General features: G+C 34.1%; 3 long non-coding RNA genes across 3 annotated transcripts; 1 reads left to right on the forward strand and 2 right to left on the reverse strand.

The window, feature by feature from the left end:
- The first annotated feature begins 10,593 nt into the window (after positions 1 to 10,593).
- Positions 10,594 to 11,305, forward strand: LOC117685710 (uncharacterized). The gene is made up of 3 exons (XR_004599162.2): positions 10,594 to 10,762; positions 10,851 to 10,895; positions 11,077 to 11,305. It is a non-coding gene; the product is annotated as an uncharacterized lncRNA (long non-coding RNA).
- Positions 11,306 to 23,841: 12,536 nt separating this feature from the next.
- Positions 23,842 to 25,273, reverse strand: LOC136273996 (uncharacterized). Its single transcript, XR_010712240.1, has 3 exons — positions 25,103 to 25,273; positions 24,699 to 24,851; positions 23,842 to 24,448 (listed from the first exon to the last, which is right to left on the reverse strand). It is a non-coding gene; the product is annotated as an uncharacterized lncRNA (long non-coding RNA).
- Positions 25,274 to 30,183: 4,910 nt separating this feature from the next.
- Positions 30,184 to 31,912, reverse strand: LOC117688461 (uncharacterized). The gene is made up of 4 exons (XR_010712241.1): positions 31,690 to 31,912; positions 31,412 to 31,504; positions 31,143 to 31,205; positions 30,184 to 30,914 (listed from the first exon to the last, which is right to left on the reverse strand). It is a non-coding gene; the product is annotated as an uncharacterized lncRNA (long non-coding RNA).
- Between the last annotated feature and the right edge of the window lie 36,030 nt (positions 31,913 to 67,942).

Genomic DNA, 67,942 nt, shown 5'->3' on the forward strand with positions numbered 1-67,942 from the left:
AAACATGCAAAATATATTGGTGCCGATTTTGTAAAGTAAATTGAGGCTAAATATTTCAATGCGTTGACAGTTTTCACACATGACGTTGGTGTTAGCTTGTTCTGATTTTCGTTTCGTTTTCATTATTTATGCTTTATAACCTGGGACCTATCGTCTGTATTTCGTGATTTTTACGTATCAAATCAAACAGAGACTTCGGTAAATCAAACAATTAACTGTTTACCTGCGCAAATTAAGCAAAATCTGATGTATCAAAAAAGTACTAAAATACAATTCATTATATCGGTAATTTGGCATTATCTTAATGCAATAGGTTCTGTTGAGATGCTCGGCATTTTCTCGAGTTTATGCAGTTTAAATAGAGTTTGATATCGCTGTCGGAAATATGTAGGTATATACATGTATATATATGATTCATTTCGAAAAAATAAGTTGTGTTCTTTATTTGTTATAGTGCATGTTTCTTGTGTTTAATTGTTTGCAATTTCTATTTACTTACCATATTTGAGTGTTAAGCTTCGAATTATAAGCAAGATAAAGAGATTTGCTCACAATTCTATGTTTGTACACAGATCTTAAAAACTAAAGATTAAAAAAGTAAAAAAAATTGTCAATATTTATTAAGAAAATTTTCAAAGTCTGTTCTTCCAGAAACCAACTTTAACAACTTATTATATTGTAAACTTAACCTTTTTTTCGTCATTATTTCTCCTACTGTACATGTGATCCTTGACTGTGTTTGTGTACATTTGTATAAACTGATTTTGAACCTCAAATACCAGTGAACTGGTCTTGAGTGAATAAAAGAATTGAAAATCTTAGGCCATTCTTTTTTCCCATTTTAAATGCTGAATAGGAAATACCAAGTTAAAAATCTTAAGCTGAAGGTAATAAACTCATGTGAACAGAATATGACTCAAATCAAGGCGAACTGTGAGCTCTGTATCTTGCTTATAATTCTACGATTGATGTTGAAATTTTGGTTGAACATTAGAAATTCTATATGAATTACAGTATGTTAAATACTTGTACAGACAAAATAAAGAATGATAGTCTGTATATACCTACTCTCTGGGGCCCCCTCTTTATACAATAAATAATGTGAAATCTACATCAATTTTGATAGTTTTTCAGACACGGGTAAATAAAAACGACATCTTTAAAACAGTTTCTATCGTTCTCACACATTTCTGTTGCAGGGATTAAGTAATTATCACTATTCCGAAGAAAATATCACAGCGGAAAATTATCCTGGTTTGTACGCGAGGTAAATAACAGGCATTTAATTATAATGGAGAAGACAAATAAAATTTTTGAATGTTTTTAATTTGAGGAATTGAGCAAATATAGGTACAATTTTCTTTTTCACATCTATACATGTGGGATTTTTAAAATAAAAAACAATAACTAATACATTATTTTTTTTTTAAATGCAATAACTAGTAAGTAGTTGAGGAAGAAAATGTTCATATTTGCTCTTATATATTTTGATCGCTTTACAAAGTGGGGGGGGGGGGGGGGGCAGAACGAAAATATAGGGCATTGGAAGTTAACAACTTAACAGTGCACTTCTACCAAGTGTTCAGTTCTATATCTTGCGTAGGATTTTCTTTTTCTGGTAAAAAATAATATTTCATGAAGGTACAATGTCAAAGATTACGTGTATGCAAAAATAAGTGTAAAATTCGAATACTTTACAATATTTATTTTTTGTTATTCTACCGAGGGACCATACGGCACACTATCTTTTGAACGCCCATTGTTGCTCAGGTGAGCGATGTGGCCCCGTGGGCCTCTTGTATTAATTACATTGACTTCCTTTTCTCTGGAGAAGATTTTATTTTATAGATATTTAAAGCAAAAAAAAAACCCTAAAACTTCAAATCACAAATTATTGCATGCATGTACTAGTAATATGTAAAACCTAGTGAAAGACAAAATATACTAGTATAGGTGAATTATTTCATGAGATATACAACATTGTTCTCTAAATTAAACTTAAATTATTTGTACGAATTTGAAAATACAACACAATAAACAGACTAAAGGTAATTATTGACCTTTTTTTTTTATTTTTACCCCCTATAACAATTCCTTAAAGGGGATCACAAATTCATTGAATAATTTAGTAGAAAACTGTGATTACGAAGAAGGCATCATTTTGTTTCAGGTTATATTTATACGATATAAAATAACTTTGTTAGCTAGTTGGAAAGCGCATTACAACCAGAATCAAGTAGGTTAAGTTTCAATGATGTTAACCTTTACTATTATTATATGTAAACATTTTCATAACCGTTTTCGTAAATAATTGCATTAACAAATAATGATAAAGTTTAGAGCTAAAAAAACTATAAAAAAAAAAAAGTACAATTCAACACCATGAAATGGTTCTAATAACGATATACCTTCCATAATTGAAAAATTTCAATCACGTATAACTACAGGTACATTTGCAAAATTCTTTTATACTAGTATGAATCAGTAAACTGGGTTGGGCAGTTTACGCATTATAAACCGCGAAGCTATTAATAATTTTTCTACCTTTATTCATTTTATAAGGAATCATCAAATTAAAAAAAAAAAAGAAATCCAAAATATTAACCTAAAGAATTCTTTTAATTATAGGTGGTAATATTTTACAAAAAGGGATCATATCAATTGGTTTTAAACTTTCGATATTTCTTTATTTACAGTCATTGGCACGATATGCGGTTTTTTTGGCGATTGATTTACGATTTTTATACAGAGAACACAGTATTTTACTTTAAGTCCAGCGAATTCTCTAATTGCACTCCCCTGAATATCTGATTAGATTGATTTACTGTATATTTATTTTATACTGGAAATGGTGCAATAAAAATGAATATTTTACACAATGATATTTGTTCAAGTATCATTCAGAGAATTCTCTTAATGCAGTCCCCAGGAGAATTTATAATTTATTTAGATTGGTTTACTGTGTGTTTATTTCATACTTGGAATAATACGTCATGAAATAAATAATTTATGCAACAATATTAACTTAAAAATCCAGTGATAATATTTCATTGCAATCCTCTGCACCAATTTTTATTTTTTTTCCGGGAATGATGCATTATGAAATGAATATTTTACACAAATAATATTTGTTTACGTAAAATTCAGAAAACTTCACTCAATGCAACCCCATGCACTAATTTTTATTCATTTTTGATTGATTTACACGGACTTTTACAGCACCGAATAGACAAGACTTGCGTGTATCACCAACGCAGAACCGAAAAGCTGATCTCGGTTTTGCTTTGGTCGTAGGCTGCTTCAAATAATATAGATATTTGGTCATTTTTCAATCGCAATATGAGGGTCTGCTTCTCACACCGGGGTCTGCTTTGTATGTACGCCCTGGGTCAGCCTGAGGTCAGCTCCGGGTCCTCCAAAGCAGACCAGAGGCAGAACCTGAGCGGATAGAGAAAGCAGACCAGGGTTTGGTTTGGGTCTGCTTTCTGTAAGCTTTGATATGATCGGTAATTTATATTTTATTTTTAGATGAATATTTTGTTGTTTATGAAAATTATCTGTTCTACCAAGTGCACAAATCAGTCAAGACTTATTGCACTACTTGAAAGCAGCAGGGTTTATACAAACATGTTCACATGCAGCTTTACAATACAACATTAGAGAGAACCGGCAGGTAAGCAAATCGCTACCGTATGCAGTTCAAATCAACAATTTAATATTTTTAGGATTTCCTAGGAGACTGTCTCTTCTGCACAACTGGCATTTCAGTTTCTGACGACTCTTTACTCGAGTCATTTGTCGACTTTTTGGTTCTTAACTGTGGCAAGAAACATTCCTTTTCATCATTTGTTAGCCATCTCACTGGGACAGCTTCTACACCCCCCTCATCCAGGAACTGAAGTTTTTATACATATTCTGATGAATAACACCACGTAAAACAATTATTCCTGTGTATAAAAAAATGTCTGAATTCAGTAGCCTTCTACCTTTCAATTTCTTTCAAAGATATAGGTTTTCTTGCAAATTCAGATGGAATGCTGATTTTTAAGTTATGTAGAGCAGAAGAAATTTGATCAATAACCCTTGTCCCAAGTCTACAACACAATAGGACCTTTCATCCACAAAAGAAGCAAACGTTTCATTACTCCTAAGCACACTAAATGCATATACTCTAAAGGTATTTGAGATACCATTCCTATTTGAATTTGTGTTAACGGAGAAACACCCTTGTAGTGATCTTCATCATCTCTATTTGCAAATGAAGCATCTGTACGGAGAGGTGCATTAGTCTCAGGGTATGTCATTTTACCTATCCATGTACCATTTTGTGTACACTTGTCGGACCCATGATAGCCTGAAAACGATTTAACACATTTAACATAGGCCCTAGCAGGAGTATCGCAAATCACTGAATCAATCACTACCTAAAACATTTACCCAGAGTACTGATTTCCGTTTCTTTGTATGTCTTAATACTCATTAACGAAGTCCTCAAAGTATTGGTCCACATTATCTGGTTTTGCTATCCCATGATACAGACCAATAACAAAGGGTTTTTTCAGTTCTAAATTTGCAATCATTCCTAATATTGACCAGAATTGGTCACTGGCACTTTTAAACGAAGGTAAGCCATCAATATTTATTTGAATTTTAACATAAAATTGATCACGCAAAGATTCACTCGATGAATGAGTTTCGAGCTGCTGACTCAAAGCTGAGGACATTCCAAAATGATAATATTGTCCACCACACTTGTTTACAACTGCATCAATGACTTTTGTTTTTAATAAAGTTCGTGGGTCCTTAGGTAAATAAGGATGTTGTTTTCTCAAAATGCTAAGCAGATCAGAAATGGTGGAATTTGGAACTAGATGGGTAACAGCCCAATTCCGTAAGTCTTCTTTAAAAGATTCCTGGTCATGCTGCATGATTATTTTCTGATTCAGACTCATAATCTTTATCAGAGGAATCACTAGCAATAGTACCCATGTTATTTTCAAAATCACCATGATCATTTTGAATTTCTGTCTTCGTTTTCTGACAGCTCTCCCAAATCTGAATTTTCAGGGTCTTGATCCACCCTATTTACATTGTCATCAACGTGAGACAACTGTGTATTTGAGGTTTGTTGTTGAGATGAATTACTTAATGTTTCTTCAATATCGTGTCTACTTAAACTTTATATTTCTGAAAAATGTTCCTCTAGATTTCGTCTAACACGACGTCTGATAGACCAGTATAGGGAACCCCCGGTAGCCATAGTGGATGTGTTTTTGTGTCTTGTTGAGATCCATGAATGACTTAAATTATTTCTCTATATAATTTTCATTAATACATTTTGTAACTCAGAAAGTATGCAATGGCAGCTAATGTAGGTCAGAAAGCCAGAAAGGCACAAGAAAATGCAGTTGACCTTCATCGATTTATTTACGTCATCCCATGGAAACTCAGGAGCGGATCTGGAACTGAATATAGAAATACCCTATTTTAAACACCATAATTTAATGTCTCTTTACAGTGCACAATTTGATTAAGTCCAGTATGGAGTACATTTTAACAACGTTCGCCATGCGGGCAAGTACAAGTAAATTCGCTCTAAACAAACTATTAGTACTTGATTGTCTTTTTTCTAGAGGTAACGAATTCCAGTTCATCGGCATTCATCCTAACTCGGTATAATTTATCCGTGTTGTCAAAGTCAAGTCTTTAAATTGAAGGTACGGTCTACATATAATTTGATACACAATATTAGGCCAAGTTCAAATAATGAGGTGAATTGAGCTCCATGTCAATAGCATCTATATTTGTTCCAAGATTAAGGTCTTAATAAGAGAATAATACTTACAGCTATGATTTCAAAATGTTCACATTGTGTAGTGGTATTGGAAAGGTATGTGTGTCCACTGCGGAATCGACAAGTGTACAAACCGTCAAGAAAGCAAAGGTCAGTAGCGTTACAAAGTACATTCATGGCACTATGCAATGCACATTCTACAGTAGACTTGATTTCTAGGGTGTGGACAGCACATGGCCTCGTTTAATGAAAAATTGTTCATAGGAATGTACTATCATAAACCCATGTAAATAAAAGACCGCTGCCCAGAAATTCATTTTAGATTCTTTTCATCTACAGGTCCTTAATACATAACCACGTTTGAACTATATTCTGACTTAAACTTGGATTATATCCCGGAGTACCTTCCTTTATCCTTCAGGACCAATCAGTCAGTAAATGTTTGTCCTATTCACATTGATATGTTTAAATATTGACCATTTCCAAGTGCCTTTTTCTGTGATAACATTACGAATCAAATGTATAACGTATACTGTTGGACGCAAGCGGATATAATAATTATAGGAAAAATCAATAACGTTAAAATGTCAACCTTAACACTTAGTCGTACATTTGTATAGAATTATACAAGTAATAGCTTTCCAAAAAGCTTGCCTGATTTAACAAAATTATTCAATGGAAGCATGCATGTATCAATTAGGCTACCTTATCAGTAATGAATTTTAATTTTCGCTGCTGATCATAAATTTATAAACGGAACGTGCAAATTAAAGACGAAATGTCAGTCTTTTTTCGATCAAGAACATGTACAATTATGTACATATACACTAGTATCGCTTGAAACTCAATTGTTTTATTCATTATTTGTTTAAGGAATGTACATATATCATATACGTGCAGCTTGAAAGCTGGAGATTAAATAGTCATTTTTATTTTAAAATTGTATTTGTTATATTAAGATGTAAAATCAACTGAAAGGCGTTTTTTGAAATTTCCAACCATATAAAATATGAAAGAGTACACAAACACGTTTTGTTTTTTGAATGTGTGTAAGGCAGCTTCATCAAAATCATCTTGACAAGCAATTAAAAAAAGGGTGAATTCTCAAATTCATGAAAAAGAAACCTAACTGTAACTTCAATTCCTTATTTGCAGTTTTATTTAATACATGCTTCTATAAAAGTGAAGGGGGGGGGGGGGGCAAATCCATGATATTTCAATTTATTATATAAAAGTTAAGAAAAGTGCCTGCTGCAAAAAAAGAGGGGAGGGGGAAAGCAGTCCCCCACTCCCAACCCAACCCCCGATGCTACGTGCCTGTGATATTTACAAAGCACGATGTGCTCTGTGGTATTCGCATGATCCCAACGTACTGGTCCACTAATCGGCGCGCAAAAACTATGAATGAGACATTTTGGCGCGAAGTCCTGCTTTACCATTCACGCAACGGCTGAGATCTTGATGAACTCATTCATTGGCAGAGATCCATGGGGAGGGGGTCAGATGAATTTTTGACATTTGTTTTGTAACAGCTACATACATGTATATTATACTTTGGATCGGATGTTTTGGAAGAGATCTGTCAAATAATTAAACACACTTGATTAGTAGTTGTTAAATGTAGTAATGTACATTAAGTAAGACCCGCGAGTTATAACCCCTTTTCAAGATTAATGAAATCGCCCAACTGAACGAAAATCGGGTCACAACCCGTTTTTGGTGATTTAGTTCCTACAGTAAACATTCCTGCTGTATAAATATATATTTGTTTTAATCCAGACTGATGACACACTTGTAATAATGATAATCCAACACCAATTATTACTTACATTGAATCGTAATAGGCAATATGTCACAACTTGTTGCGATGACCCCCCTCCCCCTTTTTCACCATTCTAATATGGTGGAATGCTGATCTATTTTTAAATCAGGATTACACACGTGCACTTCATGGTGAGCATTCCTTTTACTTGAAAACTTTTGCTTGATGTTGTTATATTACATCCAATATAACGTTTTCATCAATTGTGAATGTAAATGCCGACACCTTAAACATGCATCGGTTAATCTTTTCTGTGAAATATGATAATGCTTGATCCCATTGTCTGCACTGTTTCGGAGAATTTAACTTTAAAACCCCTGACGTCAGGCAATCAATACATCTTTGTAGATGTATTTATTTGATCAAGCATCCACTATAGTTATTACCTTATGCCATTTTCATTGACTTCCTTTTCTGTGAAGTAGATTTTATATTATAGATATTTAAAGCAAAAAAAAAAAACCTAAAACTTCAAATCACAAATTATTGCATGCATGTACTAGTAATATGTAAAACCTAGTGAAACACAAAAGATACTAGTATAGGTGAATTATTTCATGAGATATACAATATTGTTCTCTAAATTGAACTTAAATTATTTGTACGAATTTGAAAATACAACACAACAAACAGACTAAAGGTAATTATTGACCTTTTTTTTCATTTTCACCCCCTATTACAATTCCTCAAAGGGGATCACAAATTCATTGAATAATTTAGTAGAAAACTGTGATTACGAAGAAGGCATCATTTTGTTTCTGGTTATATTTATACGATATAAAATAACTTTGTTAGCTAGTTGGAAAGCGCATTACAACCATAATCAAGTAGCTAAAGTTTCAATGATGTTTAGTAAAGTTTCAATGATGTTAACCTTTACTATTATTATATGTAAACATTTTCATAACTGTTTTCATAAATAATTGCATTTACAAATAATGATAAAGTTTAGAGCTAAAAAAACTAAAAAAAAAATGTACAATTCAACACCATGAAATGGTTCTAATAACGATATACCTTCCATTATTTAAATATTTCAATTACTTACAACTGGAGGTACATTCGTATAATTCTTTTATACTAGTATGAATCTGTAAAATGGGTTAGGGCAGTTTACGCATTATAAACCGCGAAGCTATTAATAATTTTTCTACCTTTATTCATTATATTAGGAACCATAGAATTAAAAAAAAATATCGAAAATGTCAACCTACAGAATTCTTTTAATTATAGGTGGTAATATTTTACAAAAAAGGGAGCATATCAATTGGTTTAAAACTCCGATATTTCTTTATTGACAGTCATTTGAACGATATGCGGTTTTTTTCGATTGATTTACAGATTTTTATACAGAGAACACAGTATTTTACTTTAAGTACAGCGAGTTCTCTAATTGCACTCCCCTGAAGTATCTGATTAGACTGATTTACTGTATATTTATTTTATACTGGAAATGGTGCAATAAAAATGAATATTTTACACATAATGATATTTGTTCAAGTATCATTCAAAGAATTCTCTAAATGCAGTCCCCAGGAGAATTTATAATTTATTTAGATTGGTTTACTGTACATTTATTTCATACTTGGAATAATACATCATGAAATAAATAATTTACGCAACAATATTAACTTTAAAATCCTGTGATAATATTTCATTGCAATCCTCTGCACCAATTTTTATTTTATTTCTAAGAATGATGCATTATAGAATGAATATTTTACACAAATAATATTTGTTTACTTGAAATTCAGAAAACTCCACTCAATGCAACCCCATGCACTAATTTTAATTCATTTTTGATTGATTTACACGGACTTTTACAGCACCAAACAGACAAAACTTACGTGTATCACCAACGCAGAACCGAAAAGCTGATCTCGGTTTTGCTTTGGCCGTGGTCTGCTTCAAATAATATAGACAATTGGTCATTTTTCAATTGCAATATGAGGTTCTGCTTCTCACACCGGGGTCTGCTTTGTTTGTACGCCCTGGGTCAGCCTGAGGTCAGCTCCGGGTTCTCCAAAGCAGACCAGAGGCAGAACCTGTGCGGATAGAGAAAGCAGACCAGGGTTTGGTTTGGGTCTGCTTTCTGTAAGGATTGATATGAGTAGTATAGGCGTCTGTTTAACCCCCCAAAACAATGGGCTATTGTTTAAAAAAGAACAATAGGAGAACAATGGGGGAGTATCGATTGGAGGCAGGTGGGGACCACCTGCCCCACCTGTCTCACCTCTCCCCCTAAGATTTTTAACCCCCCAAGACAATGGAGATTTATAACCCCCAAAGACAATGGAGATTTATAGCCCCCCAAGACAATGAAGATTTTTAACCCCACAACACAATGGGTATTGTAGGGGGTGGGGGGTGGTCACCCGACCCGATATATGTAGACCATCAAAACACAACGGGGTATTGTATGGAGATGACAAAAGCAAGTATTTGTCATTGACCTTAACAAAGAGGAAAGGGAAAGGAGACCTGAGTGTAGTAAAACTGAACGTGTACTTTTAAAACAGGGTTAGAGTAAGGACACGATCCTATGAATGAAAATGGAGGAGATCGATTACCCGAGCGTAGTAAAAGAAAATCGATATGGAGTGAAAGGTGTCTTTTAAATATACAGAGAGGAAACTATGAATGGAGATCGGCTAGATTTGAATATCGGTGTTGTTTGAGTAATGATACGGAGATTGGGTAGATTTAAATCTCGTTGTCGCTTGAGTAAAGATACCCGAACGTAAATGTCTGAGTAAAGATGCCTGAACGTGAATATTTTTCTATCTATCTTTTTCTTTCATTCTCTATCATGTTTTAACCTAAGGGACACGGTTGCGTGAGAAAATTCCACCTTCTGTCAGTTTGAAGCAATCTCGACCAATTGTAATATTGTAGAAAATGCTGCTAGCTACAAGGAATGTTTTTTCTGTCTATCTTTTCTTTCATTCTTTAACAGGTGGTTAATCCTGAGGAGAAAACACCGCCCCCTGTCAGTTTGAAGCAATTTCGACCAATCGCAATATCGTAAAATACTGCTGACTACAAGGAATGTAACTTCGACAATTTCATTTTCTGACCGGATCGATCGCCGCTCAACATGAACACGAACTGTAGGTTGATTAACGGACGTGCTGTGTGCCCGCCAGGTAAATAGCGGTTGCATTACATGTGTTCGAAATGATAATACGGTTAAATATTTTTTGATGAAATATTTATGATTCTGTTTATTTTCAGTGCAATTTATCACTCCCAGAATGTGGGACCAAGAGTCCGATGAATGTAAGTCATTGTTTGTTGAGTTGGTTTTGTATTGACATTGTTATTTATTCGTGTTCTTGTTATTTATTCGTTTTGTTTGTTTTCTTGTTTTTTTTCTTGTTATTTTCATTACAAACGCCGAAGGATAGTACTTTGGCATTTTTGCTCATGTATATTGTTTCTAGTTGTTCGTTTACTTCAGATACAATCCCTCATCGTTCAACCTTGACGAGCATAACGATTGACAGTGAACGGACACGCGTGTTAACCCAACCCCTGGTTACTACCCTGTTATGCAATTGAGTATTCACCCCCTAGCATAACCACAAACATCAATCTATTCCCAGTTTCGTGAACATTGGTCCATTGTCATTTCTACTTGGGTCAGCACACACACTATTACACCCTTAAGACTACATAGTCTAGTATACACACTACCCCCCCCCCCCCCCCCCCCCCCCGCTTCTCAGGCTAGTACACATACTGCCTTCGCCCCCACCTGTATTACTACTTGTGTTAGACATCCCCCCCCCTCCTTTCACTTCTTAGGTAAGGAACCTACTATCCCTCACCACCCCCTCTCCCACTACTCAGACTAACAGCCAGACCTTCAGGAACACCAATCATTCAGTAATCAAAGTAATTATGTTTATCTTTTTTAAAACTTATATTTATCTGATTAATAATCGGTTTTGCATGGTTTTATTCTTTCAATTTATTCCATCATGTTTTAATTATATATGTTCAAGAATTTTTCCTTTTTCACATGTTGTATTAATACATGACACTGAAAGTTTTGTGTATGTAAGAAATAAGTCAATTAATGATTTTAAAAAAGTGTATTGATATTCTTATTATATTAAAATACATTACTGTATTGATTTCAACAAGAAAATAAATCAATTTTCATTGGGTTTTTTTTATTACAGCTCTCGAGATCAGTATAGCATCATTGGTTCTGGCCCTCCTCCTCCTGCTCGGGTGGATAGCAAAGAGGCTTATGAGACACTGCACCCGAGTGAGGATGAGGAGCAGAGGATTGGAAACTATTCCAAAAGAACGTGTATGTACTTATTTTTTTAATATTAATATTTTTGAAAATATTAAATCATTAATTCTGAGTCATATTAAATTTAGTTTGCATGTAAAGTTTCCCAGTAAAAATTTTTGTAGCATAGATACATACTTATGTCTTTTGTTTTATACATAATTTGAAATGGAACCCCGTCAAGGGATCACCCCACCGCCCCAAAGACCGACTGCACCACCCCCGCCACCCCAAGCTAGGTCTCTACCAGAGCCACCCCGGCGGGCGCCTCCAGCCAGGTCTCTGGCACAGCCACCATCGCGGGCGCCGGCGGGGGGGAGATATAATCTCCGCTCAGCAAAGAGGTAATTCAATGTTTAAAGTTCTCTCTCTCTCTCTCTCTCTCTCTCTCTCTCTCTCTCTCTCTCTCCAATACCAATGTATTTTTTTTTTACATGAAAATATGAACAAGCTCTTAACATTTCTCTTTCAAAATATGACGAACTGTATTTTTAATTTTCATTTTTTTTCAAAACCAATTTTATATATATATATCCTTTTTCTCTTTAATTTCAGGCCTAGGACAGAGTAGATGGTGTTAAACGTCACCAAGAAGAAGAATTCTTAGAAAATACACCCGCAATGTCTTCAAGAAGAAGAAGATTGTTTTTTTTTAAATAATTAAATTTGTTTTACATCATTTCAGTATTTTCTTCTTTTTTAAAATGAACAGGAAGGAATGTCATGCGCGGATCCAAGAAAAAAAATCGAAAGAGGGGGGGGGGGGGGGTCTGACAGTTATTTGAATTTACCAGGGGATTCGAGGTGTATTTTTTGAAATTTTATAATTTAATTTAAAAAAATGGAATTTTGAAGGGTATCTCTGACTCGTCCCCTCCTCCTCCTTATCTAGATCCGTGCATGAATGTTGTGCAGTGATCCGTCCACAAGTCGTAAAATTATAGATGTTTAACCCTCCTAGTAAAGTTTACCAATCATCTCGTAATAGAATCATTGATATATGATAAAGGGAAAAACACATTTTTAAAAGATCACATTGACAATTTATTAACATTAAATTGTACAACAGTTATTTCTGTTCTTCGTCCACGCACACCTGTGATCTGAAATATAAATTGTTGTAAAAAGTCGTTACGAATACTACAAAACAATTATGAAATGAGAGACAATAAATAAAATTTAAGTGAATGAACTTACACAGGGATCTCGACGGACTCTGAGAGGTCTCTATCGTTGCAATGAAATAAAAAAACATAGGAAAAGTTTTATATTAGAAACAAGAGCGAGTATTAAAAATAGTATGGATTTTTTTTTTTTAGATAATTTAGGTAGTGTATATAAAAAAACTTACAAGGGAATTGCTAGAACTTCCGAACTAATAAAAAAACAAGAATAGAATTCCAGGGTCCCCCGCCGGTCAAGCAGTATACTAGTATCGAGTCTATCGACCAAGGCTGATTTAGGAACTTGTCCAAGGTATTAATGGTATAAACATTTGGTATAAATTTAATGAAAATCCGTCAAAATTTGTAGGCATGAGCGCGCTTACAAGGTCAATTTTTGGAAAAAAACGGAGTCATGATTGTGGTCAAAGTCCCATAACTCTAACAAAAAGTATTGACCAATGCTGATTTTCGAACTCGACCAAAGTATTAGTGGTATAAACATTTGGTATAAATTTAATGAAAATTTGTCAAAATTTGTAGGCATGAGAGCGCTTACAATGTCAATTTTTGGATAAAACGGAGTCATTATTGTGGTCAAAGTCCCATAACGCCAACAAAAAGTATCGACTAACGCTGATTTTCGAACTTGATCAATGTAATAGTGGTATAAACATTTGGTATAAATTTAATGAAAATTCGTCAAAATTTGTAGGCATGAGAGCGCTTACAAGGTCAATTTTTGGATAAAATGGAGTCATGATTGTGGTCAAAGTCCCATAACGCCAACAAAAACTATCGACTAACGCTGATTTTCGAACTTGAACAAGGTAATTGTGGTATAAACATTTGGTATAAATTTAATGAAAATCCGTCAAAATTTGTAGGCATGAGAGCGCTTACAAAAAAGTGTGACGGACGGACCCACGGACGGACGGACGCCGGCATTTCTATGTCCCCGCTCCGCGTTGCGGCGGGGGACAATAAAATCTTAGTGAAAATCAACCCCAATTTTTTTTCCTTAGTTGAATTCTTTTAGAATATGAAAATTGATAGTCTATACGAAACAAAGAAGATTAAAACCTACGACGAATTGATGATGGCGGAGTCTGCACTGTAAAACAGTATATTAATGTTTATAAGTTTTATGAAATAATTGAAATTAGTTTTTTTGTTTTATTTAATATTTAAATTAAAAAGACTTGTGAGCGATAAAAAATAAATAAAAATAAAATCTAACCCACTGGGCGACAGTTCCCACTGAAGTGTTGTAAAAAATATTGATTTATTAGGCTTTTGAAGCGAGCTGGTAGTTTTTTTATCTGGGTCAGAGTTCGACCCCTTTCTTTATTTATGGTTACATTGAAATTAATGTTAAAACGGGCTTGGCCCCTGTGGGTTTACTGAGAAAAGAGAGATAATTTATAAATAGTGAAAATATTAGATATATTTACTATGAGATCAGATTACTCCTTTCCCCTTCTGAAATTATTATATTGATTAATATTACACTTACCAATTCCTTTTAGGGGCCCTAGGTGTTGTATTGGGTCTTTTAAAAAAAATCTTTTATTTAGCGATTTTGAAGAAAGTTTATTTTAATTATCAATGTTTTTCATATAACTGATATAAAGAATGTATGAACTTTAGGATTACCGACCCACTATTACTGCCGATAATTGGTGTCATTCTAAATGAAACAAAAAAGGATGATTTCAATTAAATTAAACCAAAACCTAGTCATGATCGAACTGCAAAATTTAAGAAACTGTGAAAAAACGATATGAAAAAATATTGAAACCTACAATGCCGGGGTGGATGAACCTCCTCCAATCCCCCCTCGTCTACTGTGTCTTAAAAAAGGTCAACAGAAATTAAAATAAATAAACAAACTTTTTTTTAGAAGTACGGGAACACTTGTAAAAAAAAACAATCGATAGTTTGTTAGTAAATGTCATAAATTGAGTTTATAATATAGACATTGTGGAAAGTCAAATATCAAAGTCGAATGACACCGGTATAAAATTTGGTGGCAGACTATTCTAGCTCTACCTTTGGTTTCAATAGATCTCTACTGCGTGTAATTGCCATTAATGATGATTTTCACAATCATTGTTTTATTTCTTAGGATGAGTCTGTCATAACACACTTCCCCGTGTGTATGTAATAACATAATGGGCATAGCGACCAGTCCTTACGTACGTGCATGTCCAGTAAATGCACAGGTCGTCCAGATAGAGTGTCAAACCAATCAACTTGTTTTAGATTTTACGGTGAAACAATTTATGATTCATGGTGAATGTAATGACATAGAAAACTTCAAGAGACTCTGCACCGATCAAGTTGAGGAAATAATAATGCAAAGAAACGGGAAAATTTTTGATTTTACAGGTGTTTATTTTACAAATAAATAATGGTTAAAATAGATTATCGTTTTTTTCCGACATTAAAAAAAAACAAAGACAACAAAAAAAACACCTCAAAAAACTACAATTAAAAATAACATTTTCTAATTTAGTACGTGTTTTTTTTTTGTTTTTTTTTTGGGGGGGGGGGGGTTGGTTGTTAACAATCAACCAATTACACAATGATCACATAATTTATTTGGTCACGTATACACGGCTCTGGGTTATTTGATCTGAATATCACCTGCCTGACACACAATAATGATAATGTCTTCTGTACTTTTTGTGCAAGATTTTCTCAGAATCAAGCACGCTACGAAATATACTAAATGAGCAGGTGGTTTGCAGAGCTAATGATGTTTTTTGGTGAATATCATTACTCCGTCGTAATATTTTTTTTATTTTAATTACAAATGATTTGACTTTTTTTTAAAGGGGCATGGTCACGATTTTTGTCAAAAAATATCTTTTTGATTTTAATGTTTACAATGCTTCAGTAAGGCATTTTTAATAGGCAACTAAAATTTGAGTGTCATTTGATGAGTTATAAGCGAGTTACAGAGCTTACAATTCTTTGCAATGTAAACAAAGCTTTTGTTTACATTATGAATATTGAAATGAAAATTCCAGTTTTAGACCTAAAATGAATGTATTAATCGTGAGGAACTGTTTAATTATGCTTTACATGAATAATAATATAGACAAACCAGCTTGAAAAAGATTTTACTGGTATATTGAACCTATGTAAACAAAAACAGGGCACGAGCCTTGTTTACATGACAAAGAATTGTGAGCCCTGTATCTTGCTTAAAACCAAACGACTGGCACCCAAATTTCATTTTATCATTAGAAATGCATTCCAAAAGTATTGCGAATAATAAAACTAGAAATATAAAATTTGACCAAAATCGTGACCATGCCCCTTTAAATAACACAATACGTATCACATTCTAAGTCAACCTTTCCTTTGTTAGAGATTTCAACTATGACTCCATTATTTTCGACCTTGTCGCTATCTGTTATATTTCTTCTCATGAAGCGATGACAAGGCCTGAGATGAAATGATATCAGTCCAGTCATTCTCATAGAGGGAAACAAAAGTATCTGCAGTTTTAATTTTGTCATTATTTTCTTTCAATCGGCTGTACGACATGCGATTTATGTACCTTTTACAAGATGGTTAAAATCGCCGAATTGATAAAAAAAAAAACGGGGCACATCCCGCTTTGGCGATCTAGTTCCTCCAGTAAATATTCCAGCTATGTGAATCTACATATGTTCTGATCAATACTGATGATTCGTTTTTAATAATGATAATCCATCATCAATTATTACTTATATTGTACCTTAAAAAACGATATGTAACAACTTGTTGCGATGACCCCCCCCCCCCCCCACCCCACCCACACTTTCTTTCAACAGTTGAAATATGGCAAATCTATTTTTAAATCAGGGTTACACACGTGCATGGGGAATCTCCCTTTCACCGAAAACACTTGCTCACTATTGCTTATTTTAACGCATGTTACATTTCAATCAATTGTAAATGTACAGTACCGATCAGACCCAACCGAACACCAGAGTAAACCCCAGGTTTACTTTTTTGGCTTACTTTGCGTTTACTTTTAGAAAATTTCGGGTTTACTTGGATATTGCTTTTGAGGTCAACAGTATGCACTGAAGTGTGAAGCAGACCCGTCTTTTATTTTACCATCCTACTGCCTGTAATTTCTGCCCCTTGTGTATTCCGAATACACAGTTCACATCTGTTTTAAGGGGTATAATTCTAACTAGGTTTACTCTCTGTGTCCACTCTGAGTTTATTTTGGGTTTACTCTGGGTCCACTGTAGTAAACCCGAGGTAAACCCAGAAAGTAAACCCAGGGTTTAGGTTGTGTTTACTTTCTCTTAAGTTGGGTCTGATCGGTACTGTAAATAATGACACATTAAACTTGCATCGATTTATCTTTTTTATGAAAAATCTTGATATTGCTTGCTCTTGTTGTCGGCACTGTTTGGGAGATGGTAACTTTTAAACTTTAGATATGCCTGACGTCATGACATCAGGCAATAAAACAAGTCATTTTACTCCGAATCCTCTATTTTGTTGACAAACAGCTTATTCACTAAGTCTTCCAATTTAATTGTCACGGCATCGGAAGTTTTTTTTCTTAACAATGTTGTTGAAAACAGCGAAGAAATCTTCATGTTTATCCGAGCCGCCAATTTTGTTTACTTCTACGTCATGTCCGCCCATGTCTTATCTTGACCTTTTTGACGCGTTATTAGAAACGTTGTCGGCCTTTCGTGTTGTTTTTTGTTTTCCAACCAATTTAGAATCACTGTCATCTGCCGACTCTGCTTGCACATAAATCAAGTTATTTATTGCGTCAAAGGATTTCTTCGTGGCCATCATAGCCGAATTTTGATCAACCATGAATGTTTTGAACATGGATTCGGTAACAAATTCAGTGTTGTGCACACTATCTTGTTCCCTGCACACATCGTCTTGCGTTGTTAGGTAAATAGTCGTGCCAATAATTCTTGCAAACTAATAATCTTGATTCAGTGGACCCACTTCATTTGTAATCTAGGAAATGATTGTGTAGTTTCACTTTTCTTACCCTTTAATTCCTCTAAAGAAACGAAACCAAAGAAAAGTGTGCCAACTATATTACTACATGTACACCTGCAGCAAACAGAACTGAACCTAAACACTGAATTTAAACTAACAAAATTCTATGCATACAGTCTTATATTTATGTTTATATTAAATTGGTCAAATAAGTGCATTTCAATATGTTGATGCAGATACAAACAATAAAGAGTATTAACTACATGTAAATTACAGAAACAAAACAGAAATTTCTCACTGACCAAACAAATATTACACGTAATAGCTAACGAATCGTCAATAGGAAGGATGCATTATCTTGTCTTAACCTGTACACAAGAACACCTCAAGGCAAATTCAGGTATGGTCATTCTACCTTTTCAACAGCTGCTTATTTTGTCCAAGAGTTAAATCGACCAAAACCCAGGATTTCAGTTTTTTAACTGGATGTATGTAGAGGCAGACACACTACAAATACCACAGGAGGGCTGAAAAGGCGTAATTCTTGATGAAATGTCAATTCAACAAAGCATTGACATTGTGAGATCACGTGACAATCTCTTACTAGTAGGATTCAGGGATATGGGAGATGAAACAAATTCAATTAAGACGATTAAAGAAAAGAAACACCAACAAACGCAAAGCAGTCACATTTTTCAGCTTTTGTATTTGCCCTTTTTGTGAGTCAACAAGCCAGTATGAGTGATTTATAGAGTGGGACGCCCTATAACCTGTCTACATGTGGACAAATACCCGCTGTCCAACAAGATTTACGCGCGAATATGTGTCAACAATATTGTACAGATCGATATAAGGCGGTTCCATATCAGTATTCCAAATTCTCTCAGACAGAGAAACAAAACTAACAAAATTCCACAAAGCCCTTTTCGAAATTTATTGTATTACTAAACCAGCAAACTTATTGTAAGTCATTACCCAGTACTCTCAAACGATTTGACGTTGGGTACATTTATCTTTCCCAAAACGGGAATATACGAAAGTGAAAGCATGAGTATATCCTTTTTATATATAATTTACTGAAGTGTAGTAAGTATGGAGTCCTCTACATTAATCTCTGTCTTTTTCTTGTTGAGGAGTGGGTAATTTTCATCATACACCGGTCCCGATGTCGAGCCACTAAAGGTACTTGTAGCGTATTTCAAAAAAAATACAATATTTATTCAAAGATATATTTACTCAAATGATAAATATTTTTATCATTGATACTCTTTAAGTAAAATATGAACAAAGAGTAAAGATATCCTAACCTAGTAAAATAAGAACAAAGAGTACAGAATTTTCGTCATGGGCGCTCAATTTTTTTTTTGAATTGACGTCCGTTTGATCGTGTTAAAATTTCCGCTAAATAAAATTTATATAAATAAAATAGTTTGCCCTGCGAAGCCAATAAAACTAGTCAAACTGTTTTTAAATACATCTGATTGGAAAGACAGCTACGGACGCTTGGGCTATAAGAACGACAGGTTTTTGCATTTATGTGCATATTTTAAAGGGACATGGTCACGATTTTTGTCAAAAATTATTTTTTCGATTTTAATGATTATAATGCTTCAGTAAGGCATTTTTAATAGGCAACCCAAATTTGAGTGACATTTGTTGAGTAATGAGCGAGTAACCGAGCTTACAATTCCTCGCTATGTAAACAAAATTTTTGTTTACATTTTGAATATTGTAGTGAAAATTCTTGTTTTAGACCTAAAAAGAATGTAGTAATGGTTAGGAACTGTTTATTTATGTTTAAAATGAATAAGAATTTTGACAAATCATCTTGAAAAAGATTTTTTACTGGTATATTGAACCTATGTAAACAGAAAAAGGGCACGAGCCTTGTTTACATGACGAAGAATTGTGAGCCCTGTATATCACTTAAAACTCATCGACGGCCACCCAAATTTCACTTGATCATTAGAAATGCATTCAAAAAGCATTGTAAATAATAAAAACAGAAAAATAAAATTTGACCAAAATCGTGACCATGCCCCTTTAAGCTACGGATATGTGCTATGCATCAAACTAGTACGGCGTATACATGCAATGCATTTACAACAAAACAAAATGAAGGAATTCAGATTTTGAACTAATTTTGCTTTTAAAAACAGAAAAACGATTGTTATACATAAGTAAAGAAAACTTACGAAAACGCAAGGTACTCGTCACCCATGTTGATTTTAATCTCGGTCATTGATGTGTACTGACCGCAGTCCTTCACATCTTTCTACCCTCCAAAGAAGAAATTTTAGGTGGTGATTGGAGGAAAGGTTTTTCCGGGAGGTGGTAATACTCAACTTGCACGAGTTTTTCCATTTGGTAACCTTTAAATTTGATATGTTAAAAATAAAATATCCTTAGAATTTAAGAGGTGACATTAATTAAGTGACGGTACACCATGTACAATGCATATGTAATTAATCTAATTAATCATGTTCATATGAATTTCATTTTAATTTAACCCGGTAAATTTTTTCTGACTTCAAAAACACCGCTCTGTCACGACATACCTGCGCAGAAGTACAATGTGACCAGATAAATACTGTTTTATAACTACTGTTTTTATAAATACTGTCTTAACATGTTCAAAGCTATGAATTAAACACAGATTTAGTGTCTACATTTATACAGAAAATTTTACCAAAACATGGTAAAAATAAAGTATTTTGAGAGTGAAGCCCTCCACACCCTCTTTGAAAACCAAAAAATAATAATACTGGAACCCGGACCCTCCCTTTACAAAAAAACCTTGATCCACCGCTGTATTATTATTACCAAACTTAGTCCTCAGCATCACGATGATAAAACCGTGATTTTTATTGGTCAAACCTCACGCCACAAATAAGGAGATTGTGAACCCCAGATGAGATAAAGTAAAAAAAGGGGTCAAAGTTATGGTAAAGGGGTGATAAAACCGTGATTTTTATTGGGAAACCCTCACGACACTAATTTGGAGATTGTGAACCCCAAATGAGATGAAGTAAAACATTGCCAAAGTTATGTTCATAGGTTTTATCTGCCTTTCCACGGTATGTTTAACTTTTTCCATCCCAATAAGAAGATGCACTCTCCCTTGTAGAGAAATTGAGGTTCATTCTGCTGAGGTGAGAGACGTTTACGTAACTGCGTGTCACCTCCAGAAAGTGACAATAATCGGCGATCCGAGCGCCGTGCGAATTCACCCAAGCAAACCTCTGGACCTACTTTTTGGTAAGCAACTTTTCAGTACAATTTTGAAAATTTTAACTATTGACTGTGTATAATTTATTTGTGGGAAAATATTTACTTCGCAATATCATCGGGTTCGTTACCCACAAATACAGACTGATCCAAAAAAAATGTTTTGGGTTCTAAATGATGATATAATCTAACCGATGGATAAATAAGGAGTTCACAATTTCAATTATTAAAAGTTTTATTCCAATATATCAAGAAATAAGGAAACACGAAAAGAATACGTTAAATTATAGCCGATAACTGGTACAGTGCCAGTAGTAGTAGTTGGTGCCTCCTCCTCTGTGGATTCCTTCTCAGATTGTGTCAAAGGCTCTGCAATAGTGCTCTGTTGGGATTAGGAAGTCCTTCCCCTTGTAGGTAGAACCGCGGCAGTAGTCTGACTGGTCTCTCTCTCCGAGGGTAGAGCGGTACTGGCAGAGACTCCTGTCAATTGAAAAATCATAATACTTTATTACAAAAACTTATTTAAATAAACTACATTAGTATTAAAATTTAAAAACAGCAAGTTTAAAAAAAAAATTCAACATTGTGTACTGGTATTGTACCAGTTATTGGCTAAGACCAGATATCGGCTAAACTGTGGGTTCGGGTTTATAGCACGCAAATATCCGAGATTTTTAAATTCAGTCGTCTGTTTCGAATAAAGAAAAGTAAGTTTGCTTGAAAACTTTCTTCAATATGTTTTAAACATGAGCTTTAACGATCATTGTTTACCGCTGATTTACGTCTTTGCATATTACGAACTGACTGTGTATGGAATATACACGGTGTTCATTAACTAATATTAACCATTGATTTCCTTACTTTATATTGTAGGAGGTAAGTTATATTCAGTCAAACTTTGTTATCTCGAACTAGATGAGACCATTTTAAAACTTTGAAAATTAAGTTGTTGGGACTTAAAAATCTATTCGATAATTTCATTGTATTCCATATATCAGTGTTCGAGATATCGAAGTTCAACTGTACATGTACACTGAAGAGCATGACCAAGTATCTTAAGCATTCTGAATGCTTTCAGGTTGCAGTTAAAGATTTTTACACAAGTGGCCTTGAGAGACATGACATGGAATTTGAAAAAGAGGTATTTCTATATTAACTCTTGCCATTTGTTCACAGGTATACAGATGAAGAAAACTTTGAACTTACCAATTACATTAAAAAAAGTGTGCAAGGAATTGCCCCAGATACCTCAGAGGAAGTTATACATGGTAAATTTTAAATGTCATGTATACATTTTTTTAGTAAAATATCTATGATCTGTAAACACAACTGTTATATTAACAGGCAGTTGATAAAAAATTAAAACCATAGACAAATTGCAAAGCTGGTAGTGTAACCACAACTGTAAATATAAATGAGATTTTGTGCATGTATATGCATTTCGTGATACAGTTATTTAATATGATTTATTTCTCAGTCTACTGAGAAGGTGAACCAGCTTACTCTGGCCTGATAACAAGATTGATTCAAAACTACTTGATTTTTTATATTGAGAACATTTCTTATTGATTGATGTTTTTTGCAGGTACCATCAAAAGATATTTCACCTCAAAGAAGGAGGCAGTAGTAAGGGGTACAGAGAGCAGTCAGTCTACAGTCAGGAGGGTGACGTCATGGATTTTCCCCATAAGGTCATACGAGGTGAAGGTGGGACTCAGTCTACAGTCAGGATGACGTCATGGGTTTTCCCCATAAGGTCATACGAGGTCAAGGTGGGACTCTACAGTCAGGGGGTAGTTCACAGTCAATCTAGAGGTCATACGAGGTCAAGGTGGGACTCTACAGTCAGGGGTAGTTCACAGTTAAGGACTCTAGAGTAAAAATAAAGAGGGCATTTCACAGTCAATATGCATAGCAACACTCAAAGGATTAGTTCACATAGCAACAGTTGAAGGATGATACCATACATATCTACTGTCAGGGTCACCTTAGTTCTCATAGCAACAGTTGAGCGATGATACCATAAATATTTACTGACAGGGTCACCTTAGTTCTCAGAGCAACAGTTGAAGGATGATACCATAAATATCAACTGTCAGGGTCACCTTAGTTCACAGAGCAACAGTCAAGGGAGGGTTCTAAAAATTAATATCCTTTTTTTTGCCTGCTATAAAAAGGTCAAATTTTGAGATTCTATGCACATACATCACTTGCAATCAAAAGATCCAATTCAACTGAGTAAGTAATATTTTATTATTTCTTTTACCACGAAATTATTAACACATTTGTGGATATTTTAAAGACATAAAAAGTAATCTCATTGTACAATAAAATATAAGATTCTGCATTATATAAAACTTATGAAATAGGAACACATGTGAATGAAAATACCTATAAAACATTCTGTTTTTTGAACTCATAAAAAAGATGAAAACCAGCACGTATGAGAGAATAGATAGTTACATAAATGTTAGTCACAGCAATGCATGGTCTTGACGATATTGTTAGGATCCATTCACAAATTGTTAGTGTACCACAAATCAAAAATAAAAACCCTTTTAGCCGAGGTACCGCTATCTACTTTAGACAACTTATCTTCATAAGTTTATGATAATTTTCATTTGCTCGCAATCTACTGTCACTCTGGCCAGGAGGGTTATTAAGACTTCGACTTGTTCTAGCAAGACATCCTGCTTGCTCTGTTCCTTCATCCTTTTCTCCAATTTACACATCATGAATATAGCATCATAAAAATAGATAAAGTTAAGACATTTTTAAGCAGACAAAAATACTTATCAAACTGAACATAAAAATGATCTACAACAAATTAAGAAAAAAAAGTTGTTACACAAACTTTACTAAGTCAGTTATTATTTTGATCTTTTCACAATCATCGCGAGCTCAGGATGGTATTGTTGGATTCACGGATACACACGGGCTTCAACTATAGCGTTGTAAACTTGACCCTTTTAGCCGAGGTACTGTTATCTACTTTGTCTTCTAAAAAGTTTATGATATTTTTCATTTGCTCGCAATCTACTGTCACTCTGGCCAGGAGGGTTTTTAAGACGTTGACTTGTTCTAGCAAGACATCCTGCTTGCTTTATTCCTTCATCCTTTTTTCCAATTTGAGCATCTTGTCCGGATTTGTTCGCCTGTTAATGAAACAGAATCAACTTTAGTTACAGAATGTCAGATTCGACATTAAATTTATTTATATCCCACATTTGGTGATAATTCTTTTGCGAGTTTTAATAACACACACCTTTTATAACATAGAATTTAGCAAAAGTAATTCAATCACATTTTTTCAGAACCGTTTTGTAAATGAATTTACATCGATGGCAATCAATAAGATGATAATTCAATATTGCTATGTAAATAATGTGTTTAAACATTCATCACCTTAAAGTAGTCAGGACAGAGTCTTCAGCCTGACTAATGGTACATGTCACTGGCGCAAAGGCACTACAGTTTGAATCCAGGGCCGGCGAGTAGCTGGCAACTGGTGAAAAGGTGTCGCAGTTACCGTGACTCTCTGGTGTAGGACTTAGAGGTCTAAAGAGATCGAGAGAGAGCGTGAAAGACACTAACTTTTTATTATGGTTAAACTAAATTATCTAACTTTTTTGAACATGCTTTTTTTAAGTTCAAATTTTTAAATTTTATTTCATAAAAAATAATTAGCGAATAGTTTAGAAATTAAACAATATGAAAATGTAATGACTAAAGATCTTTTAAAAAAGTTATTAAATACACATATAACACATTTTGGTACATTACGCGTTGCACAAATATCCAATTTTTACCTTTTTAATGACTCATTTTTCGTGCCAATTGTACTCAATGTCGAATGGTAGTCTGGAGAGGGAGGGGGTGGAATACAACTTCAATAAAAGAGTGAGAAAAAATGTGAAAATAAGATACATACACACTTACGGTTTTTTCTTTCATATTTTTAATTTTATTTTATTATCATTAAAAGGTGTAATGATACAAAATTGATTTGAAAATTTATAATGGTTTTAAAATCATTTCAATTCTATAATAAATGTTTATAAATTTTAAGTAGAATAGTTTCGGTTTGCATTCACTTGTTCTAAAAGCAGTTATTTTTACTTTTGGGGTATAACGTCAAAATGATTCGCTTAGGGAGTCAATAAAATTTACTATGGAATGTGTAGTAAAATAAAGCGATCTTTCCGTTTTTAAAGAATTTGTAGTAGGGTAAAGAGCTACAAATCTTACAGAAAATATAAATTATTTTATAGAGACAACTGAAAGAACTAAACAAATAGAGACGACGACCACCACTCCAGTAACCACATGGCCTGAAAAACACGGTAAGAAATTTTAATAAGAAGGTCAACCGTGTTATAAAAAAAAAAAGGTTTACTAGAAAAAAAGTAATAATTACCATTTTGACTTTTTATACCGAATTTAATGGGGAACACATACATGTATCATTTATTGGAACTTCACTGTGGGAAATTCTTCATTTCTTTAAGTCATGTGACCTATAACGTCAAAAGGATTGACCAATCGGGTCAATAAAATTTTCCATGGGATGTGTAGTAAAGTAGGGCGATCTAGTCAATGAAACTTTCATTCACTGTTATGCCCACTAGTCACGTGACTTTTAACGTCCAAATGATTGGCTAATAGAGTGAATGAAATTTACTATGGAATGTGACCTATAACGTCAAAAGGATTGACCAATCGGGTCAATAAAATTTACCATGGGATGTGTAGTAAAGTAGGGCGATCTAGTCAATGAAACTTTCATTCACTGTTATGCCCACTAGTCACGTGACTTTTAACGTCCAAATGATTGGCTAATAGAGTGAATGAAATTTACTATGGAATGTGTAGTAAAAATAAAGCGATCTATAGACGATCACCTTTCTGTTTTTAAAGAATTGGTAGTAGGATAAAGAGTTACAACTCTTACAGAAAATATAAATTATTTTAGAGACAACTGAAAGAACCAAACAAATAGAGACGACGACCACCGCTCCAGTAACCACACGGCCTGAAAAACAAGGTAAGAAATTTTAATAAAGAAGGTCAACCGTGTTATCAAAAAAAAGGTTTACTAGAAAAAAAGTAATAATTACTATAATGACTTTATATACAGAATGAAATGGGGAACGTATACATGTATCATTTATTGGAACATCACTGTGGGAAATTCTTCATTTGATTAAATCACGTGACTTACAACGTCAAATTGATTGGCCAATCGAGTCAATAGAATTTAGCATGGGATGTGTGAACTTTCATTCACTGTATTGGCCATTAAGTCACGTGACTTATAACGTCAAAATGATTGGTTTATTGAGTCAATAAAATTTACTATGGAATAGGTAGTAAAATAAAGCGATCTAGTCGATCAGCTTTCCGTTTTTACAGAATTGGTAGTAGGATAAAGAGTTACAACTCTTACAGAAAATATAAATTATTTTATAGAGACAACTGTAAGAACGAAACAAACAGAGACGACCACCACTCTTACAAGTCTAAAAATCATGGCAAGTTTGTTTTTTTTTTAGATGAGAGTTAAATGTAAAAATGGGTGGACACAAAGAAAATAATCTTAAAATTGATTGAACCTTTTTTAAAAAAGGGTTATGGATTATTTATTATAGGAACGACTATAAAGGATCTAAAAGAGAAGATTCTGAAGGCAATGAATTCAGCGGAGGAAACTGAATCTCTTACGGACATGGCCTTAGGTAACTACTTCACATTCATTTGAACTTCATGTTGTCTAACTATCCTGCATTTTTCAGAAGTTTAATTTCATAGAGTAACTAATTATCAGTACAATTAACTGTTCAAATTTAAAAAAAATGATCTTTTAATGTACGTTATAAATTTGTTTTTCACAGTTGTCAAATGACTAATTTTTTCTAAAAAAAATTGTAGGATTTTTAATGTGGGCGATTATGGCATCGGTTGCCGCATTATTGGTATTACTCAAGAAATGGTTTCTCAAAAAATGCTGCGGGGAAGAGCGATCAACAAATAACCAGCCAACACAGCAGCCCACTTAGAACCCGGTCTTCTCCCCAGGACAGCTGAGCGTGATACCACTGATGGTGATGCACACACCACCATCTTCCACCATCAGTGGTTCACCGTCTAGTACTAGTGTCGCCATTACGCCAGAGATTAACCGGGAGGAGGAGGAGGAAGAGGAAGAGCCAGTAGGGCACCGAACGAGACTGTCATGTGCCCGAAGACTAAACTGGTCTAAAACCAGTGTAGTTTAGTTTTAATTTTGATCAAGTGTTGTTAGATTAGATGAATTAGATATGCAAAGGAAAGTAACTATACAATATAAAGCAATATTCTTGGTCTAAATTTTAAACAATATTTTTTGTCAATAGTTACAAGTTGTTCTGTTGAACATTCTTCATTAATGGTAAACTGTCTTTGTTTTCAGATTTTTTTTTATGCTGCTACATTTTCATGTTTTCTGTTTTGCATTTAGAAGTTACTTCCCTTTGACTATCTTGTTAGCAAAATAAATATTAGTTTCTTTGGTAGTGTATTCATTGTGATATTGTAATATTTACATGCAAGTATATGGAGTTATCATTAAATAAAATTATGTGATTGTGCCAACCAGGATTATTTTGAGACAAATTTCGGTCAGTAACATTTTTTGTTGTATTTTTATTTTTATTTTTTTTCCACAAGAATCTGAATAACTGTTTATTTAAGAAGCTTTTGTTTTTAGTTTTGTTATCTATAAATGTCATAATGTGTAATACATAAAACTATGTATACAAAAATATTTAAAAAACTAATCTTGCTCGTTTACATATTTTTATTATTGTCTTACAGATTTTCATGTACTCATGGTGCTTCTCTTTTTTTTTTTTTAATATAATGGTGCTAACATTGAGATCATCAATGATGATGATGAAGGGAGTGAAGATGATTTTTTTTTATTTCCATTTTTGTATATGCTTGTATTTTTTTGTAAAACATAACATCTTTTTACCTGTTTACATGTTTTATACTTGTATATTTTTTTAAGAACTAAATATACTTTTCAATATCTGTCAGAGATTACTGTATATGATAGATGGACAAAATGTATGATGCAGTCTTGTCCAGCAATAAATATATTGCTTCAAAAAAATGATTATTATATTATATAAAAAAATACATGTATACAAGGACAATAAAACATGGTAAAATTTTATTTGTTATGAATATATCATTTGTTTTATTGTTGTATGTTTCTAAAATTCGTTTAACGTGTATCATTAAGGAACCTTAATAACGATATTTTTATCATGATGACTTGAGTCTTAAAAAGCTATTACTATTAGACTACAACACATTAGGAATTTCAGTCGATAAAAATGGAAGAAAAATCGTGAAATTTGTGAAGGCAAACCAGTTTCAATGCCATTTTATAAATTAAATGCTGAATTAGTGGAAACTTAAGGCCATTTTTAAAACATTTCATAGACAGTTGGTCTGTTGAGCGCTCTATTCTATACCCTGTAACTACATGCAGATTTTGAATAAAAGTATTTAGTATATTGGTTGAAATATTTTCGGGGAGATGTCAATGGAAGGATTTGTACTGCACCTGTTTGTCAGTGAGGAAGAATTGATGGAACTAGACCGGGATATACGTCCCCTCTGGAAGGAGGGTGGAATGTAATGCGAAGAAGAAAGGTGTGAGGGATTGTTTTTCCAGAGTTATAAGGACTGCAGGAGTACCACCAAGAATGTGTCTCAGTATACAGATGTCCTGTTGAAGGGTGCCCGTATATCAGTGCTAGGACAGGTTATCCGTCATGGGAACATCAGACACAGGGGTACGGTAGAGCCTCTACCGGTTCTGGTGTCTAACACCAAGTACAGACCACCAGGAGACAGGTTAATGCCCCTCGCTCCGATGACACAGGCCAGAGACATCCACCGTAAAGAGGAAGCCAAGAAGAGAAGATTGCAGAAAGACACTACTGGTGGGGAAATGCTAGAGGGGACCTCAGTAAGTAGTAAGGGGGACAGAGAGCAGTCACTCTGCAGTCAGGTGACGTCATGGTTTTCCCCAGGGGGTAGTCTACAGTCAGGGGGTAGTCTACAGTCAAGGACACTCTACAGTCAGGATGACGTCATGGGTTTTCCCCAGGGATGACGTCATGGGTTTTCCCCAGGGATGACGTCATGATACAGTCTCGGGGGAGTTTACAGGCAGAAATGTCACACAACGTCATGGGTTTTTTCCCTAAGGGTCACACGAGGTCAAGGTGGGATATATGAGATCACAGCCAAGGGTGAGTCTACAGTCAATAACGTCATGGGTTACCTTAGTGCAAAGAGTGAGTCTACAGTCACTGACCCCATGAGATAGTTTACACAGTCAAGGGTTAGGCGTTTACAGACACACCCAATATATTATGACGTTCTATATTTTAAATGATAATCACTACGCGACATTCTATATTATGGGTGTAACGGTTACACCCACAATATTAAATGATAACAACCACTATAACTTCTATTATAGTATGGGCGTTAACGGTTACACCCCGAGCACGATTCAGTATAAAAGCAGCAAGCGTTTTTGAGAGAAATTATTAATTAACGAGTCCTAATGCTAGAAAACTTGACAAAAGGTATGTGAACATTTGTAGAATATTTATTATTGATACTGTAGGCAATACAAAAAGATACCCAATGAATATCAACAAACAACATAAGCTTCTCCGAATACATAAAAAGATTTTGTTTCATAATAAGTTGCAAGACTTTCTGTAGTATGGTATATAATGTACACATTTTCAATAAAATACAAAACAAACTTAGAGGGATAATTATGTTAAATTATACATTTATTATTAACATTTTTATGCTATGTTGTATACAATGTACACAATGGTGCACAACACACACGATACGTAGTCCTTTTCAATAAAATACAAAAAAAAAACACCCAGAGGGATACTCAATTGAAAATCAAAATGTATAATTCTTTAAAAAATCTTTAACATAGTCAATGAGCATCGAAGTTTGTAATAAATCGACTCTCATAGAGTCAACCAACTCACTGAGAGCATTTAATTCCCCTTGAAGAGGAAAGGCACCGCCAGCTAAACGTTGTAAAAAACCCACATTAAATCCTCGAGACGTACTGCATTCTGGCGACTGAGGAGGGGGGTTCTTAATAGTTGTTGCAGCGGTTGTAAATCCCTGAGACGTACTGCATTCTGGCGACTGAGGAGGGGGGTTCTTAATAGTTGTTGCAGCGGTTGTAAATCCCTGAGACACACTGTATTCTGGCGACTGAGGCGAGCAGCAGGAATTGTCATGGTACATTCTGGCTCTTGAGGGGGATAGTCGGTAGTTGGCGCGACGGTCTTAACCGTAAATCCTTGAGACGTACTGCATTCGTGCGATTGAGACGAATACACAGGTATTGTCGTTGTGGTGGTCTTAAATCCCTGAGACGTGCAGTTTTCTGGCGACTGAGAGTGGTATCCAATAATTGTCGGGGTGGTCTTAAATCCCACCGAAGTTCCCAAACACCTGGAGGTTCCATCTCCCCGTATTCTCTTTTCTAATTCCTCATACTTTGATGGGTCCTCTTTTCTGAATAATTAAAAAAATTAACACTATTTTTCACGTTTTTTTTTTCTTAAAGTAATTATAAATAATTAAAAGAAATATTGTAAAACACACACTCACAAAAAGCCATACGTTACCTTAGATTAAAAAAAACTAACACTAATTTTTATGTTTTCTCCTTAAGATTTAATAAAGTAAAAAAAAGATTAAAGAAAAATTGTACAAGAAACACACAAAAAAGCCATGCGCTACCTTAGATTGGTCAGTATGACATCTTCATCCTCCATTACACTTAGTTTTTGTAGCTTTGTTCTCCTACAGAATAACCAAATAGATAAGAATTAACTCAAATGCTACATGAAGACCTTGCAAAAAAAAAAAAAGTAGGTTATTTGATAAAATACTATATATAGTAGTCAGTCTAAAACGAATTGTCTGACTATAGATTAATACTACATAAACAATTACATGGTAGTATAAATTTAACAATTAATGGTAAATTAAATAAAAAAATCATATACCTCTTGTTTAAAATGTAAGAGTCCTCCGCCTGACTTAGTTTTCTTTTAAGGGATGGGGACTCAATTTCTTCCACGTCGTCTTTGGGAGAATTCCTATAGAAATATGATTATATGTAAAGTAAAAATTTTTGCTTTCTTATACATGTTATCAAAATATTATTGTGACTCGTTTTCAAAAAAAAAAGTATCACATTGTATATCTCCAAAATGAAATGTTTGTTATTTTATTTTCGTAAACTTTACACTATCATTCAATGTATACATGACATTGTATATACCCTGGTTCAAAAGCAACTAGGCAAAGCTGTTTTCCTAGATCAACCCATTCCTCTTCAAAATCTCTAAATGGTCTAGCCTTTTCCTGTTCGCTTTTAATAAGAAATTAATGAAACCTTAATATTTTTTAAAACCCAAAAGTAATGTTTAAAAAGTCTGACAAAATACAATGAAGTATTTATGTAATATACATGTATTATCAAAGATGATCACAAAAGATCGAATTCTTTTTTTTTTGAATTAAATTTAATTTAACGCTATATTTTTCATACTTAAGGTACATATCATTAGTTTTACACATTTTTGAAATTGAAATAGAAAAATAATAAACTTACATCATGTCCAAATACTTATGTGCTATTATGTTGGGTAGGTAGTTATTCTGCTGATGGTAGAGTGAAGGAAACAGCTAGTATTTAAAGGTATTCGCTTTTGGGTGTGATTATAATACGTGATTTTACGATATTTTTTATGCATATAATATACATAAAAAATATCTTTTTTAAAACTACCGCTGCTTCGCGACATATCTGCGCGACACACCTGCGTGATCTGTTTAATCACTGTGTCCTTAATCAGGTGAAATCGTGTTGAAGAAATTATGTAAATTTATAATACATGTAATAAATACATGTAATTGTTCTAATTTTCTACACATGTACCTTATTAAATGTGACCTTTTTGATTCAATTCATCATATTTACTCGGCTGTGTAATTATAAAGTACTTAGGTCATTGTTTTCCATATCTATACATTGTATATGTGGTATAAAACAAATTAAATATTAAGTCATGTAATTCAGCAGTAAATTATTTTTATCTACCTATATAAAAAATATTTTATATTGTGTACAACATATATATATATATATATATATATATATATATATATATATATATATATATATATATATATATATATATATACACACACACACCCATTTACTAAGGTTAAGTGAGCCGATTTATCAACATAATAAAATTATCATTTTACAAATAGTTATAAAACAAATAAAATTATTGTAATATTCCGCTGTGAATTATTCATACCTACCGATACAAAGTAAAAATGAATTTACAAGTAGTTTGTTTTGACCAAACAGGAATAAAGTATATCGACCTTTTTTTTTAAAAATATTTTTACTAAAAAAAACCTACAAGAAAACTTTTCAACACTGCAGCGCATATTATTTTAAGAATTTAGCCGAGATTTAACAATCGACTTTTGATAAATGCACGAAACGTGATTTAGTCGAACAATATTATGGGGATAGGATCAGAAATATATGGTTGAGAAACTGGATACTCTATTTATAGGCGATGTTGTATCAGCTTGACATGTACATGAGGGCTATCCTCAACCAGCGCCAGCACTGTGTAGTGAAAATAAACAATCAAAATAAGTTGATGAATTATAAAATACATTTATTATATATGATAAAGGGCCACCAACATGCGTACAAATGATGGGGGCTGAATGTGTGAAATTTGTGACACACACTTGTCTCATACAAAAATGTCCTATATGATTTTCGAAACCGTCTATCAAACCAGGGGCGGATCCGGAATTTGAAGTTAAAGCGGGCGCCTGTTTTAGGCAAGGGGTCTGAACAGCCCTGGTTGGGGCCCAGGGGGTGATTATTAATTATTTTTTTAAACGTTTCTAAATACAAGACCTTCAAAATCACAGTAAATTAAACTCCTGTCATGCAGAAATATAAGAAACATATCTTTTTACTTTTTTTCTTACGAATGGCTGTAAATTTTTTAGTAGTTAGATCTACGCCAATTATGGCTTTAACTAAGAAAAAAAAATCAAATCACTTCCCAGTTAACATATCACTTTTCAGTTAAAGTTCTGTTTGGCAAATTTAAAAACAACTTAATTTAATTAATAATCTGGGTCACTCATCAAGTGTAAAAAAAAAAGTGGCGCACCACTCTCTAAATGCGTCCATTTTCCTAATAAGGTTACATTTTGATCACATGATGATGATCCGGGTACGAAGCTCGTGCAACTTTCGCGGCATTGGAAAGTTGGATAGCAATGGAGAAAGCCGTGAGAATCGTCGTCTGGTTATTATTTCCATTAGGCCAAGTTTTAACATGTCATCTGTGTCCTGGTATACATGGTATCTACTCTTGTACATCTGCTGGTACATCGGGATGCGTGCGATTAATAAAGAACGAACTGAAACCTGTGCATGTGAGGGAAATACGGGTGTTTAGCTGCGACGTAAGGATTGTCGGATGGGACGTCCGTCCCATCAGAATGCCTCGAATAAGAGACAGAAACGGCAAAACCTGCCCTCGTGAGTATTTTTTTAAATATATCATTTTCTTTAAGATGCTGCATGCTTTTACTTATGAATGATAAAAGTTGGAAGGCACCGTGGGAAAGAGACTTATCACGTGACGAATTTAGGCCAATAGATATGAATGAAATTTTACTATGGAATGTGGGGGCTATCTCATAAGTCTATTTCCGGTAGTTGCCTTGTGTGTCGTAACGTAACAGTACCCATTATTGCCGATTTCATAATATTGCCGAAAAACTCGGTAACGATTTGGTGTCATTGAATTTTGATCATGAATATTATATATAAATTATGGAATTTTTTTTGATACATTAAAGCTGAACACCGCTCGTAAGTAGGCACCGTCACACAGATACCTGGTATATAAACAGAATGGCAGATACTTTTATTCCTTGTGACTTGGATACCAACAAACGTGTTTTCATTGGTTTCAAATTTTATTTGTTAATGTAATGAATTTTTAAAAAATAAAAATGGTGTTTAAAAAGGTAAGAATATTATTTTTTCCAAAAACTTTTTTTGATTCAACACACAAAAAAGATAAAAGGTAGAAGGTATTATGCCAGTCCTAAATAGATGTATTTATTAGTTAGTCAGTTTAGAACAAGTAAACGGCAATGGTGGTAGGGGATAGTTTCGAAGGAAAGGCCCGGAAGGCCCGGTCAAAATTTTGAAATAAAGGGATAAATTGATGTTTTGCTGGTTATTTGAGGGGTATAAATTGCTAGAATATTTATTGCATTCATTCTGTGGATAAAGGAGCTCATGTCAATTTCATTGATATATGACACTTTAATACTGGTAGCACTTTTCATCAGATATAGAATCAAAAAGTGACTGTGGCCAAAATTTTCTATACATGTCTTATATAAATTTATCGACGATATCGACATCGAAATCGAATTTTGAAAAAGGATAAACCAATTATGATGCCGATATCGACCGCAACATAGCGATATCGACATCGCTTTCGACATACACTGATGAAGTTGCAAAATCAATTTTATTGTCGATATCGACGATATCCTTTACAAAATGACGATATCGATATCGACACTAATAAATTTAAAGGCTAACTATTCACGAAACGAAACGTACCGTTTACAAAGCGTACCGTACCGTTCACTAAACAACACGTACCCTTCACAAAGCAAACCGTACCGTTCACAAAGCGTACCGTACCGTGCAAAAAGCTTGCAAGATAATTTATGCAAGACCCTCCTCCAGACGGACATTAAAGCGTACCGTACCGTACAGTAAGAGTGCAACTTCCGTATACGGCTTATTGACCTAATGTCTTTCGGTGAATACGGACGGAGATTATCGCTGACCAGTTAAGTTCAATATTTTGCTAGATTTTTCTACGGGATTAAAAAACACATACTAAGATTGAATGCTGTAATTCTTACATGTATTAAAACAGTTACAAAATACTTTATTTCCTTTCTGACCGTAATCATCTCAAAACTTGCATCGCCGATTTCTTAAACATTGTAAACTATTAATGTTCACACAATTCGTGGTTATAATTTTTCAAATTATTTTTATGAAATTTTTGAAACATTGGGTACATACTCGGCTTTACATAGCTTTAAGTGATTCTCAGGAGAGAGAGATGAATGAGAGAGAGATCTCGTTACCTGAGACGTTAAAAAAATAGCGTATGTTTAGAAATAAATACATTATGGCTAAACAAGGGTTGAATATTATAATATATAATTTTATATCCTTTTCAAATTAAAAAAATCAATGCCGAATTAAGTTACACGGACATTTTGATTTAGTAATTAATCTACAGCTAAACTTTAAACCAATTAAAAATGAAAAAATAAAACATTTCAGATCATGTTTTTAAATATATGTGAATGTGCTTTAGTAAATGACAACAACATGACTCAAGTGATTTGTACTTACGCTATTTATGTAGCAATAAATAAACAAAAGATCACTCTTACATATGTATATGATATATCATAGATACTATCATATATCATACAATCATAGATATATCATAGATACATGTACTAGCTGAATCGATATCATGGTTTCCGCATTGCGGAAACTATACATGAAACTTTAACTTCAAGTTTCAGCAAGGTTTCCATATAGTTTGAGTTTTGCTGAAACTATTTTTCTGAAACTATTGTTGATGAAAATATTTGCGCACAGAAAGAAGTATATCAAATTTTAAATGTATAAATAAATCAGTAATAATTGACAAATGGTGTTCCGTAGCGAAGAAAAAGATTAAAGTTTCTGATTGTAATACAGACAGAATGGCAGAAAAAGATACTATCAACTTTTGGGGAATGTTTTGTCATCGACAATCCTTTTAACACATCGAAATATAAACTTCCTTTGTATGAGCGTTGGTTATATTCCCATCGATATCATTATAACAGATGAGGAAACCGAAAAAGACATTTTCGATGGCCTTACTATTCTTAAATCATGAAATCCGCAGTGGAACCCGTCCTCTATTGTCAGTGATTGTGACATCGCAAGGAGCAATGCCTTACAAAAAATGTCTCCAGGTACTGTGTATCATTTTGGAAAGTTTTAACTGTATTCAATGTAATTTTATTTTTATAAACCTTTTCAACCTTCTAAATCAATTTCCTCTTTGATAAAATTTTTTGTGTTTCAAAAAACTCTAAAAAACTGTTTTAAATTATTCAGCGGGAGTTGAAACATTTATATAAAACGTTTTACTATCTTCACTCATGTTGTTATTTTTACATATAGATCTTTGCAAGTTTCATATCAAACAGGCCTTGATGAGATTCGTTTCAAGGAAAGAAAACATGGAAGGGGAATAAAAAGATGAAATATTACGACAGTGTGTGAATTTCTTTTAAAAATTCGGTTGCACACTTGCCTATAAACGAAATAAGCTGTTTTGTGCATTTAATAAATGTTTCATTATATAATAAAGACAAGTTAAATTTCCTGCCGCCACTGGGCCATTGTTAAAAGAAGAAATTAAAATATTTTTCAGTCTCGCAGTTTTCTGGCACATGAAATGTCAATATTTTGATTGAGTTTAAATTTCTAGAGTTGTCCAGTGTTACTTTTGTATAAATCAACTTTTTCTACAACATACAATTTTGACATATGTTACTTACGGGTAGTGCTGAAAAATCGTTGGCATTAATATGCAGTATCTGATAGATACATACTATGCATGTTCTTAACGATAAGATTGGTTTTCAACGAACGCTGGTACATGTAGCAATCAAGTTATGTATAGCAGAATGGCACATTCATATGCATGCTGCTGTCACAAAACATTTCGAATAAAATTATTTAAAGGGAAATGATTGTAGTTCCGCTTCATTATGAATTGAGTTAGGCAAATTATAAATTGCTACATTTACATATATATATTTTTTATTTACAGTTTTCAGAGAATAGCCGGTTCCCTCACAATGGATCAAATCGAAGAAAACGTTACTGCTTTAAAGAAGTCAACAATATTTCAGGAGAATGAACATCTGCAAAACTATTTCAATATCGTGTGGGTAAGTGTTGCCAGGGTACTGAATGTAGTTCAGTTCAAATGATTAATTACTATATATATGATATAGTACTTTAATTAAGAAAATTCTAAAATGACGTGTTGTACATTTAGAAATCGGTTAGAGCATTCAGACTTCTAAACGAAAATACAGTTGTAACAACCACCGAATTCTAAAGAACCTTTTGTATGTTCATAGTTGCGGAAGTATTGAAATTTTGGTGGAAGTTATCATAAAGAGATACAGTAAAACACGGTTATAGCGAACACGCTTATAATGAATTGATGATAACAGCGAAGTGATTTTCATTCCCCGTGACTATATTGCATGCATCGTGGAAACCCACGGCCAGTCTCGCATACGCTTACTGACCGTGGGTCCTCCCATTCAACTTTTCTTGCGCTCATTAATCATTCATGCTTTTATCTGATTGGCTTGTGCAGGTTTTTCAAAAGTAAAATCTGGCCAATCGCGTAAGCCCGTACTTACTTCAATCGGGATAAGATCCAACATGGCCGAATTCACAAAAACCATCTACAGTAAGTTTTCTTTGGTCGAATTAAAGCCGTTTCAGAAAGAAACACTTAATGCTCTTTTATCTAAAAAGGATGTATATTTAAGTGTGTTATTATTTTAATACTTAAAATTAATTACTTTTTTTAGAAAGTCCGGACCTCAATCCTATAGAAAAGGTGTGGATAGAACTTAAAAGATGCGTCGCCAGGGTCGCGCCGAAAACGGAGCAAGAGCGTCAAGACTGTATCTTAGGATTCTGGAGTTCCGATGCGACACCAGAAAAATGCGCAACCTACATTGACCATGTATATAAGGTGGCCCCGGTGTGTGTCCTTATGAAGGGAAATGCTACTGGTGACGTTCCTGGTAAATTGTTTGCAGAGATATCGCGAATGAACAGTTGTGTATATTTAACTGAATAACTAACGACTGATCCAAAAGTTCGTGCGAGATCCAACGCTGTAATTGATTGACTGTGACATTAACGTGTGCGCTACAGAAGATGTACATCACTGTTTATTTGGGAATTGAATAATTTGGACGAACGACACAAATTGTAATTTTCGCAACTTTTCAAACATTTTTTATTGTAATTGTGGCTATGTGCTGCTCTAAAATAGAGATATGCTATAAAAGTGTATAACAACTGAAAAAGCAATAATACATACTTTGCGTAGTTTTTAATTTGAATATGTTTACGACAAATTTTATAAATGTATTTATGTCACGATTTTACAATTAATTGAAAAAAAAGTCCGCATGTATGTAATCAATAAAGTTTATATCGTTTTTTATTAATTAAAAGAATATACTAAATGCAGAACTACGGCACGATCGACACCTTTCGGGCGCCCCCACTCAATGTCGTTCTCCTTGCCAACAAGGATCGAAGAGTCAGTCTTCAAAAAAAACACGGCTTCTAATGTAAATATTATAGTCACACAGATATTTAACGACATAATGAGTGGCCTCACGGACGGAAGTCGACTCGCCATGGCACAACACACAAAATCACACTGAAAAAAATTATAACAACGTTTTAACAGTTAACACGCCTTTACTTTCTACGTGTTTAACGTATCAAGACGTAGTTCTTTGAAAATTAAATTATCAGTAGCTTGTTATGAAATGGTCTTTTGATATCCAAAGGTTCAAGCTACAAAATTATAATTATGGCGAAACCGAACAGGTAATTAAGTCAATTGACGGTCGTTAGTTGTCACCTTCTGGTATTATAAAATTGCAGAAGGATAACACGTACGCTCAACTAGGACCCAAGGTCACCCGAAAATAGTTCCCAAGTAGTGTGTATTAATGAGCACTTGTAGAACTCTTTTATCATTGAAGATACGAATGTAAATTAACTTTCTTTTTCCCTTCTCTTCAGCTTGTGCTGCTATAAGGCTATTCTTCGAGAATGGCTCTTAGGAAACACAAGACCACTGGTAAGTTGATACCTGTATGTAGCTATAATACGGTGTGTTTCATCATAGGGTTGGTGTGATTAAGTGCGGAGGTTCGAAAACCATTCGCAATTTTTCAATTATCAGATATTTCCTTATGGTCATATGAGACGTATCCCTCCGAGACTGTATCTAACTCTAATGAGTGTGAAACTGAAAATCGGGCGTTTCCTAATTTCATAAACAAAGTACTAATTTGTTCTGCAGGAAAAACGCATAAATACCTTATTCCATCATAATTGGTCTCCGCTGAAATGTTTATGCTGCTTGTCAATAATTATTTCCGATTGTCATAAAATAAGCTCCTAGAAATTGTAACTATGATAACATTACCATTGCTGGCACGATACACCGGTATGAAATGGATGCAACAATTATAGTTTAATTCCGAATTTGTTCTCATTGTTCAGATGAAAGTGAATCCATGAATTCAATTTATAATAACATAAAACTAGTGTGGTATAGTTGACGTATAGATGCGAAAGGAGATCCCTATGTCCAATGTCGTAAGCAATTAAAAATTTGGGGATAAACTCACACAACAAAAATCAACCAGATAAACCCTAGAGTTTTAATTTCAGTTATATCAGCCAGATACTAACACCAAGTTAGGAAGTGTTTTTTAGTATATTTAGTAGAAATAAGACTTAAGTCTTGTATCTCAGATTCTCACAGATGTGTAGATCTACTGAGATTCATTACATTTTGTATTTTGATAAATGATTTCCTTTTTTTAAACTTTGAATGAGTATTTATAAATACTATATATGTTTATCATATTAATTTTTTCACAATGGTTTTAAGAACTCTAATTTTATTTTTTGGGGGACTGGAGCCTGGTCCAGGGCCTGGTTTAGGGCCTGGGCCCTAAAACTTGAAAAAATAAATGATCTTTTATCAATTTTGCTGCTGTTAATAGTGCAGTAAATTTATTGATAAGAGGTTAATATATTGTTTATTATTTGTTTGGTAAAGATTTAGTAAAAGCTATTTTGACCAAATGGGAGGGGTCGACAGAAGAGAAGATGGGGCTGGTGCATGGTCTAACCATGTACGTAGCAGACCTTGCTACGCTAAGACCCGGAAAAGAGCTGAATGATCAGGTAAATTTATGTTTTATCTTTTATTGATTTTAGAGTAGAAATTCTGTCATTTATTTCGGTTATTGAATATAGATATTGTTTACACTTCCAGATACATTTGTATTTGTATATTAAGACTGTTAAATATGACATACCGGTAGATTGGATAGAATAAGGCACACCTAATATAGGGTGACCCATACAGGTATATCAGGAGAAAAGTATGGCATGTGTATTAGTTGTTTTTATAAGATTATTTATATATAAAGAGAAAATTTGGTATATAGTATTTCACGATGTAGCATTTATCATGAAGGTTTTATATTTATGCTCAGTTTTGTCAAATTGTAGATAATGAATGCATATATAGGCATATTAAAGAAAAAACGGATCAGGTGATCCAGGTATGATAAACATTTGAAAACAGAAACATGGAAAATATTCACTTTGCAATAAACAAATGATAGAAAAAATGAATTCTTAGAGCATGGGATTTTTGTCACTCTGATTGTATAGTGTTATCAGCTCTCTTTTATTTTCTAAAACAAAACTGTATTATTATTGTAGACGATGCTGTGTGTCAGCAGTCCAATAATAACGTCTATCATGTTGGGGAAAGGCCATATGGGGTGGTCGAAAAAGGTAAATACCACACAAAATGTATGATAACCATTGTCACAATAGTAATAACTAACAAAAATCTCACTTGATTATCTTTGTATTGAAAGGTTTATTTACATTTTATGTAATATGAAACTGAAATATTGACAATGACTTAATGTGTAACAAATGTTGTATTGAATTCTGTGTTACAGCAGGACATAAGAAAATATGATGTAGTCATAGGCTGTCTAAACGAGAAGAGTTGCCACTGGGTGGCTGTCGTAAGTAGGAATCACGGAAACAATAAATAAGCAGTATAACAGTCAAAAATAGATTTATGAATTTTTGGTAATTTAGTATGTAAAATAAATCTGCTTTCTATTTCATTCTGAAAATTATTCTACATAGATGTAGCATTTAGAAAATATTGATACTATTAAGGATGTTATTATTATAATGATTTTATAGAATTTAAAAAAAAAAGTTAAGCCTAAAGCTTCAATCATTTAAAATATGCTTTCAGAAAGATCATATGTTACAGGTTCTTGATGTGCAACATAAACGTTGTTATGTTATGGATCCACTCCATAAGACTAAAAGTCTTCGGCTATACTCAAAACATTTAAAGTAAGTTTATCATGTTTATTTATATGAAGAATGTCAACTATGAATACTAACATGGAATGAATATATATTTAAATAAAGAAAGGACAAGTTGTAAGATATGTTTATCTGTTGAAAGTTAACTGTGCATGTTCCTATAATGTATATAAAGACCACATCAATGCATTTGTTGTTCAATGTAGAACCAAAGAAAGAGTAGTGAAAACTTTGACTGAATTTTGTAGCTCTTTCCCTAAAACAATGGGTTATGAAGAGTGGCACCTAAGTTGCCCTACAGATATCCCATACAGCAGGACTTCACATCCTGTGGGATTTTTTTGTTTAAAGGTATATGAATTATTAGGGATGTCAAATTGGTCAGTATTTGATAATTGTTTACTTGTACAATTCCCGTATCAAGTATACGGGTACTCTTTGAGAATGTAAATAATAGTCTTATTTTCTAGAGCCAAAACAGTCTGCAACTCTGTTTTTTATCACTTTCATAATGCATGAATAAATACATAGAGTCTAACGAAATGATTGTCTGTGATAAATTTATTTAGCAAAAATAAAAAGGACATCAATTAATACACCAATAATTAAAATGGTTTACAATTCCTAATGTTTACGCAGATGATTTGATTAATGCAAGATGGAAACAATCGTCTTGCAGGTTTGTAATAAGAACGCTAGTCAAATATTATCTCATATAGTGGTTGTTTACCTTGTATTCTTTATTTTTTTTTCAATTTTGTAAAAATATTTATTTACTTATTCTACGTACATGTACATGTAGATAGCAAAATGTCTTTGCATTTTCATTTTTGCTACAGTATATTAGATAAATTAAAAGTGATTTAAAAATAATGGACCATAAAAACGATGTTCACAGAAAGAAATCATTTAAGCCATTAAAAAATAATGACCAAAATAAAAGACATCAACTGTATACCAGATGTAACTGCATACAGGTTATGATGATGGCATGATAATGACGTACACGTGTATATGCAATTTTAAGTTCGAAAAAGTTTTTGATAAGTGTATGTACTTTGAAATAACAGAAAAATATACATCTGTGTAATCTAATACACGTTTTAGTATTAGATACTCGTACATTCCATCAAGTATCTTGTTAAAAGGAAATGGTTTACATCCCTGAAAATTTACAAGTCTGTTGCTATCTATAATGCTTACATTTACTGAAGTTTAATAACATGCAAAGTGATGTTGGAATGTTGGTGGCCAAGTACCTTAGTTTCGGATTTTGGTATGTACATGTATCTATCTCCACTTTTCCTTCCTTTAATATAATTTGTTTTTCTTTTCTAGAATGACAACTCATATGTAGATATGTAAGACGTATTGACACAACCCCATTGGAATTGATGATGAGAGACAATGTAGAAGTTTAAATTATCCTTAGCACTGCGTAAGGTTTTGCCATTTAAAAAAGAATAATTTGAATGAAATACAGAATCTTTCCAAATGTAAATCTTCATTTTAAAAACAAAATGCATGTACAGCTGCGGACCCAATTTTTTCCTGCCCGGGGGAACGAGGGGGGTGTCTTTAAAAAAATCGAACCTGTGGCATAATGTACAGTATTTGTTTTTATTTTAGCAAATTTATCGAGTTAAGCCGTAAGACTTTAATGAAATGGTTTCTCATTGGAGCTAAGAAATTACTGAAAGGAAGTATTCCTGTTGACAAACAGACTCAACGTTTTATCGAAAAACACCGTGATGAACGTAAAAGAGAGAAGCTGGGTAAAAAAGAGAAATTGATTGTTAAGTTACCTTTCAAGAAAAAGGACCCAACTCCTAAAACCTCTGTAATGAGGAAAGAATTATCCTAGTGGATTCAGGGGCAAGTTGACTGATATCATCAAAATCAAGATGTCGCTCTTCCTTATGCTGAGGATGGTGCTCCAACTTTTCCCATTATCAATGCTAAGGCTATCAAAAGAATGGACAGGGCCATGCAATGTCCTGTAAGAGTAGCCAGAACCTCAGCAAATGTAATGGCCTCTACCCTCATTGTGAGGAATTGTTTCTCCAGAGCTAAAAGGACTGCATGGTGCACTGTATGATTGATTGCAAGTATGCAACGAAATCTTCCGAACACTTACGGTATGCTTCATAGCAAGACTTTAAAAGTTTCTCATAAGTGTCTGCATTTGGTCTGCTGATAGATCTTAAGTCGAGTAGCTTAATGTCATCTATGCATCCATCAATCTCACGTTTGATTTCAGGAATCTTAAACAGGTGTCTAATAACTGTTGACTCATATAATTCTTGTCCATATGTTGACAAAGGCCGCACACGAGTCATCTCTCTCCTCGATTCTGTCTCCAGTTTCAGGCTCATCTTGACCGACGATGAAAGCCAGATATTTTCACTGTGCAGTTATAAGACCGAAAAATCTGTCTTGTTTTTCAGTTTATTGTTGCCTCCTCGTGAGAGGGTGAAAATACTGAAAATAACAACAAATAACATAAGTACATACCCGCATAAACATTATTATACAGATGACAAATGTAATTAGCAGTTAAAAATACATGTAGCAGATCCACATTTTACACTATGCCAAAATTCGAAAAACCATGAATGTGGAAGTTTTACACTGTAAAATCATTAGTTGCACATTTGTCAAGCACACTTTTCTGAAAAAACATTTTCATAGAAACTTGTACTGTCTAAATGATAAATCTGGCATATATAACAAAATTATAGATGACAAAGCCATGTTTTACACTATCCTATACACACTTGCAACACGAGGTTTTTAAAGATGAAGTATCTATGCAAGAAATATGATGCAAAATATGTAAAAGAACGTTTACGCACGGCATCTGTAGTATTGTTAACAAAATGCATATAAACTAAACTTACTCTTTGGCTCACAAAGCATTGGAGGACAAAAATAATAACGTAAACATTTTCGGCGGTATTGTAGCACTACCTTCTATAAAACAAAACCAATAACGGAGGGTAAACAAAGTAGAACAATTCCGGAATAACAATTCCGCCACACAAGGAGATCTGCCCATCTTGCTCTAATTCCACCTCCACCAACTCGCCAAATTGTAAATGAACAAAAAAGTCAAGGTACAAACCCCAAGAAGATTTGGATAAAACAATTGATTATTTGATGGAGTTAAATGTTTAACAATGTTTACTGTTGGTTGACGCTTTTAGTTATGGGTTATACATGTATTTTTGTCACTTCTTTCTCATTGAGATGCTCTCAAAGGGGTATTGATACTTAAATGTAAAACTTAGACACACTTAAATTAAATATAAATTATATCATAAATAGTTTTGTTTCTGTAAAATATGCACTGTTACATTGGATTTTGTAATAAATTCACCTGAAGTCAACCATTTAGGTTTCTGCCTTACCCGTGATGATCTTCTCGGTACATCAGCCTCATTTGCATCATCCTCCTCAAATTCCTCTTCCTCAGATTCCTCTGGATCAGATGATTATGAACTCTCATTTACAATCTCTGTTTCATCAGAAGCGCTTCTGTTTTCAGAAATATCTTCAATATCTTCAGAAATTGCTGGTTCCTGAGTCTCTGTGTTTACAATATTTTGTGGAATATTTTCTTCCAGATCAGTAACCACAATATCGTCATAACTCTGCTCGCTATAAATACTCTGACCATCATCAGAAGGCTCTGTATGTTTCTGTACTACAGGCTTCTTTTGTCTAGGCAATGGTGTTGGTTTGTTGTACGATATAAATCCAATGGGGTATAGTAAATTTTGATGCAAAGTTCTCTCTTTTCCATCTCCATTTTCCTTTCTGACTGTATAAACTGGAATCTGGCTATTTGGCTGTGCTATAATGATATAGGGTTCTTCTTCCCATTTATTGGCTAACTTATGCTTTCATTCAAAATGCACTACTCTTACTAAGACTCTATCTCCTACTTCTAACACAGCACCTCTCATGTTCCTATCATATTGCTCCTTTTGCTTTTGTCTGGACTTTTCCGCTACCTTAAAGGCTAAATTGTAGGCTTCAACCAGTCTTTCTCTAAGATCTTTGATATATTTTGTTTGTGGTTTTCTATTCTTTTCCTTAACTAATCCAAAAGCTATATCAATGGGTAAATTTGGCTGTCTACCGAACATTCAGAAATACGGAGATTGACCTGTCGATTCATGCCTGGTACAATTGTAAGAATGTTGATTCATACGATTTCCAATTTAATTTTTGTTTTGGGCCTAAAGTTCCTAACATGTTAAGAAGTGTTCTATTAAACCGTTCTGTCATTCCATTTCCCATTGGGTGATATGGAGTTGTCCTGGATTTTTCTGTTCCCAAAATTTTACAAAGTTCCTTGATTAAGTTTCCCTCAAAATTGGCTCCTCTGAATGAATGCGTTTTGGAATTCCATAATTAACTATAAAGTGATTGAATAAAACTTCTGCTGTTGTTCGAACTGTTTGATTTCTGGTAGGGTATGCTTGTGCAAAACGAGTAAAGTGATCCGTTACTACTAAGATGTTTTGATACTTACCAGAGGTGCTCTGTCAGGTTAAGTTTTCCTTTTAACACATCTGTCACAGTTACTTACCCATTTCTCTATGTCTGCGGATATTCCAGGCCAATAAAATCTCTCTTTAATCAAAGATGTTGTACGCTCTCGTCCGGTATGTCCCATCTCATCATGAAGTAACTTAAGCACTGTTGGTACTTGAACCCTCAGTAAAACTAGCTGTTTCACCTCTTGATCATTTAAACTTACCTTTCTGTACAAAATTCTCTCTTCTACACATAACTTGTCAAACATTCTAAGCAATGGACTATTAGGAAACTGATCTCTCTTGGGCTTTTTATCAGACTGAACTCTCTCTATCCAAGGTCTGATTTCCTCATCTTCATGCTGAAGTTGACTCCAATCTATATCCTGATACACATTCATTTGTAAATCAGTCTGCAATAACTCTACAGTTTCTGGTACACCAAAACTTTCTAGATAAGCAATGTTGATTTTGTTGCATACAGACTTTACAGCATCAATGGACATTGGCATTCTGGATAGGGTATCTGCGTCTTTGTTGTGTATTCCCGGTCTGTATTTAATATCAAAATCATAGGTACCTAGAGCTGCCAACCATCTGTGACCTGTAGCATCTAATGTGGCAGAGGACAGCACGTAAGTCAAAGGATTATTATCCGTTAGAACAGTGAATGTATTTCCATGTAAATAATCATGAAATTTGTCAACGACTGCCCATTTCAACGCGAGGAATTCAAGCTTGTGAGCAGGATAATTTTTCTCTGATTTTGATAAACTTCTGTTCGCAAATGATATCACTTTCTTCAGATTATCATGCTCTTGGTAAAGTATAGCTCCTAGACCCATGCCACTTGCGTCTGTGTGTAATTCAAAAGGCTTCTCAAAATCTGGATAGCTTAACACTGGTGCAGTTGAAAGTTTCTCTTTCAATAAATCAAAAGCAGTTTGCTGTCTTTTATTCCAAATCCATTCTTTGACTGTCTTCTTTTTCTTATATTTGGAAGTACTAGGAAATAACTCTGTCAACGGTTTAGATATCTGACTGATGTTTTGAATAAACCTTCTGAAATAACCAGCAAAGCCAATAAACTTTCTCACTTCCTCAGGATTTTTAGGCGTAGGCCAATTGATGACCTTGGATATTTTTTCAGGATCAGTTCCTACTCCTTCACTTGAAACAACATGTCCCACATACTTCACCTTTCTCTTAAATAGCGAACATTTCTTTGGTGACAATTTCAGGTTTGCTGCGCGTATGCGGTCAAAAACTTGTTTGAGTCGTTCTACATGTTCCTCAAATGTGGACGAAAGTACTATTATATCATCAATAAAAATGCAGCAAATTTTCAAATGTAAATCTCCTAATACATCTTGCATCAATCTTTGATATGTTGCAGGTGCTCCTGTCAACCCAAAGGGCATACGATTAAACTCGTACAGGCCTAACGGTCCAACTGTAAAGGCCGTTCTCTCTTTATGTGGTTCAAAAATTTCCACCTGATGGTATCCAGACTTTAAGTCCAGTACTGAAAAGTATTTGTTCCCTGCTAAGCAATCCAACATTTCGTCAATTCTTGGTAATGCATTAGCATATTTCTTTGTATTCTTATTTAATTGTCGAAAATCTATACAAAGCCTGAGAGAGTTGTCTTTCTTCTTGACTAACACCACATTTGACGACCATGGAGAATGTGATTTCCTTATTATTCCTGATCTAAGCAATAACTTGATGTGATCTCTCACCTCGCTAATCATAGCTGGAGGGATTCGCCTGTATCTTTGTTTGAAATATTTGTCGTCTTGTAATTCAATCTTATGATACACATTCTTGGCTTGTCCGACATCTATGTCACTCTTGGAAAATATGTCGTTGTAGTCGGAAATCAGTCGTCTCCCTTGTTCTAATTCATCTTGTGAAATCGCTTCTTTTTCAAAGTTGATCAGGCTTAGAAAATCATCTTCAGAATCTTTTCTTGTCCGTGATGGTTGCTCTTCTGTTTCTCTAACAGGTTGTATCTCGCATAGAATTGCTTTAGGTTGTATGGTCACTGTCCTTGTTGTAATATTGCTAAGATACACATCCACATCCTTTAAACCACTGTTTTACTCTATTAAAGCTGGTTCCACATCTATGTCTTTGTCTAGCTTTGATTTCGCAGCATAGCTAAAGTCTGTTGATATGGTACAGTGTGATCAACATAACCTCTTATGACAATTCTTGAATTGGGTTTGATTTGAATAGTTCTTAACTCTGCACTTTTCACAATCCCTAGTCTAAATTTGTATTTTCTTATTTCCTGTTCTCTCACTATCATGGATCGGAAGGATAAATACCAATGTGTTTTCAATTTTGACTTGTCAAGATAACTATCTCCATATTTTCTATGAAGAGAATCCATCAAAATATTCAGAACGTTTGTTCCTAACAAAATAGGTATCTTCAGGTTATAAGTACTGTCCGGAATAACCAATAAAATTGAAGTTACTGGTTCATCCACATCCTGTATCTGAATTTCTGTTGTGACATAACCCTCATAAGGTAAATGTTTTCCATCAGCACATTCGATGTGAAGTAAAGACCCTATTTCCTGTATTGGTATATCTTGGAGATGATCTAAATAGAATTTCTTACTGATTGTTGAAATAGTAGAACCTGTATCTATGAGAGCTTTTGTTTCTAATCCGTTTACTGTTATTGTTGCTTCTGTTGGTTCTCCACATAGACCTGGGGGTATTCTCTTTGACATCATAGATGGTATAGGGTCGATTTTAGGATTTTGGTCTATGGACGACCTCGCCGCATAGACCTGTTGCAGTTTAAATATAGCGGCTTTCCATAAATGTCTCTTGAAGCCCTGCATCCTCTTTGTATATGTCCTTCCCTACCACACCTTCTACATATAATTTCTGAGAACTGCTGAGCCAGTCCACTTTGATCTTGTTGGTCCTTTTCCTGTGGTCTAAATTCACTCTCAAATCTCCTGGGGAAACTACCAAATCTGCCTCTTGTGTGACCTCTGTTTCTAGGTGTAAACGATGGTGTGGGAGTAGAAAAGAAGATACTTAAACATTACAGATGAGATATATATCATGCATTATCACAATGTGGACATATTACCCCTCCTCCCCCGAAGGCCTATGTTTTTCACAATTTAGGTAGAGGTGTTTGTGGACATCATACCGATACATTCAGTTTTATTCCCATATTTATGGAAGTAAAGAAGACATTTCTCAGATAAATGTATTTGAAATCTTGCTTAGCCATTCTTGACCCATTCATTCTGGATAACAGAATAAGTTTAGTCACAGGCAGTTATTTTTAGTAAAAGAGAACATCCGAGTGGCGTTATATAAATTGAAACGATGAGGTAGAAGAAGATAACATTTGTTAAGACAGTAAAAGCGTCAAAGTCCTGAAGCGAGAGTCCGAGTAGCTCAGTCGGTATAGTCGTGGACATGGCCCAGGCAACCCGGGTTCAAGCTCCGAGTGCCGCAAATTGTTTTTCTCTATTTTTCGCTTAGATCTACGATTTTATCTTTGAATTGATAAGTTTAATCTAATCTATTCAAGAATCAGACGGAAGACCCACTCGTTGCTCGCAACGAGATCGAATCTAGTTATAAGGGTCTTCCGTCTTCAGCGGAAGACCCTTCTATTATTCTTCGGTTTCTTTTTCACTTTTCTTATTACATGTAACTTACTTACCTGTGCTACGGTAAAATTAACACAATAACGTAAACAAACAGGTAAGCGATTCGATTTTTAGACGGAGGCTCTATGAGCCTCCTCTATTGCTACCGGTCAGCTCACATGTGACGTCGATAGTGGATTTGATGGACACCACCTAGCGGCAAAATTTTCTTAGTCAGTATCTTATATTACTTGCGCATTATCAATTAATCTCCTGCGGAGATATATCTTTCTATACACTCCCGCCCCCGGCATCGATACAGTAAAATGATTATTCAACAAGTTGAACCACTGCTATGTGAACTTGAGTATTCCCTCAATTAAGTACAGACAACCGTGATCGTATCATGGCACATTTTAGTTTAGTTTAGTTTTAGTTTAGTTTTACTTGGCATGCATACTAAACCTACTATAAAGATGGTGAAACAAATAAATTAAACATTTAACGCACCCCCCCCCCCCCCCCCACACACACACATTCAGTATGTGCATAGATAGAGTACCCAGGCCACGTGCTGTAAAGCTTGATTAATCCTGCATTGTCTGGCCAGCGCTGTCGATTTCAAAGTAAGTTGGGAAGTCAGTGTGTTTTTGCAAGCTGATAAGAGAATTCCGCGTGAAAAAAGTGTAAAAACATTTGACAGAATGTACATGTATATGTACGGGGTATTACAAGATCTACCGTCGTATATTATTTTAGATTTAGCTATAAAGAGATATTACAGCGAATTCTCTTCATCTTGGATATTTCCCTTTTTACACATAGTTAGATAAAAGAACAGAAGTCGCGCATATACTGAATGGATGAATCTTTTTACAGAAAAAAGCTCGCAATTGCGTGTTAAATATTTTCCCGAAATTCTAAATTTATATCTCTAAAATTTTGTTTACACCACAAGTAAAATCTGTACAAATTCGTAATATTTTCATCCATTGCAGAAAGTCACAACGAAATGTTCACAGTTGATGTGCTAAGCTGTTGATCAAAAGGCTGAGCTAGCAATATTTACTTTTTGGACCGCCTGAAATGATTAGGTCAACGGTAATTTTGAGCAAAATGAGCTGTAGCGTCTCTTATATATAAATATTTCATCTCCATAACTTTTTGAAACGCTTAAAAATATATTTGATCACTCTACAATCGAAACGTACATTCTGCAAGAGAAAAAGAACAACAACTATGCGAGATTGAGATCATGCATGGATTACCTACATGTAACATTAGGGATTTTTATGCAGGAACGATTTTTTTCATATGAAAAAAGTTCACTGTTCAAAAGTTTTTATTGATTATATATAAAAAATGATAGTATATATTGTGAATCATTAGGTACAGTACTAACTAACAAAATATTTTGTTTTTTAGTAATTTTGTTTTTGTATATTCCATAAAGGAGCATGAATATGTTAGCAAAGTAGTATCTGTCCTGTAATATTTAGTATTGCAAACAATTAATACTCTAAACCTTCTATACATTAAAATTTGAAGAAGAAAAGCCATTATTATTCTTGGGAGTTGATTTTTATCAACCCTCCTATGCAGCCACTCTGGCAAACCGGAAGTGAAACTGTGTTTGGACCTAACCACAGATCATCGTCGCTGACAAGACCTTGTTCTCGAAAATAATAGATGAATTCGATGTAATGCATTCTGAAGCATTAAATATCATTATAGTTAAATATTGCTTGGATCCATATAATTTTCCAGAAATATTTACATCACTGATACATAGTTTGATGGAATTTATGTTATCTTAAAATATTACGCAACATGATTCATATTATGTTTTCCTAGAAATCTTAAAATCGTTCGGAATCATTAATGGTGTTTTTACGTTAACAATATTGCATGTGCGGTAATCATTGTGACGTCATTAAAACATTGAACCCCGGACAAGCAGTATTGGGTCCCCAGAACATTTCTTTTATTTGTTGCCTGTGTTTTTATATATATGATCACGTACATTAATCAGACAATAATTATGATATATACAAATGCAAAGACTTCGCCTCAGCAATATAACATATAAGTCGGCAATTAATCCATCTGTATAAATGAAATCGTTAGAAAAGATATAGATCAACATAATAGTTTTAATTGCAATATACTTTGGATAACTAAATTACTTTTTTTCCATAAATTATACGTCATATTTATGAATAGTTCTTTTTCATTGCTAAAATGTCCCTAGATTGACCAAACTTTGAGAGTCTCAAAGGTCTAACTCTTATTACATTGAAACTACTTTACTTAAATGTCACCGGCAATAAAAATTGAACTTAGATTTTTCGGTGAAAAATAGTAGATTGTACTTTAAATAAGGTGTTTACAAGTTGCCAGCGCGGTATCTCGACTACATGCGGTATGAATAACCTGTTAAAACTCGAAAGGTATCAAAAAATAGAAAGAGGAGGTGTGGCTGATTTGGAGCGATCTGATTGGTCGTTTAACCTGTGACGTCATATCTACCATAACCTAAACTAGACAATCGTGAACGAAGGCGAAAACAGCGTTAATTTTATCGTTATCATGGCTGGAATCGTCGTGAACCCCGACGGAATCCAGTTTAAAGTTCAACCTTACCAGTTTGAGCCACATCGAGGACCAAAACAACCCCTGTCATCGTCAGAATCTTCAAGTGAGAGCGACTCTGAGCGAGATTCTGACATCGACGCTGTTGCGACTGATGAATGGTATGTATTGTTTCTTATTTATTTATTCGGCAATGAAACTTTAGAATAATAATACATTTAATTAAAACCTTTTATTGACTTAAACAAAAAATAAATAAATCGGTTAAATGAATCAATGTAAAGGAGCTATTTTTAATCCCATTTTTGGTCCACATTTCGCAAAAATTCCCAATTGAAAGTTGAATTTAATTTAAAAGTACAATCAAAGATCTATTTAATAAGTCCATGGTTCTATTTGTTTTGACAGTAATAAAACTGATAGTTTACATGCTCAAGCTAGTTAATTACTTTAATTATACCAACCATTTGCGTAAGATAGATACGCTGATTGTATAATTATGGACTAATTATATTTGATAAAAAAAACGGACGGAGAAATGAGCAGTTGGAAGTGGCTACAAAGAAATAAAATTATTACATACCGCCAATTTTGTTTGTATGTGTTTTGAATATTGTCAATTGTTTTTAGTTATGAATTAGTTGCAAAATTGGTCAGAAAAAATAATTACCGAACTTTAACAACTGTAACGCAAAGTCACACCAACTCATACAAATTGTTTTAAGAACATTGCACATTTGTTAAAAAAATTAAAACATTTTGTGTAATTTTGTGTCTCAACCATTTTACTGTTTTCTTAATTTTTTTTACAATTTTTATTTTTAGGTGCATCTGTAATAACTGCGTTGCTACAATGTATGCATACTGCAACAGAGAGAAGATGCTGCCAGAGCTTTGCAGTTTGCCAGCCAAAACTAGATGAAGCCAGGATAACCTGCATCACAATGCATGAAGCCTTACAAGTCAACTGCTTGAATCACCACGTCCTTGAGCTCTCCTTCTACGAGTACCTAGATTACAATGGGCCTATTGGAGATGAAGAACCAGTCCATGAGTAAGTTTGATATTTACTGATTGTCAGTATACAAGATATCTCTGTATAATTAATTGGTAAATGATAAGTAATATTTCCAAGAAAAATGTTCTATAATGATTTTACAACAATAATTTATATTTGTTAAACTTATTCAATGTCATTGTGTTTTTTCAGACTCTATCGGTACATCGCTTATCGCAGATACACCAGATGGTTGTGGCATCGCCTGGGGAAAAAGACTAGGAAGGTTATTCCACCATGTGTAGTGAGTGCCATTCGCACCAGATTTCCATCTGACGAGTACACAGGATTTATGTATCTTAGAGACTACTGAGAAAAAAGAATTCATCGTAAAATACCACGAACGAAGAAATGTGACATGTCTCAATGGATTTATTTTGTTCTGAACAATATTAACTATTGACTACAAATATGTTTGTGCATAAAAGTATATCAGGACATTCAAAATGTCTATATGCATCAGTTGTTAATTTAAATAAATATGAAAAACATCAATCTTGTTGTAGTTTTATACATGTAAATACATAATATTGATTTATATATAAACATATATAGACAATTAAAGGAAAAATACCCGGTACTGCATCTTATTGAACCAGATGGCATTTATAGACATATACAATGTATGACATACATGTACAAGTTTGCAAACAGGTCAATGGTTTATAAAACTGCAGATTTTTACATCACTTAAGTATCACTCGTCAATGTTTTCACTGTTTCTGATGTCGGCGGTTGAAACGTGTCCGGTATCTCCTCACTGCTTCACCTTTGTCCACTCGATTCCCAAAAGCAGCCATAGGTGGTGGGCATTCTTGACGGAAGGTCTCTTGTGCAACTTCATATGAAGGATATCTTCTCCTAAATCCAAAGATTTCCTCCATCAATCTGTCCACATGCTCTTAAAAAACATAAATAAATTACAGAAAATATTTATCACGCAAAACTTATTTCATCTTTTTGTCAAAGATTACCTTTTCAGTGTCTATGTGAGAATTACATGGAATTTTTTTATATGAAGGATTTTTTTTCGTAATGAAACAACTATTACTATAATTCAATGCAACATTAATTACCATATGAGCAGGTATCCATCACAGCTTTTAGGGTGTGGTCCCCCTTCTTTGCCTTTGGATAAGCCACCTTCCAACGTAGATCACCACCTTTTGTAATTGCCTGCCTTCTTTCGGTGTTTTCATTTTGATGAATAGCAGCCAGTAGTACTATAAAAATAATATAAGTTAAGATTGAGGATACAAAACACTTTTCTTCTGGATAATAGAGTATAGACTAAGATATGAGATCAATGAGATAATGTGTAATGGTTCAACTTACAATAACTAAGAGCAGCTTTGTAATTTTTATAAGAATATTGATGGAAGAAATTTACCTTGCAACAGGACAACCGATTATCACTGTATTTTTCAATAGATATACAATCTGAACCCCAAGAAACATATATATTTATTTTATGCCTATATTTATATTGAAAATAATAGTTGGTCATTGGACGGAAGCAGTTCCTCCTACCATGGTTGGGATGGTGGCATTGATGGATGTCCCTCGCTATGCCGGAGAATGGCCGCAGATAGGCCAGATACTATCATATTAGGGAGAGGAGGACTTTGAAATTGGTTTTTTATTCATCGGGGGTGATAATCTGGTCGCTTCACTGCTGTTCACTCATCATTTAACTTTTAATATGCAATTAAATCTTTAAATGCTAATGTGACTAAACCAAAACAGTTTTAAATGTGTTTTTTTATATTTTGAAGAGTAATGGTATAACAATTAATAATTAAACGTTGCATCATCATCAATTTTTTTTTTCAAATTTAATTGTTTTGATTTAATCTACGCGAGAGATTAATGAAAGTACTTCATGCTACATGTAGCGATGATTGCTGAGTATGGTGATGGATGGATAAATCAAAACAAAAACCTTTCATATCGATCACAGAGAATAAAATATTTTTTTTTAACCAAGAAATACAATAATGTACGATATAATGTCTTTTCTTAAAATACAAGGATGTTGTTATAAATCTTTTCCTAAAATAAATAATAGAATATAAATTGTTTCGACACAATCGTAGCTAAACAAAGATTATGCGAGAAATTCAGGCCAAGAAACTTAATTAACCGATTATCTAATTAAAGGGTCTGAAAGATGGCGACCGGTTATAAAAAACATTAATGGGTTTGTCGTATGAAAAAAAAAAAAACTTCAGTAGCACAATCTAGAACCCCCAGTGTCCATAGTGCTTGGATTAGCTAGTTAGTGACCCATACACAAAAGCGCACACCATGCAGTTATGTTACAAAGCTAGCTAGCATACTACAGAGGGTGTTTAAGGATCACAGGGGGCATATACTACAGAAAAGTGAGCTGAAGATAAACAGATTAAGAAAAATTTAATTCAAAATGGAAATGGAGTTTTGTGAAGTGCATGTAATATACAGTATCTATAGGAGTGACATATAGAAGGCACATTTAGCTTAGTTATATAATAAAGACATAAATTATTACACTGAAAACATCCATTTAAACCATTATACATGAACATGTAATAGTATACAAATATTGACTGGGGTTGAGGGCAACATTGATTATATTAGCCCCCGAGGGACGAAATATTGCCCGACGCGAAGCGGAGGGCAATATTTTCGTCCCAAGGGGGCTAATATAATCAATGTTGCCCGAAAACACAGTCAACATTTGTTTTGTTATATGAAGAAACAAACCAAAATTTAAGAAAGTAATTGAAAACAGATCGCCGTAATTGTCTCAACTCAACAAAGAATTCACGAATTCAATTTTCTGCAAAGTTCATTTCCAAAATATCCTCAGTATCAAACAGTCACTGGTGATATTCCGCCGATCGTGAGAATTAACATACAGATGTTCTACCTGATTTTACTTCACAGTTATTCGCCAATTCTTATATCCGTTATGATAGCAAACCGTCGCATTGCGCGTCCGTTGTTTACTTGCCATGACTGACTGCCTATTATGACGTCACCTTGTTTTGGAGTCGCGAAGAGTTATTTACGTCATCGTTTACGAATCAACAAATCAGAGGCGATTATTTGAAATAGAGGGAATGATCTCTAGATATTATTCCTAGCCGGTCAATATCAAAAAAATATTGACCGGTCAATATTTTTCGGACGAGCTTATATAACAATTATTAACAATTCGTCTATATAGAGTTATATAGTGAAAATATACGACTGAATATAACAATGTGTAATGGTGCATGGTAAAGATATATATTGTGCATATATTATGCATGCTACATGTACACGTTAAAATTAAAAACCTGTAAAATTTATTCACATTGTAACAGTTTGAAAGTGACTTATAGGTCAGTTGGGCCGGGTGTATTGATGTCATATTTGTAAAATGAATTTTGTAATCATGCTATATACACATGGCACTATAATAAATTATTTACTTACTTACAATCAAGTACACACGCAATCTAAATACACAACAGCATTCTGTTATACACAATCTCTCTCTCATTTTTTCCCCTCTCTCTCTTACACACATGCACACAGGACATGTGATATGCTGAATATTGATCTTAGGTTCTAGCCTCATGACGTAATGGCGAGCGCAGCGCCGGCGCGAAGCGAGCTCTATCGGCAAGGCGGTGTGAATAGAAAATTCGGACTAGTTGCACATTCATTCCACGGATTTTTTTGGCGTCAGTTAATCGGACCAGTAATGAATTGTTTTAATCGTCCCAGTAGTTCCCTGTAATCATGACAATTTTCACCACTTCATACTCTCACGAGAATCAGCAAGACAATAAAATCAATAACGATGTATGAGCCTAGACATACAGTCAATGGTACCTTTAAAGTTCACCTCAGTACACTCTCAATCAAAGATAATCGAGTGACGTCACAAAGGTTTACACATTGATCCGTTAGATTTTTTCGGCGTCAGTAAATTTTGACCCATAATTCATAAAACCAATGGTTTCACTTTGCGTACTTTTATTTATCAGGGGAGTTTTAATTTACAAAGTCAGACGACACTTAACCAACGTTAACTTTGACGTCACAATAAGGGGAAATAACTCTAACTAAAGTTATTGAAAATCTGCTAAAATTCCTCTCAAATTCTTGCAAAGCTAAAGAATGAGGACATTTCTTCAGATAGGTTTAGGAAACAGTTGTAACTTGCACTCATTTGGATGAATGCTTACATTTATTTTATTCACTACAATAAAGGTAACGTTAATTTTCAGGAACGTACACATAGCATCGTTTTTTTAAAGGGGGTTAGGTGGGTGGATAGCAGCCTCATCAAAAAAATCTTTACAAGCCAAAAAAATGAAAATTCTCAAATTCATGAAAGAAAATTCTAATACTTCAGCTCTTTAGCAGTTCAATGGTTTCTTCAATTTCACTTCTATTTATTACATGCTCCCAATCCCAACGTTGGGGGGGGTGGGGGGATTCCATTTTCTTTTTATAATACGATAAGAAAATTTTTTAAACGTAAGTTAAAATAAAAATTAAATTAATTTTTTTTTAAAAGTGGAGAGGGCAACTTCATGATAAGTCGTTTTTCTATGTGCAAATTGGAAAAAAAATTTAACATGGGGGGAGGGGGGTCTATAATAAGAAAAAATGTCTACTGCAAAAAAGGGGTTGAACTGAAGTACGTTACAATCACTTTAAAAGAGGACATAAAGTGCAATGAACATTTACATTAATCTCTTCATTATTCAAAAACAATGTATCTGAGATAGAACTATTGTTCTACTTACAACAAATCTTATAAACTATGATTAATGTTAATTTCATGAAAAATAAGTATGTTTTATTTTATTTTGCAATCAAATGAATTTACGTTGTTAATTTTATTTTTATTGATTTATCATAATACATTGTTTGAAGACATGCTGTGCTCGCCCCAACGGTTGCACCGTAAAACATATAAATCGGTCCTACGTCATTTTGAAGTGTGATTTTGTTAGACTTGCACACTAAAACCGGTGCTTTAAACAGCAATGAAATACAAGGGCGGATCATGAAATTTATAGATTTCAGATGGAATTTTCGAGCACAGGGGTTCTTAATTTCTTAAGATCCTTTATATATACGATGCTACTGGTGGTTGGAAACAAGTTTGTAAAAAAAAAAAATAAAAAAAAATAATCAATATACCGGTGAAAAACCTAGGTTCTTTCCAGCCCCCTTTATAGTGGGGAAAGGGGTGTGAAACTGTATCAAATCAATTTTACCTCCTTCCATCATTTGTGTAAACAAACCATAACTCATATATACATACATATATAATGTGCAAATATAAAAATGTGGCAGACCCTTATATGTTAAATTTAAAATATTGGTATACAAGATCCATTCGTAACACGGTTGCATCCACCTATACTCTCACAGTGCTTGGGGTGAATATGACGTCACAGCGGAAGTGACGCTACCTTGCGTCTGCAGTGATCGGAGGAGGAAGGATGCCTCCCCTAACGGCAGCCGTGAACATTGTATTTTTCCGACATTTACAGTTACCAGAGCATTTTTTCCCTAGCATAGTTCACGCAGTGGATGAAATGTGCAAGGTTAGTGAAATTGACATGGTAGAACTGACAAGGCTTGACCTCGGAAATTTTGGTAGAGAATGAAACGCGGAATGTGAAGTTTACGCTACCTTGTGATGAATTCTGCAATATTTTGGTTACATTGCCTGAGCAGTATTTAAAGTGAAAGGATATTTATTCCCTATTGATCTTTTAATATAATTTCTTCGGCGACATTGAATTGGAAAAGAAGGCGTGCGCCAAATGGGGGGGGGGGGGGGGGAGTCATGCCAGGCATGACTTACCCCCTAATATGCATGAGCTAACTTAAACTGCAGAAATAAAGAGTAATTGAAAAAAAATGACTAAAACAAGAACACCAACACATTCAATACCATGAAATAGAATAAATTGAACACTTACAAAAAATGAAATAAGAAAAATTAACAAATACAAGTTTCAACTGACTTTAATGAGTAAAATAATCAGGGATGCTGAAATCATACCTTTAGTTTCAACTATAGTCTGTATAACCCAATATTCATAAGGGAAATTCATGTTAGTTGACCAAGTTAGTTGGAACTAACACAACAAACAATAAAAATTCAAGTTAGTTGTCTAAGTTAGTCTAACTAAGGGCAATCTTCTTGAATACCCCAAATTCCAAGAATTAAAATATAATTCCAAATTCAAATAATACTCTGTTTCAATAACTTTCTATGTTTTATTTAATTTTTTATTACTAAAATAAACGCTCAAAGTTCTAAATTTGCAATCTTTCAATAACTATATTTAGTGTTAATTAAAGATTAAATGCTGAAATATTGTTAATCAGACAGTAGTGTTTTAAAGGACGAGTCAATGGTCGAGAAGTTATTATATCCATTTAAATTTGATTGTGTAAAAATATCTATCATATCAACTTTTCATCAGTTGTATATATAAAGTTCGAAGTCTGACAATAGCATAAGATTTTTACCAACCTATGAACTCTAATTTGCTTAGTCCAAGCAAAATAAGAAAATGGTTCAGGTTTACATAATATTTAATCAAAGAAATAGAGGCAAATGTTACAAACAACAGGGCCATTGGCAATACACATATGTTGAGTATACAAAATCGAAAGTCATCAAATTTTCTTGTTCAATTTTGGCCGTGTATTATTGTGTTTATTTTTAAAAATTCTGCATACCTTTGTAAATGATGTCTAATAAAATATTACTTTACAGAGACTACAGTAACGTTATTGTAAACCGCAGAACATTCAAAATGCCCACAAAAACAGCCATTCAAATATTTGGAGAAAAGAAGTTTACGGACAGCATAACAATTAAGGGAATGTCGAAAGGGATTACAATCACTTATGTGTAAGTACTGAAAATGACATTTACTGTGGAATCATCATTGTTCACAGAGAACCAATCTTCGTTGCTTTTTTTTATTTATTAAAATTATACTTATTACACTACCAACATAATTGCACTCCAACAAACCAGTGAAGTTTTTCCTACATCTGAACATTGACCCCACAAATAAAAATGATTTCACAGTGTACAGGTAACTTTCAAAACGATGAAGTCGATGGGGCTTATACGATACTGAGAACTTTATGAAGCTTTTGACTTGGTGTAACACTCAATAGTTGCAAGTTCTTGCATCTCTTAAAAATAAAATACACTGGCAATGTATTTCTCTGAATTACAAGTTAAGCAAATATATTCAGGGATAGACATCAACGGTTGCCCGATTTCCCGAGTCAAGTGAAACTTTAAACTTACTTGTCTGATCGGGCAAGCGAAAATTTTAATTTAAAAAAAAGCAGTCAGCTGTCCGTAACGCAGCCTTAATGGAATCAAACAAACGCGCAAGAACTATGATAAAGCACCATTACAAAAACATCATATTAGGTACCGCATTTTGATATCATAATATCTGCATAACAGCCATAACAAACGCTTTTAACATCGCGATAGGCAACATGTCGAACTTATAGGCTATGGTTTCCAAGTAACCATCAAAGCCTGTTGGCCTCTTTTTTAAATTGAGCTTTTTTCAAATATTATTTTTATCTTATTTAGCAGGTAATATATGTTTACCAGCAGGCTTGGAACCAACTCTCCCTAAAGCAGATTACCTCGGGGTTTCCGAGGCATATATTCGTTTCAGTCCAGAAAGAGTAGAGTTTGACATAAACAAAATAGATAGAGTATGGTTTTATCAACTACAGCCATCCTTGTCCTGAACCATAAAACCCCGTGTATACAGACACTTTTCTCGCCCCTATTCTTCTTGATGCCCAAAGATTATGGCTAATCAAACTATATTGCCCTCAACAAGGTTTCAACATAGTTGAGTTAACTTCTGTTGAGATATACAATACAGTTAGACAGGTCCTTGATGTAAACCGGTACAATACCATTGCCGGAAGGACCCTGATACATGTATTTCCTGTTTGCAAAAATAGGATGATAAGCTGGAACCAGATGATTATCCGCCATTGGAATTGGGACTTGAGCTGCATTTTCCCTGCATTTTTACTTTCCGTTATGCTTGTGACCTTAAAATTATTCGCCTTCTTAGACAGCGTGGGATCGGCAATAGTGCCAGCAAGATAAGAGCCAAAATTCAGGAGCAGCACAGTGAAGTCTGGTAACAGAAATGCATCCAGTACATGACAGACTGCCAAGGATTTTCACCAAGGCATTAAGAACCACACACTTTTGCTTCTGTACCAAAGAATCAGAATCACTGGCTGATGCATGTACATGCCCAGGATGTAATGCAGCGGATTAAAAAAGTAAAATCAAACATCACCTCTCTGATTGGATGCATTCTGAAAATTGATTCCACCAAGAGGGTCGCTAAGAAACTGACAGGCGAAAGCTTAAAACAGCTATGTGGGCCACTAATGTTGGGAATGATTATGGACAAGTAAGTATGTCTGTACTTACAACTGGAGAAGGCTATGGACCAAGTCCAACGATTCATGGGTTGATCAGACGTTATAAAGAAGCAGAAGTTCCACCCCTCATCTCCTTTATAATGACAGGGACTGCTGTGGGAATCATCAACTTCGAAGAATGTTTTCGGACTGTCAATACGGTTGGATATCTGGCACTCATGAGACGTCTGTCAGTTGGCTGCACAACAGATGCCCATGCATTGTATGCCACTTTTATGTCTCGGCTCAACCAGTATATATACTTGATATAGAAGCTTTGATAGCTGTTGGAAGCAATGCATGTCGAAAACCAGAGGGATGATTATGCCTTTCGCACATCAAGAGCAAGTGAATTGGCTATGCACTGTAAGATAACGACTCCTTAATGCGAAAACGGCCATGGAAGATTATGTAAATAACAAAGTAAATGTAAAATACAACATTTGCAGAAGAGTAGCACGAATAGAAGGAGTAATGCGAGAAAGAAACATATTCATAAAGCACAAACGGCCAGAATACCACAAATTGAAAATAACACCAACAAATTAGAAGAATACTGAAAGATTATAAAAAACATATTTAGGGAGGAATGTCATTCTATCATACGAAGGAAGTGCCTACCCAGGTTACGTTAAGATGTACCTTATCATGACATCTTCGTTACATGCATGAATAATGTTGCTCGCAACGAGGATAATCGCTTTTTCTGGCCAGTAATGATAGATTATTGTGGTTACATTAGAAAATGACATTCAAATGTTGATACTTGGTGTATCAGTCCAAAAGTAGATATTACATAAACAATAACTCTTTGCCATGCCTTACTGTTGTAGATCTTTAACATCCTACCGTAAAATCCTTTTCAAATTTCAGAATGAATTTTTAAAGTGTAAATTGATAGAAAATAATTGAATTCTATTTTAAGGAATAACATATTTTGACAGTACTGTTTTCTTAATCATATGGATACTATATGGAACTAAGAATAACCTTTATGTAACATTTAAATTGAATTAAACTTATACATTATATAAAGAACAATTTAAATTTCATACTTATATTCAACATATTAATTTTGCTTAAAGCTACAGCAGTTATAACACTGTTAAACACAAAGGGTATTCCACGGTAAAAATGGCGAGTTTTATTATAGTTTTGTTTTTGGTATTGGCATACACCACCAATAATATTGTTTATGCCAAAATCCTATCTTATAGACAGTTTACAAATGTGTATAATGAATGTTACATAACTTTAAATATACACTATTTTGTTCATTTATATATCATGTATATGTAGGACTGAGGATCAAATGTAACTGTCTTCATATCATCCAAAGCTAGAAGAGTTATAGTTAAAAAGTGCAAGGATGAGGGGAGACCTTGGAACTATGCGAATTTAATGAATTTTATTAATATTTTAAAATCAAATGATAACTAAATATTTTCAAGCAAACAAGCATTTATTATGACTTTCCTTTTTTAAATGATATACATTTTAAATACTGTTTTGAAGATTTTATGATGAGAATTCCGTCGTTTCGATTGACGAGTTATCGCTCTTGAATGCAGGTATAAACACTTCCGGTAGAATTGAAAGTAGGCATAAAGTCAAATCCCCGCTACAATTTGAACCAAAAATTATGCATTTAGATAGTAAAACAACGATAGAAGATATTCTTAATTACAAGAAAACCGATATTCAGTCGTATTTAAAGAGTAAAGGTAAAAAAATAAGCGGCACGAAGCTTGAACTGTATGGAGGGTAATCGTGTTCAAAAATCCAGACATGTAAACTTGTAAATCCGAATATGCAATCGTGTTGATGTGTGAGCCTGAGTATGAATATGTGATCGTGTATCCTATAAAAATCGGGCATAAACGCGTGTAAGATTTAACTCAGTTCCTTCGCATTATGCACATTTTGCAACTTTATTGTTTACATTAGTTAATTAAACCTTCAACTTTGCACACTTTCAATCCGTAGTTTCTGCATTTGTAACTTCAGGCTCGGCAATAGCACATCTGACATGATACAAATTGACAAATGTAAAGTCTACAAGTTTGTCGAATTTTGACATGACCTTATATGGAAACAGTGACGTCACTGATAGAAAAGGCTAGCTGCAGGTAAAGGCATGCCGTAATCGCCGGAATAGGGACGGAATAAATAAGCCTGGGGGATAGAAAACACACAACTCGTTGGATAAAAATCATAAACCATCGCAAATCATGAGAGATTCTTTTTATCACATGTTTTACCAAGTATTTTGTTAATCCCAACTTTTTCTGTAAAAATTGTGATTGTGAGCCGCACAACACATTATTTACAACACGTCAACAGCGTTACGCATGGAAGAAAAGTTCCTTGAATTTTAACCAACAGACATTCATTTTCGAACATTTTTTTATGAATTTATGACAAATAACTGAAACAACATTAAATGTTTCAAATTTATATCTCAACACCCTCAACTGAATAATTATTTACTTTTTCATTCTACGTCAACCAACCGTCTAAACCTACGTAATGATTAACTATGACGTCACGTGGCGTAGAACACACAGTGGAATATCAAAAATTTATCCCATGAGTGATATCCACCGTATATTGGGATAAACATGTGATAAATACTATATTTACGCATTTTTATTCATAGGCGTCGGAACCGGGAGGGGCGGGGGGGGGGGGGGGGGGGGGACTCAGCCACTTTTTTGCCAAGTTAGACCTAACCATAGGAACATAGCAACAGGGAAGATTGAAAATCAGAGTCATAGTAGGTATACTAGCAGACCCCCCCCCCCACCCCCACCCCCACCCCCACCACCACCACCACGGATTAGAAATTTCATGATTGGGGGGATGGGAAATGTAAGATTGGAGTTATTGGTATACCTTCCCCCACGGATTAGAATTTTCATGATTATTGGAACTCCTGTCAATATTTTTTTCAATTTGCTTCCGATGCCTTTGTTATTAGAGTACATGCAACAAAGTGTTCAAGTATATGCCTCGGCTGAATTAAAGAAAATATCTCCAAATGCATCCTTATCGCTTCCACAAAGTTGTAACAAGACCTCCTTCCCCCCACACCCCCCGCGAAAAATTACACGGGGTCGGTCAGCTGAGTTGCAAAGTTATCGATAAGAAAAACAAACTATTTAAAGACATTGGTTTTGAGATTGTGATTAATATGAGACATAAGAAGCGACACCCTCTTTAAAAAAAATGAATAAAAATTCCAAAGATAAGGTTAACTGTCGTGAAATTAAAATGTGTATAAATAATTTTAAGAAATGTTTCTTTGCATTGTCGGCAATATATAGGGAAAAAAGCCTATCATGCAGGTAAAAATTGGAATTTTTTTTTATTATTTCAAGCAATGATTACGATATGAGTATGACGTCCTGAATGTCGGTTCAATACAGACTCACTTTGTGAAGTTGGTTGATAAAAATTTTCTGGAGAGCTTTACAGCCACTTGTGAACTAGGTGCAGGTTTGTAGCTCCCTGTCTAAAAATACAGATGGACGACCTGGGAGCTACAGTGCCTCTCATAGTAAAACTTCAATTTACGGCGCACCAAAAATATGCGCTAGTTTTTTCTATTATTATTGAAGATTGTGTTATCATCTATCTTTCACTTACACAACAACAAAAAGTATAAATACTTGTAAAGTAACATAAATTTTTCCGCGAAAAATTACCATATCTTTGCAGGTCGTTTATTATAACTAATTCAGAAAAAAAAAACAAGAGTAAAAATGGGTACTCTATATGCAATGTTTTTGCTCAAAAATGACTAAGTTCAACAGCTGATATTTTTTCAAAAATCATCAGAAATCAAACCCCTAGCATGCAATTTGCATACCTCTGATATATGTATAAATGATCTGCAAAAGAACAACTTCCTATCTTGAAAAATCGGTACAATAAGGGTACCTTTTTGACAGCTACTCGCACGCCTGCAATGTTTACTATTTCAATAATCGGAAACCCGGTTAAAAATTCTCTCTCAAAATTCTTAAAATTCAGAAGCAGTGGAGTTACATGGGACCTCACGGCGGTCTTCGAGCCCCATGCCGCTCAAAATATATCTACCCCCTAAGAAGGTAAAATTTCTTGATCCGTCTCATTTCTAGAAAAGAGTACGCATTTACTTATATTCCAGTTTGAATTACATGTCAAATTTACTTTAGAGAAATAAGATATTAGGCATTTCCTTTTATAATACCATGAGAATTATATTACGAAAATTAGCGCATTCGTCACATCGGCAACGATTTTTTTTTCTACATAAACCTCTTCCTGTTTGGTCCAGTTTCAATCATACGTCAATTTTTTTTCTAAAAATAATACCGGTGTTTTCGATAGAAAGGGTGTCGTTCATTAAAAGCTTATTGCAACACTTTATAGCTGAATATTATGTTTATTTTTCGTTCATTCCGGTGGTTCCGGCATGCCTTTTCCCTCAGCAAGGCAGTTGCCATATAAGGTCATGTCAATATTCGACAAACTTGTAGACTTTACATTTGTCAATTTGTATCATGTCAGATTTGCTATTGCCGAGCCTGAAGTTACAAATGCAGAAACTACGGATTGAAAGTGTGCAAAGTTGAAGGTTTAATTAACTAATGTAAACAACAAAGTTGCAAAATGTGCATCATGCGAAGGAACTGAGTCAAATCTTACACGTGTTTATGTCCGATTTTTATAGTTACACGATCAGAATTACACACATTCATACTCAGGCTAACACATCAACACGATTGCATATTTGGATTTACAAGTTTACATGTCTGGATTTTTGAACACGATTACCCTCCATAGAACTGGCGAGAAGAGCGTACGAAACAAACAAGGATGACGATGTAAATATTAAGTCTGTTGTCAATTCTGAGCCCAATCTAGTCGATGAAAAAATAGTTTTAATAGACTCTTTAAAAACCGGCTGGACTTCTGAAATACAATTAATTCCAAAAATATCTCACAATGATGTTGAAAATTACCTATTACACAGCAGTCACAGGACGGAAGACAAGGAAAAGATGGAGTGTTATCGTCAACTTATCAGAGGTTTTAACTTTTTTTAGGGAGGGTACGTACAAAAAATAATGATTAACTTAATTTCCGAAGAAAGCAAATTTTGCTATATCCGTTCGAAATGCAGCCCATCTATGAAACAGGGAATGTACAACCAATGGATATTAGTGTCACGAGATTCTCCATGCACTATAACAAAGGCATATTGCTCGTGTCCTGCAGGGTATAGTATTGTTTATTTAAATTTTTTGAGAATTTTTCCCCTAAAAATTAATACTAACGTCATTTTATGTTTAAGTATGTAGTAACCAGTTGAATTATACAGTGTTTGTTATCACTAGTATCAGCACATGGAAGCCCTTTATCAAGGAATTATACATGTAGCTATATGTATACATTTATACCGCATATCATTATTAATTTAAGGCATTTAAATTTTATTGACATGTTACTTTAAAACTTTAAATTCTTATCAAAATTATCAATTTCAGACTTGGTGAGGGGTGCACCCATATTGCAGGCCTTCTCTTTTCCCTGGAAGATATAAACACAACAGACAAAAATGAAGAGCCATGTACATCAAAGCCCTGCGAGTGGTCAAAGCCAAGCAAGAGAAAGCGAGAGGCGGACATGGTGAAAAACATTCAATTCAAAAAACTTAAATATGGTAAAGAACCTTCAGAAAAATCAAGATGTGAATTCCCCCCTCCTGTACCAAATGATTCTTTCAGAACACAATTGTGTTGTAAGTTGAGCAACATCAATTCAAATGCTGTTTTATTGCAAATGATA

This window comes from Magallana gigas, chromosome 1 (genome assembly GCF_963853765.1).
Source record: "Magallana gigas chromosome 1, xbMagGiga1.1, whole genome shotgun sequence".
Classification (NCBI taxonomy): domain Eukaryota; kingdom Metazoa; phylum Mollusca; class Bivalvia; order Ostreida; family Ostreidae; genus Magallana; species Magallana gigas.